Here is a 65440-nt window from a genome sequence, read left to right on the forward strand (position 1 = left end):
ATCTTCATGATATTCAACACAGTAATCTGATGGATCCAGTGATCAGTCCGACCTGCCCACTCTGGTTTTCCACCAAGGTTTTCCTCTTATGTAGCGTCACATCAAACTGTTACTGAACTGATTTATCAAGTCAAACGACACAACGCCTCACAGTTCACTGACTGGTGGATTAAATTGAACTGTGGTGAAACTTCTGACCCGTTTCATCGTCCTCATCTGTTGTTCTGACCGTAGTTTCAGTGAAAAACTTGTCTCTGTTAGCATCTGTGTCCAGAGATACTCCTAGCTTCTTCTGGGCCGCCGTTGCTTTTTCTGACCTGTTTCACACACGGCAGACCGAGCGGAGGTCCTGTCAGTGGAGGGAGGAGGCCCGGGACAACCCGGTCCAAGAATCAGACCGGCCCACCGGGAAGAGTCCCAGTCCTCCTGAGGAGCACTCTGGACCTGGGTGTGTGTGTGTGTGTGTGTGTGTGTGTGTGTGTGTGTGTGTGTACTGGTACGTGCACACAGGCACAGAGTGTGAGAAAGAAAATGCGAATGTTAAAAAAAAGAGTAAAAGACTGAGGGATTGTGGAGAAATTTATATAAATATGACTGAAAGAGCAAAAGCTGTGATGAAAGCAGCTCTGAAAGTCCTCTGAGGAACTGACACCATAAAGGAAAAAGCTCCTGGTTTCTGCTGTCAGTATGAAGCAAAGTCCAAAACATTTCACCATCTGAGATCAGATGAAAACCAAGAACGGATCAGAAGGAAGTGATGAGAAGCAACAAGTGAATGAAGCAGATCAATAGTTTAGTCAGGAGGAAATCAGTGGAGGAGAGAAACTCGCTCAACACATCAGTTCTAATCCAGACTGTCTTCATGTCCATTGAAGCCCAAAGAGGATTTTCACTGAGTTGTCTGTGGCCACGTTTCCATGGGGCAAAAAATCCTCATAATCACATTGTGAGGAGAAGCAGATTGTAAACATGTCATATAAACACCTGAGTGGATCCACTTCACTCGCAGTGGATTATATTTCGAATCCGATTGTACAAGGTCATCTACAAAGATCGATAATCCGCTCTGTGTCTCATATAAACAACACCTGACAGCAGAGCGGATTAAACGGGGGATTATTCGTTCTGCCATGCGTTCAATCGTACGTAGAGATGTGATGATACGGCAGTAAAAAGTCAAAAACAAGCAGAAGAACTGGACGGTGGCTGAGAAACAGTTTTTAATAAAAACCCTGAGAGAACAAACACTGGAGAGGAGAGGTGATCGCAAATTGCTCAACAGCCAGTTGTTCAAAGAACTCCATGGTAGACTACTGGAGGACCGCCCGGCTGGTGTTATGGATTAACTGGTTCCCTTGTTGACAAGTGACAGATTTCTGTGTAAACACATGCTGATAACAAAAGACTCTAAACTTCTAAATTTACTGTAACTGGAGAAAACCGACGTTCGCTAGAACGACTGCAAGTTTCATTCGGGTTTTTAACATCTGTTGGACAAAATTAAACACAGAAACCTGTTAATTCGAAACATCGGCAGGCGGAGAGGAGCTGCTCGGTGGGGCGGGACTCCGGCCAGCGGAGCGCTCGCTCCTTGAGCAGCTTATCATGGAGATGTTGGGACATTATTTGAGCAGATATCCAGCAGATAAAAACACTCTGCTGGGCGCTGAGGACTGCTGCTGCAGAACTAAAGACCTGAAAGTTCCTCCAGAGACTTTGTGCGCATGTCAGAGGACGCCATATAATCTGCTTGACCCAGGGTCCTTGTAAACCAGGATTCATCGTGGATCGTTTTGTATGCCGTCATGTATATAAATGCGTTAAACACAATTGTTTTCAATCAGATTGAAAAAACACCCATGTAAACTGGGCCAGTGTGAGAACTGCTGCAGGAGCCTCCTCCTCCAAAACATCTGATCCAAACACACTCAAAGAGCCACAAGCTGCAGCAAGATTCCACCAGAGCAAAGTCAGTCCACAGGGAGGAAGGAGCCCCGTCCTGGAGAGCAGCTCACAGTGGAGCAATCAGCAACTTCTCCATCATTTCTTTTGGCTCTTGCTCCATCAGACTCAATGATTGGAGCCTCTCTGGACTCTTCCTTTCATGAAGAGGTTTCTAACATGCTCTGCTCCTCGCTGCTCCCCTGAAAGACAAAGAAAGACAAAGAATCCTCTGTTAGTGGGATTCAATCCACTTTTCACCTGGAATCCATGTTTGTGTCCACACAGCAGATCAAACAGAGAGAAATGTGTCCAAAGTCTTCAGTTCAAACACCACATGTTCATGACATGTCACATCTGGAGCTGGACTGGAGTGTTGGAGACTACGGCCTGATTTCTGACAGGATTCACTTGATGGACTCACTTTCTTCACGGATGGATCTTCTCCTGATGTCTTCATCAGGAAGTTTCATTGGCTGGAAAACAAAGAGCAAAACTTGTTGGAAACACATGAAACATGTTCCAAAGCAAGAAGTCAGCCTGAAGGCAGAAACAACAGAAAGGAACATCAAACAACACTGAAACATCCTGATGAAAGGAAATAGGAAAGTACTCACTGTTAGTGGCTCTGAACCCTGAAAAACAGCAGGAGAAAGAGGGAGGAGGTTACCATGACGACCACTCTTTTCCACTCCAAACCCTCCTTCAGGTTCAACACACACACATCAATGATCCTGATGAGGAAAGGAGAGTTTCTACTTTACCTTGAGGTTGTTTCTTCTTGTAAACGAAGAGTCCAATGATGCAGCCGATCAGGAGGAGCAGAGCAGCAACAACTCCTCCAGCAACAGCTCCAGGAGAAAGTCCTGCAGAGAAACATCTGGTCAGTGAGGAGTGTCTCTGTTTCCATCATCTAGATTCCAGATGGATTGTCAGAGGTCGTCTCCCCTGATCAATAATCCTCTCCTGCCTCATAGAAACAGCAGAAGCAGCGGATTGTGTTATCAGAGCAGATTCTTCCTTCTTCAGATGAGCTCCTCAGACACAGAGTCACGGAATGATGTGAGCAGAAAACAGGAATTCAGAGAATCAAAACCAAAACAAGCAGAAAAACTGGACGGTGGTGAGAAAAACTTTTCAAGACAAACTCAGAAAAAGCAGGAAGTTATTGAGCTTCTTGAACTGTTGAGCAGATAAAAACACACTGATAGGAGTGAAGCTGCTGTCAACAAAGAGAAACATCAGAACGGAACAAAAGACACATGAGAGAATGAGAGTGAAATGAAGAGTCTCTGACCTCCATCATTTGTCTTCCAGTTGGTCCTGATGTCCCGTTTGTCCAGTCTCTTGGAGACTTCCTGTCCTCCAGCCAGATGAAACACACAGCTGCACCTCCCCCAGTCTTCATCTTTGACCCCTGAAAGATCCAGATCAACGCTCATCTGGAAGCTCCCGTCATGGTTGGGGAGGATCTCTCCTCTGACCACGTCCTCATGGAGCTCCTCCTCGTCTTTCTTCCAGAACAAGTCGGCTCTGTCGGGGTAGAAACCTGTAGCGTGGCAGGTGAGCGGAGAGGAGGGAGTCTTCTGGAGGAGAGACACTGAGGGAAGATCTGGAGAACAAGCAGGAAGACACCTCACTCTTTACTGGATTCTTCTCTACACTCTTTCTCTCTCATGTCAGCCACTGCAGCCAGGAAGAGACGGGCCATGGAAAGAGGGATGAAGGAAGGCCAGATGGAGAGAGGAGAGGAGATGCTGAGAGCAACATGAAAGAAGAAAAGCTGAGAGACAAACTCCAAACATTTTACCTTTTCTCATCAGTGAGCTCCGACCAAACTCCACATACTTCTTCAGCCAATAAGGACAAATCTGGGTCAGGTAGTATTTATGATGAGCCATCTGTGCTTTGTTATTTTCATACTTGTGTTTGGTGGGAACAGCCTGTTGAACTGGAGCGATCCATGTTTCTGTCTGCAGGTCATAAACGAGGAAATCTTCTCCATCGTAACCAATTTGTCGAAATCCGTTCACTTCATCAGTTTCATCGTTCCATTCACAACCGATCATCTTCTGGAGAATATGAACACCTGAGAGACAGAAAGACACACACACACACACACACACACACACACACACACACACACACACACACACACACACAGGTTGGGTATGGCTATTCTTGTGGGGACCTTCCATTGACTCCCATTCATGTCTAACTCCTCACCCTCGCCCGAACCCAAACCCATGCCAAAATAATGCCAAACCCTAAAGAAATGTTTTTGCACTTTTACTTTCAGCAACATGGCCAAGAAAACACTGTTTCCCCTCGTGGTCAAAGGGGACCCAAAAGTTGTCCCCACGAATTACATTTCTTCTGGTTTTCCCCCACAACCATAGGAAAACCAGTCCAAACACACACACACACACACACACACACACACACACACACACACACACACACACACACACACACACTAGGCACATTTACATGGGCCCCGTATAATGAGATTGTAGGGTGAAGCAGATTTTAAATGTGTCATATAAACACCTGAGTGGATCGGCTTCACTCGGAGCGAATTGGCCAATTTCACTAAGCAGCTCTCACATTTCTCTGTGGATCTGCTTTGATTCTACTGGAGGAGGACTGGATCTGACCTGACCAGCTGACTGTGTGTGTGTGTGTGTGTGTGTGTGTGTGTGTGTGTGTTCTTGTATTTCTATCCTTGTTGGGGCCAAATGTCCCCACAAGGATAGCAAAACGTGGAACGACGTGCCTTGTGGGGACCTTTTTCCGGTCCTAAGTAGGAGAAACAGTGTTTTCTTGACCATGTTGTTGTTACTGAAAAAAGTAAAAGTGCAAAAACATTTCTTTAGGGTTAGGCTGTGTTGTGGTGTGGGTTAGGGTTAGGGTAAGGGTCAGGGTTAGGGGCTAGACATGAATGGGAGTCAATGGACGGTCCCCACAAGGATAGAAATACAAGACTGCGCGTGTGTGTGTGTGTGTGTGGGGACTCAGTGAAGATACGATCAGCATAAAATACAAAGTTCAATCAAACCTCCAGTTTGGTTGAAGCACTGCTTGAGGAGCTCAATGTTTGGTTGGAACCATTGCTGATGTTCCAGAGCGAGATTAGAGTTTCTGTCCCAGAACTGTGAGTCTACTGCTTCATTGACCCAGTCCTGTGTGGGAACCAATCTCCTGGTGTTGCTGTCGTAGTGCTCAATCTGAAGTTCATCCACCAAAACAACCATAACAAACTCTGGAAAGTTTGGAACTTGAGAGGATCCAGTGTAGAAATACTTGAGAGAGTGAATTTCTGGAAGAAAGAGAAGAGAGTAAATCAATCAATAACATTGACAGTCCAGCCTGACTGGATATTTACTGTTTCCCTCTGATCTGGCTGCTTCTTCCTTTTCTTGTGTAAAGTGTTGAGCTGCTTTAAAGCCTGAATCCATGAGATTCAAAGAGCATCTCTTCACTCTTTTCTTCACTTCATCTGATTGGAAACACTTGATGAGACCAATCAAAGCTCTCTTTCTTCTCACTGATCAACTATTGATTGAAAAGCTCTTTGGAATTTCTTCAGCTGCTTTCATTCCAGCTGACAACAGGAAACATTCAGAGGACTTTGAACAGACACCAGAGCAGAACAACAGCTGATCACTGGACTGTTGATCAGCAGCTTTGACTTTCTATTAGACAGAATGAGTCCAGATGTGTGATCAGGAGAAAGACAGTGGAGCAGAGAGACAGCAGAGACACTGAGGAAGATCACTTCACATCACTGATTAGTCACACATGCAGTACTGGATCAATATCATCTATTGATCCCTCCTTCCTCCTGGCCCTGGACTGAGTGTGTTCAAGCCTCCTGCTGGTGGTTGTGTGTTGGATTCCCTCTCTCCTCAGCTGTCCTGCTCCTGGCTCTACACAACATAAGAACCAATCAGAGTGGAGCAGAGCGTCTCTTCACCGGACTGCAGCAGCTGATTCTCCTCTCATCTCTTCTCTCTCTTTTCTCTTCAATAAACCTTCATTCAAAATGATCACTTCTCAACACAAACAGTAGAATCAACTCAGAACTCTCCAGGGGGGATAGAGGTTTACAGAAACTGCCGAAATGAGTCCAGATGTTCAGTTTTTGTTTCCTTCTGATGAAGAGAAAACTGAATGGAGTCGATGTTCTGCTTGACCTCACTGTGAAAAGCAAGAAAGGAAGTTTTTCTGACTGAACTTACATTTGTGAATGTGGAGTTTTGCCAAAGGAATGATTCAATTATTATTTCTGTTCAAGTCAAGGAGGCCAAAAAGTACATCTCTCCACAACAGGTGAAATTAATATTATATTTATTGACTGAAAAATGATGTTTGAAAAGGAGAGAGCATGAGAGGAAGGCCTGGCGAGGAAGAGATGAGCTTTATACCAGAATGAGATCAATATTGTAGTTACAGATTCGAAAAAGCTGAATCCACCCAGTTTGGACTAAATATGGAAAAGTCTGACATTCCATGGAGTTCAGATTTTTAAAGAAGAGTTTCCAGCAGGTTATTTTAAAGGAGTTTTTAAAGCAGAGAATTCTCCTGAAGTAGAAAGTAAAGTAAAGAAACTCACGTTTCTCTTCAGGATTGACAGAGTTCTTCTACTAACAGAACAGGAGGAGACAAGTTCCTTTTCCTCTTTCTGGCTGTTTAAACACACCTCACACATTATTAAAGAGCAACACACAGCTGGAACTAGATCCCAGTGATCGGGATCAACGGGATCCATCATCTGAGTGGATCAGTGAAGCCTCGGTCTCCTCCACACTCCATATGGGATCAATAGTCTGGACTGAGCTCCACTACTGATCCAGGATCAGACTGAGATCAGGATCAACACAGAACCAACTGTTCCACATTCAACATGAACATGAAGACCGTTGATTTCTCCAATGAGGCTTCAAATGTTTCCAGACAGAAGAAAAGAAGGAAAAAGAGATTTTCCTCAGAAGAAGAGAAGCTTGTCAATCAGAGGAGAAGTGGAGAAAAAGCTGGAATCCTACCTGGAGCCCCGCTGGGGATTCCCAGCAGGAAGAAGAGAGCCAGGAAGAGCTGCATGCTTCACATCTCCTCTTTCTTCTAATGAGGCTAAACTCACTTCTGACAGCAGCAGAGACACAACTCACTGTTTTCTAGGTGCGTGTTCGCTGTGAAGAAGAAGAAGAAGCAGGGAATGAAAGGAGCCAAAAGAGGCTGAAGCTGTTTGAACCAATGAGAATTCAGTGTGAGTGTTGCTGGGTGGAAGACACTCAGTCTGGATGTAGATAAAAGAGTTTAGGTTCTATACAGATCTGTGGAAAAGATGACGTGTGTGTTTCGTTGTGGTTGTTTCACCTGTTCGGGTTGAAGGGATTTGTCTTGCAGACAGAAAGATCTTCATTAAATTCCCACTGCTGTCAACATGATTCATGTGGATTCAGCTGCATCAGGTCAAACTGAAGAATGGAGCTCTCCTCAAGTCTGTAACACTCCGGTTAAACATGAAATAACAGACAAAACAAAAAATAAAACACCTTCGGATAACTGTTATGAGGAATGAAGAAGAAAGATGTACGGAAAACTTTAATGCTGTTATTGATCAGACCAAAAACAAACTTCACCAACAGCTTCAGAGGGATTTATCTCTACAGGTCAAAGTTCATCAACTAAAGCTGAAGGCTTATCTCCTCTTGCAGATGCAGCTCCTCCCTTTATTTGTCAAGATGCAGCTCTGAGCTTCCACTGATAAAATACTTTTAATTTTTGTGGAAGAATTAGACACATCATGTTTAAAAATATGTATCATTATGTAAACATATGTTCCCCCCCCCATCCACACTGGGCTGGAGCCGGGACTGCAGCTGCCGCGCTTACCTCAGATATATCCATTGTCTGCTGAACATCCACTGTAGAATGGTGGAGAATATGAAGTAAAGAAATAAAAACCTCCAATGAAGAGAAGAGGAGGCTTTAAGTCTGTTAGTTGTGACTCAGCTCACAGTAATCAGCTCTGGATTGATTTGCTGGAGAAATTTAAACTCCTCCTAACTTGAACCTTGTTATATGGAACTCTGTTAATGCAGCAGGGGCTGATGGGAAGCATCAAACCAGAAATGAGTTTAAATCTGAAATGTAGTTGATATCAAAGAGTTGTCTGGACTTTGACTTTGAAAAGGTGCAGAAACAGGAGCAGGAACATGAAGACAGAGCTTCTGGACCATCTGCTCGCTGTCTTTCTCCTCTATTTCTGGACTTTCAGCTTCCAGCTCCTCTTCTTCTTTCCAGTTCAGTCAGCTTTTCTTTCAGGTGTGTTTTCTTCTTCCAGCTTTGGGACATGGTTTTCAGAGCTTGGTGTTTGGTTCCGGCGCTCCTTGATGTCAGTAGTGTTGGTTTCCAGCAGCGAGTGATGCTGGCTCCACTGCAGCAGTTTGGGATGTTTAGAGCTTCAGAACTCTGAAGAAGAAATGAGCAGAAGCACAAAGAAACACAGAAAGAAGCTGGAGTCTCCTCTGTCTGAGCGCCGATGGCTCACAGCTCAGCTGCTCAGTGGAGCTGGGAGCGTCTCTGAGGGACTGAACCGCTGCTGCTGCTGCTGGCTCCACATCAACATCCTCCCAAAGCTCACAGTTTGTCATTAAACTGCTGCTTTTATGGTAAAACCAGAAAACGGCTCATTTCCTGGAATCTGATTATTTGAATTTAACAGAAAATCAAACTAACTGAAGGTTCTTTGCCTGTAATTTAAGGAAGCATCGTCGGGTCGACGTAGTTTAGAAATATCAGATGAAAGTTTTCCAGCTGATGGTCAGTGATTGCAGTGTGTGTGACATGCTTCCCTTTCATTGACAACACTGTTCCCTCTACTTCTTTTCTCAGTGACATCTTGTGTTTTGTGGCATATTCTCCTCATGCTCTGATGTGAATTGTTCAGGTTTCAGTGGGAAGTAAAGCATTTTCTATTTGTTCCAGATGGAGAGCATCATTTCCAGTGGCTTTTACAATACACAACATTTACATTCAATATTCACTGGTCAGCTTCACAGTGAATTTTAATAACTACTGTTAACATTTAGTAAATGACATGTATTTAAAAATAAGCTGACAACTCAGCATTAGATCCTGATGTGAAGTTCTATTCAGAGGCAGCAGAGAAAAGGCAGGTTTTTTGGCAGAGCTGTAGCTGAGAACAGAGCATTGATGATACTGTCTGGTCACTGAACTCATCCAGCAGATAAAATGTTGATTAGCAGCTGTGTGTGTCATTATCTTCATTCAGGAATATTTTCCATTTGATTTCTCCGGCAGACACACCAGTGACACACTGTGTCTTTATTACTGTTCTGACTGACTGACGGCCGTCGCTTCTCCTCACAGTTTTTGGTCCATTTCAACCTTTGAGGTCTGGACACAGCTGGCATCACCACTTGTATCTACTTAATGATATGTTATAGCTAGGGATGTGCGAGTACCGATACCAGGTATCGGTATCGGGCCGATACTGGCCTTATTTCAAGGTATCGGGTACTCGTGAAGGCTACCGATGCCAGCCGCCGATACTCACGGCAAGAAAACCCCACACGTAGTAAGCCCTCCTAACCAGCAGGTGGCGATAGTGCAACCGAATGGGATGCAAGCTGCCGACAAACATGAAAGAGGAAGAAGCTCCTCTCTGGGAGTCGCTGACAGGCGCAGGGCAACACTGCAGTGGGCTGATTCTCCAGGGCTGTGTTCGAAACCGCATACTGTCTACTACATCCTTACATACTCATACTATCCATCCTGCATCCTGCTTACTCAGTCCATCAAACAGTATGCGAAGCGTTTACACTACAGCATACTACATAATAACCCACAATGCATTGCACTTCTTCCATGAGCAGAAATCGATCTGCTAAAGCTGATTTCACTTTAGCTCTAAACTCGTCAAATGTACAACTTCATCGAAATTTTTTTTAAAATTATGCGACAAAGTGGTGGTTTAGAGCCCGAGTGTGTCGTTTATTTGTCCGAATATCAGCCGTTTATGATTTTGTTCGGACGAATTCGGCGAAATTCAAGCCAGCCGCAGTGAGCAACGCACTTCCGGTTATTTTCACCAAAATAAGCCACCTCTTTCCCTTTCTCATGCAAAACAACCTCAGTGATAAATCTGTGCTTTTACTTTGAAAACAAGAAGGCAATCTTTCAGCAATATATCTCGCTTAACATCGCCGTGTGGACCGGTGTCCCGTTAACGGACCACTTATTATGCCAATTATGATGCTTTACCGACGGAGAGTATTTTCGGCTCTTCAACAAAGATCGGCTCGCCGTCTTCGGTACATCATGGTCGCTTTCAGCATGGACTTGTTCTCAGATGTAAGGGTTTTTTTTTGTTTTTTTGTTTTTTGTTTTTACTATTTTTAATCATTGTCAATCCAATCAGAAATCTCGTAACATAACATACCTACGAGCACAAACAATGGAGGGAAGATTAAATCTAGAACCATACTCAGCTTGCTAAATGTACATCATGAAGAAACAGTCATTGTGAACTGAATAAAGTTTATTCAAATGTCCGTCGCGTTGCATCTTGGGCAATTTCAGTATGAGTAGTGAACACACGATGTATACTCAACATTTCTGGCGAATGCAGTATGCATCCGGGAACTTCTCGCATACTCAAAATCGCATACTGCCAGTGTAAACACACTGCATACTCAATAAGTTAGTATGAGTAGTAGGTAAGTATGCGGTTTCGAACACAGCCTCTGTTTGTGGACAACTAACTAGTTCCTGACTGACTGACTAGCTGTCAGCTTGTTGTGGAAGGATAGAACTCATCCTGTGAAGAATGTTCTCACTGATGAAGACGCTGGACTCACTTCAGGAGAATTCTCTACTTTAAATAACTCCTTAAGAATAAACTGCTGGATACTTTTCTTTAAAAAGCTGAACTCTATGGAATGTCAGACTTTTCCGTATTTAGTCCAGACTGGGTGGATTCAGCTTTTTCTAACCTGTAACTACAATATTGATCTCATTCTGCTAAAAAGCTCATCTCATCCTCACCAGGCCTTCCTCTTATGCTCTCTCCTTTTAAACATCATTTTTATTTGCAACAACAAAGACAGACTGTTTAAAGACAAATGTGTATTGATTGAATCCTGATAGTAACATTCTACTGGTTGATCAGTGATTAAACCGGGCTGCTCATCTCTGCTCCTAGAAGGAGTTTCTAGAAGAGTCCAGGATCCCTGGGTCACCTGGAGATGATGCTAAAGTCTCTCTTCTGCTGTTTGCATGTTATTTAGAGCTCAACCAAGAGTGGATCCTCAACAACTAACCTTGTTCTCTGTGACTGATCCTCCAGCTGGTCGGCTCTGTTTATCTGTCAGCAGTGGTCAGAACAATAAAGTGATCAGATCCCTGTTTACATGTCCAGTCAGGCTGGACTGTCAATATTATTGATTGATTTCTTCTCTTTCTTCCAGAAATTCACTCTGCAAAAGTTTTCTACACTGGATCAACTCAAGTTCCAAACTTTCCAGAGTTTGTGGCTGTGACTCTGGTTGATGACATTCAGGCAACTCACTATGACAGCAACACCAGGAGAAAAGTTCCCACACAGGACTGGATGAACAAAATCAATGAAAAAGATCCAGAGTACTGGAACAGGGAGACTGAGAGGTTGACGGGAGCTCAGCAAAACTTCAAAACAAACATCGAGATTGCGAAGCAACGTTTCAACCAAACTGGAGGTTTGATTGAACTTTTGATTTTTTTTCCTGATCCTGTGAGTCCACACACATACACACACAGTTAGCTGGTCAGATCAGACATGGACGCAAGCCACAGGCACGTGTTTCACTAAGCTGCAGTTACGCCCAAAGCCTGCAGGGGTCGTTGTTTTGCATAAAACGTGCAAACTCCTTAATGCACCTTTAAACGTATGCTACCATGTTTAATAAACTAGCTTAAACATCTTCTTACATGTCAAATAAACTTGAATAAACATCAGGTACCTTATTATAAAAGCTAGCTAAAACATCTGCTAGCATGTTAAATAAGCTAGCTTAAACATCTGCTGGCTTGTTAAAAAGCCACGGTACTGTCCTTGCTGCTATGGCAACAGCTAGACAGCTAGCTAAACTCTGACTCTCATTCATCAGACGTGTCCTCGTAGACATTTGCAGATTTATTACAGTCTTCAGTTGATATGAGTGCAGAGTGAAACTGTAAAACAAGCACACAATAAACAACAATCAACTCTCTCTGTCTCTCTGTTACCCCCAATTTCCACCGGGCGCGAAAGCGCCGGAACGCCAGCGTCTTGTTCCTACAGTCAACACACACCGGGAGCGCAGCGTAGTGCCGCGCCGTCCGGATGGGGAGGGCTGCTCTTCGGAGAGGCTTTCTGCTCTTGATATATCACACGAACAACACATGATATAAACAGAAAAAAAAACACACCTCATTTTGCTTCTGCAATGTCGCTCTGCTCGTCCAGCCACATTGATCTGTAATTTATCATACTTCCAGCAAGGATGAGTACATGGTTTATGTTTCGATCTCAAATGAGTGCTTTTCTTTATCCAAAAGTTCCTTTTGTATGGTTTATTCTACATAAAAACGGTAATTTCCGCGTTTGCTACTGTCTGGGACCCTGTGCTGATTCTTTCCTCCCGAGGCGGCGTAAAAACAACATTTAGAAAAAAGTGAGGTTGTGCATTGTGTTTTATTTTGAAACTTCCGGTGTAACTTCCTGTCTGGTGCTTTCTCAACGACAGTGAATTTACGAGGTTTTGAAGCGGCGGCACAGAAAATAGAACTGAAGCGAATCCCCAGCGCCGTGGCGCCGCGCAGGCGCTTCTGAAATGCGGCGAGGTGCTTTCGCGCCCGGTGGAAATTGGGGGTTAAACAGTAAAAGAATTCTAAATAAATCAGTCCAGTCTAGTGTCTCAACATATGTTAACTTGAAAACACATGCATCCTGTGAGATTCAATTCAGCTCCAAAATTTCATTTTTAACAATTCCTAACATCATAAACTTCATAAAACAGTATTGAAACTTAAAAAATACATACAGGCATTGCTTCTATGGGAGTGGAACTTAAGAAGAAAAAATAATGCACTCCTATTTTGGACTCCTATTGCAGTTTCACAGTAAGAACAAACAGTCAAACAGTTGGACTAGATCCTCCGTCTCCCACTACGAGGCATTCTGTTTTATTTTCTGCTGGATTCTAATTGAAGTACGTCCATAAATCACTGCGTCTTTTCCTCCCGCCGAGCCCCGGTTTGGAGGTTTGGAAGTTGCTGCCACGCTCTCTAGTGGCTGGTGCAGGCATGTTCAAATAGGAAGCAGCTCGTGAATTGCTGATATTTTCAGAGTAAAGCAGCCGATCTGCATGAACAGGCTGGGAGAATCGCATTTGTTTTAATTTATTTTGAAAGTCAAAATACTGACATTTTCGTCTCGTCTCGTTAACGAAAACAACAGATACGTCTCATCACATTTCCATCTTTAAAGAGATACTTTTAGCTCTTCACGTCTCGTTTTAGTCACGGAAAAAAAGTCACTGAAGTTGACGAAATATTTTTGTTGTCGTCTTTGTTAATGAAAACAACACTGTTTAGTAATGACATGTCTAACCTGAGCTAACTCATCAAGGGTTCGTGGGAGCTTGCAGTGGTGCCATCCTTTGCACTTGCCTGAGTTGTTCTGTTTGTAAGTCTTAATTATGTGGATGAGTGCAGCTATAGCTCTGGTGAGTGAATGCAAAGATGAAAAGCATTTGAATCGTGCAGCATTGAGACCTTTTTCTTGAGTCTGTCTCGTGAATGTGCTCACTTCAGCATGTATTTCTGAATCTGTTTCTGGATTTACAAGTTCAAAAGTCTGCTTCGTGTTCTTGGGACAGGTTTGGCTTGTACAGAAAGACAGGTCCAGTGAACCATGTTGTAACTGGTAGTATTGAATTTTGTTTGGATTGTTGTGTGTCAAAGAAAAAGGTAAAACGTCATTCAGGTCAAAACCCATGGTTTAACGTTAAACTGAAAATGAAAGAGCGTGCGGTGGCTTTAAATCGGGTGATGCTGCTGCCTATAAGCAAGCCCGATATACGCTGGAACGCATATCGGTCAGGTGGGTTGATATCGGGCTGTCAAACTTGCAAAACGCTCTTATAGACGCAAAATTGAGGGGTTCTTTATAGAGGATAATCCCAAATGCATGTGGATGGGTCGTAATAACATCACCTCTTGGAAACGGAAAAAAGAGACTGTTAATGACTTTGATCTCTCTCTACCCAGTGCGTTAAACCAGTTTTACTGTCGCTTTGGAACCGGGAATAGTGAGACATTTTTTTTTCCTGAGGCTTGTTAAGAAAACGGTCCCACCCTTCTCCTGGAGGATGTCCAGAGGACCCTCAGCAAGACTAATGCGAGGAAAGCCCGTGGACCAGATAAAATTCCCCCATGCATCCTCAAGCTATGTTCAGAACAACTTGCTCCTGTTTTAACAGATCTTTTTAACATATCATTGAAGCGCTGTTCTGTCCCATTTGCCTTCAAACGGTCAACCATTATCCCAGTGCCTAAGAAAACACCAGTGTCTTGTCTTAATGATTGCCGCCCTGTGGCCCTCACTTCTGTTTTAATGAAGTGTTTTGAACGTTTGGTGTTGGACTACATAAAGAATCAGATTCCGGTGTCTATTGACCCACTCCAATTCGCCTATAGACAAAACAGGAGTGTGGAGGACGCCATTGCCTTTGCCCTAAACTCTGTTTACAAGCACCTGGACAAGGGGCAGTCCCAGGCTAGAATGCTTTTCCTGGACTATAGCTCGGCCTTCAATTCATTGGTTCCTGCAAGGCTGATTGGAAAACTGAGAACTCTTGGGCTGTGTGATGCCATCTGCAAATGGATTTTGAACTTTGTGACTTGTAGGCCCCAGAGGGTTAAGATTAATGGATGTCTGATGTGTATTGAGACCTGCTTGTAACCCCATTCCAATGTGGTGTTTTCAATACTGCAAATAAACTGAACTGAACTGAACTGAACTGTTAGGTGTAAAGCGGGAACTGACCTGGATGCGTGGTCTCCAGGATTATCATCTGTGTTCACGTAGAACCACTGATCTGGTTTTGTTGACTGATGGATTCGTCAAACTTGATTGTGGACGTATACATGGAAGCGTTTCGTCTGATTGTGAATCTATCGAAGCACGACCTTGCTGTCACAGCAGAACTTAACTGAATCCAGTTTCAGGTCCAATTCATCTTGGATGAGATCAGCGACTTCCACGGCCAGTACTGCGGCGTACAGTTCTGACCGGGGGATGATGAGTTGGGAGAGTGGAGCGAGTTTGGCTTTCCCGAGAATGAATCCTACACTCACATGTCCATTGCTACGGACGGTCCTGAGATATGACACAGCTCCAATGGCTTTGATGGAAGCATCAGAGAACACGCAGAGATCTTTGTGTTCAGCTGTGGTGAGTGACATTGGAATATATGCTCTCTGAATGTGCAGTTTGCTCAAATCATGCAAAAAGTCTCTCCATACCTCCCATTCTTTGAGTTTTCCTTCAGGAAGGGGGGCATCCCAATCACACTTTTCAGTGCAGAATTCCCTCAGCAGATGTTTTCCTTCGATGGTCACTGGGGCTAGCATGCCTAAGGGATCAAAGATGCTGTTCACTGTGGATAAAACACTTCTGCATGTGAACGGCCTTTTGTCTTCAGACACTTTGAATGTGAAGGTGTCAGTAGTGGTTACCCATAGCAAACCCAGACTGTGTTGCACTGGCATGGTTTCACCACCGAGGTCTAGGTTTTTGAGGACTGTTTGGTCTTGAGGCTGGAACGCTTGTAAGACGACCCTGCTGTTTGAAGCGAACTTGTACAGCCTTAAAGGTACATTAGGAGTTTTACAACCTTAAAAATACTTACTTTCCACCATAAATATGTTACACATTTTTAATGATGTGTACAATGTGCCCTGACATGTTCATTACAAGTACCGCTAACAGCGCTAAATTGTCACTTGAAAGTTGTAGTGCCGGTCCGGCACCAGAATTTTTTTGGGGAGAATTTGAAAGGAATGACGTAATGCGCGCTCCGGCTCGTTAGGTTTCGCTTTGTCCGCCATTACTCCGCCAGATGCTTAGTGAGCAACAACTGAGCAGGATCTTCCAGAAAGTAAGAAAAGACTGGCTTCTAGCACTGCCACAGCTCCAGCACAGACTCCACCAGGTAAAAGAAACTTAAATTTTACTTGAGGGCTTCTAAACGAGCGAGGAAGGAGTCCCCCTCTTCCGTGCTTGCGAGCCACAGGGACGAGTTTTTCACTAAGCTGCATTACGCCCAAGGCCTGCAAGGGGCGCTGTTTCGCATAAAACATGCAAACTCCTCAATGCACCTTTAAGTTAGACTCACTGAGAGACGCTTGGGTTCTCTCCAAGAGGCTGATGGCTTTGTTGTCTTTCGGTACACTAACAAGGCCGTCGTCAACATAGAAATGGCGTTCGACAAACCTGACAGTGTCTTCTCTGTATTTGTACGGAGAAGACCACCCTCCGATCTACCCGCCAATCTTCCGGTTATGAGACAACCCGCTCGACCATCTGAGCTACTGTCGCCCCTATTGGCAGTGTCACCCAAAAAGGGTGACACTTCCTGTCCTTGTCCAGAGTCCAGCCCCATCGCTCTGGGGATGGTGCTTGCTGCTGGGGCTGGTCAGCAGTGGTCCAAATGCTTGCCTGGTCGACAGCACGGTTTGAATGCTGTAATAATACTCCCTGTGTGGGAGGAAGGGCTTCCGTCACCATCTTGTCTCTGTGGAGTATCCTCAGAGTCACTGTTTCAATACAGAAATGTACAATAACCATTGTGCATCATACATCGACCACCAGATAGCTAGGCAGCTTATGTCAATTTTTAAGAGTTCCAACTTGCCACTTACTATTTCATCATTTCCATCTAACGACGATTTTTCCCTATTCTCAGAGTGTGAAACCTCAAAAACTGCATTTTGCCATGTACATGCTCTCCGTATGACCTGTGCATGTGGGGCCTAGCAAAAAATGAAAGTATTTTGGATATACATGGCTAGGAAAAAAAGTCACACTTTTGTCAGATCTGTCCCCATCCGGTCAAAAAATTGACTTAAGCTGCCTAACTAATAGGGAAGTTTTTCTGCTATGGGGTTTATGCCTCTGGCAGTATCCAAGTATGAGAGTCCTGTCAGATAACCTTCTTCTTTTGCGCCTTGGACCTCCATGAGCAAATCACCTAAGTCTCTCAGCTTGCTGTACTCTTCAACAGTAATTCTTGGAAACTCATCAAGTCTTTTAAACAGGGCTTTTTCTGTTGCTTCAGGTGCAGCGTAGCACTCCTGGAGCCGCGACCAGGCCCTTTCTAATGCCACATTTGGATTTCCACCATGCGCAGAGCGAATTCTTTTAACGTGTTTGGCAGATTCTGTCCCAAGCCACTTTGTTAAAAGATCCAATGTTTCAGTAGCTGTCAGTCCTACATCTGTGGTGACATTGTTGAATGACGACTGCCATGCTCGATAACTTTCTGGTTTGTCATCGAATTGATAGAGACTTGTGCTGCTAGGTCACTACGGGCCAGGTAACGAGCCAGGTGTTCTGTTTCAGGTGTTACACTGGTGGGTGTGGTCTTACCTTGTGGGACATGTGATGGCACTGTTGGGCTTAGTGAAGTTGCTTGGAGTCCGCTTTCCGTCTTGCTGGAGTTTATGTGGTTGCTGGTTTTGGTATCCTCGTGGTTGTTGAGAACTGCAAAGTCTTGTGAAGCGGTATGCTTGTTGGTTACATCTTGCACCAAGCAAGGCTTAGCTATGCTGTAACCGGAGCGCCACTGGGGCTTCTACCAGTCGCGGCTGGTGGTGAGGGGCGCCGGTGGCGGGAGCGCTTGTTTTGTCCGCCTACACCGCCTACACTCAGCGTTAATTCACTTCCGCATTGGCTAGTGAACGAGCTGGTTCTCACACTCACTCACTCACTCAGTGTGTGTGTGTGTGTGTGTGTGTGTGTGTGTGTGTGTGTGTGTGTGTGTGTGTGTTTCTGTCTCTCAGGTGTTCACATTGTCCAGAAGATGTTCGGTTGTGAATGGGACGATGAAACTGACGAAGTGAACGGATTTCATCAATACGGTTACGATGGAGAAGATTTCATCTCTTTGGACCTGAAGACAGAAACATGGATCGCTCCAGTTCAACAGGCTGTTCCCACCAAACACAAGTGGGACAATGACAAAGCACATTTGGCTTCTCTTATAAACTACTTCACCACAGACTGTGTTGGTTGGCTGAAGAAGTATGTGAAGTTTGGTCGGAGCTCACTGATGAGAAAAGGTAAAATGTGTAGAGTTTGTCTCTCAGCTTCTCTTCTTTCATGTTGCTCTCAGCATCTCCTCTCCTCTCTCCATCTGGCCTTCCTTCATCCCTCTTTCCATGGCCCGTCTCTTCCTGGCTGCAGTGGCTGACATGAGAGAGAAAGAGTGTAGAGAAGAATCCAGTAAAGAGTGAGGTGTCTTCCTGTGAGCACAGAGTGTGAGAAAAAAAATGCGAATGTTAAAAAAAAGAGTAAAAGACTGAGGGACTGTGGAGAAATTTATTCAGAGGCTGAAAAATCAGAATAAATATGTCTGAAAGAGCAAAAGCTGTGATGAAAGCAGCTCTAAAAGTCCTCTGAGGAACTGACACCATAAAGGAAAAAGCTCCTGGTTTCTGCTGTCAGTATGAAGCAAAGTCCAAAACATTTCACCATCTGAGATCAGATGAAAACCAAGAAAAGATCAGAAGGAAGTGATGAGAAGCAACAAGTGAATGAAGCAGATCAATAGTTTAGTCAGGAGGAAATCAGAGGAGGAGAGAAACTCGCTCAACACATCAGTTCTAATCTAGTGAAGACCTTTTGGCTCAAGCTGTAACAATATTCCACCAAAGCAAAGTCAATCCACAGGGAGGAAGGAGCCCCGTCCTGGAGAGCAGCTCACAGTGGAGCAATCAGCAACTTCTCCATCATTTCTTTCTGCCTTTTAACATGCTCAGCTCCTCACTGCTCCCCTGTCAAGACAAAGAAAGACAAAGAATCCTCTGTTAGTGGGATTCAATCCACTTTTCACCTGGAATCCATGTTTGTGTCCACACAGCAGATCAAACAGAGAGAAATGTGTCCAAAGTCTTCAGTTCAAACACCACATGTTCATGACATGTCACATCTGGAGCTGGACTGGAGTGTTGGAGACTACGGCCTGATTTCTGACAGGATTCACTTGATGGACTCACTTTCTTCAAGGATGGATCTTCTCCTGATGTCTTCATCAGGAAGTTTCAGAGGCTGGAAAACAAAGAGCAAAACTTGTTGGAAACACATGAAACATGTTCCAAAGCAAGAAGGCAGCTTGAAGGCAGAAACAACAGAAAGGAACATAAAAACAACACTGAAACATCCTGATGAAAGGAAATAGGAAAGTACTCACTGTTAGTGGCTCTGAACCCTGAAAAACAGCAGGAGAAAGAGGGAGGAGGTTACCATGACAACCACTGTTTTCCACTCTAAACCCTCCTTCAGGTTCAACACACACACATCAATGATCCTGATGAGGAAAGGAGAGTTTCTACTTTACCTTGAGGTTGTTTCTTCTTGTAAATGAAGAGTCCAATGATGCAGCCGATCAGGAGGAGCAGAGCAGCAACAACTCCTCCAGCAACAGCTCCAGGAGAAAGTCCTGCAGAGAAACATCTGGTCAGTGAGGAGTGTCTCTGTTTCCATCCTCTAGATTCCAGATGGATTGTCAGAGGTCGTCTCCCCTGATCAATAATCCTCTCCTGCCTCATAGAAACAGAAGAAGCAGTGGATTGTGTTATCAGAACAGATTCTTCCTTCTTCAGATGAGCTCCTCAGACAGAGTCACGGAATGATGTGAGCAGAAAACAGAAATTCAGAGAATCAAAACCAAAACAAGCAGAAAAACTGGACGGTGGTGAGAAAAACTTTTCAAGAGAAACTCAGAAAAAGCAGGAAGTTATTGAGCTTCTTGAACTGTTGAGCAGATAAAAACACACTGATAGGAGTGAAGCTGCTGTCAACAAAGAGAAACATCAGAACGGAACAAAAGACACATGAGAGAATGAGAGTGAAATGAAGAGTCTCTGACCTCCATCATTTGTCTTCCAGTTGGTCCTGATGTCCCGTTTGTTCAGTCTCTTGGAGACTTCCTGTCCTCCATCCAGATGAAACACACAAATGCACCTCCCCCAGTCTTCATCTTTGACCCCTGAAAGATCCAGATCAACGCTCATCTGGAAGCTCCCGTCATGGTTGGGGAGGATCTCTCCTCTGACCACGTCCTCATGGAGCTCCTCCTCGTCTTTCTTCCAGAACAAGTCGGCTCTGTCGGGGTAGAAACCTGTAGCGTGGCAGGTGAGCGGAGAGGAGGGAGTCTTCTGGAGGAGAGACACTGAGGGAAGATCTGGAGAACAAGCAGGAAGACACCTCACTCTTTACTGGATTCTTCTCTACACTCTTTCTCTCTCATGTCAGCCACTGCAGCCAGGAAGAGACGGGCCATGGAAAGAGGGATGAAGGAAGGCCAGATGGAGAGAGGAGAGGAGATGCTGAGAGCAGCATGAAAGAAGAGAAGCTGAGAGACAAACTCCAAACATTTTACCTTTTCTCATCAGTGAGCTCCAACCAAACTTCACATACTTCTTCAGCCAATCAGGACAAATCTGGGTCAGGTAGTGCTTCCACTGATCCACCTCTTTGTTATTTTCCCACTTGTGTTTGGTGGGAACAGCCTGTTGAACTGGAGCGATCCATGTTTCTGTCTTCAGGTCCAGAACAATGAAATCTTCTCCATCGTAACCAATTTGTCGAAATCCGTTCACTTCATCAGTTTCATCGTTCCATTCACAACCGATCATCTTCTGGAGAATATGAACACCTGAGAGACAGAAAGACACACACACACACACACACACACACACACACACACACACACACACACACACACACACACACACACACACACACACACACACACACACACACACACACACACACACACACACACACACACACACACACACACACACACACACACACACACACACACACACACACACACACACACACACACACACACACACACACACACACACACAGGTTGGGTATGGCTATTCTTGTGGGGACCTTCCATTGACTCCCATTCATGTCTAACTCCTCACCCTCGCCCGAACCCAAACCCATCCCAAAATAATGCCAAACCCTAAAGAAATGTTTTTGCACTTTTACTTTCAGCAACATGGCCAAGAAAACACTGTTTCCCCTCGTGGTCAAAGGGGACCCAAAAGTTGTCCCCACGAATTACATTTCTTCTGGTTTTCCCCCACAACCATAGGAAAACCAGTCCACACACACACACACACACACACACACACACACACACACACACACACACACACACACACACACACACACACACACACACACACACACACACACACACACACACACACACACACACACACACACACACACACACACACAGTAGGCACATTTACATGGGCCCCGTATAATGAGATTGTAGGGTGAAGCAGATTTTAAATGTGTCATATAAACACCTGAGTGGATCGGCTTCACTCGGAGCGAATTGGCCAATTTCACTAAGCAGCTCTCACATTTCTCTGTGGATCTGCTTTGATTCTACTGGAGGAGGACTGGATCTGACCTGACCAGCTGACTGTGTGTGTGTGTGTGTGTGTGTGTGTGTGTGTGTGTGTGTTCTTGTATTTCTATCCTTGTTGGGGCCAAATGTCCCCACAAGGATAGCAAAACGTGGAACGACGTGCCTTGTGGGGACCTTTTTCCGGTCCTAAGTAGGAGAAACAGTGTTTTCTTGACCATGTTGTTGTTACTGAAAAAAGTAAAAGTGCAAAAACATTTCTTTAGGGTTAGGCTGTGTTGTGGTGTGGGTTAGGGTTAGGGTAAGGGTCAGGGTTAGGGGCTAGACATGAATGGGAGTCAATGGACGGTCCCCACAAGGATAGAAATACAAGACTGCGCGTGTGTGTGTGTGTGTGTGTGTGTGGACTCAGTGAAGATACGATCAGCATAAAATACAAAGTTCAATCAAACCTCCAGTTTGGTTGAAGCGCTGCTTGAGGAGCTCAATGTTTGGTTGGAACCATTGCTGATGTTCCAGAGCGAGATTCGAGTTTCTGTCCCAGAACTGTGAGTCTACTGCTTCATTGACCCAGTCCTGTGTGGGAACCAATCTCCTGGTGTTGCTGTCGTAGTGCTCAATCTGAAGTTCATCCACCAAAACAACCATAACAAACTCTGGAAAGTTTGGAACTTGAGAGGATCCAGTGTAGAAATACTTGAGAGAGTGAATTTCTGGAAGAAAGAGAAGAGAGTAAATCAATCAATAACATTGACAGTCCAGCCTGACTGGATATTTACTGTTTCCCTCTGATCTGGCTGCTTCTTCCTTTTCTTGTGTAAAGTGTTGAGCTGCTTTAAAGCCTGAATCCATGAGATTCAAAGAGCATCTCTTCACTCTTTTCTTCACTTCATCTGGTTGGAAACACTTGATGAGACCAATCAAAGCTCACTTTCTTCTCACTGATCAACTATTGATTGAAAAGCTCTTTGGAATTTCTTCAGCTGCTTTCATTCCAGCTGACAACAGGAAACATTCAGAGGACTTTGAACAGACACCAGAGCAGAACAACAGCTGATCACTGGACTGTTGATCAGCAGCTTTGACTTTCTATTAGACAGAATGAATCCAGATGTGTGATCAGGAGAAAGACAGTAGAGCAGAGAGACAGCAGAGACACTGAGGAAGATCACTTCACATCACTGATTAGTCACACATGGAATACTGGATCAATATCATCTATTGATCCCTCCTTCCTCCTGGCCCTGGACTGAGTGTGTTCAAGCCTCCTGCTGGTGGTTGTGTGTTGGATTCCCTCTCTCTTCAGCTGTCCTGCTCCTGGCTCTACACAACATAAGAACCAATCAGAGTGGAGCAGAGTGTCTCTTCACCGGACTGCAGCAGCTGATTCTCCTCTCATCTCTTCTCTCTCTTTTCTCTTCAATAAACCTTCATTCAAAATGATCACTTCTCAACACAAACAGTAGAATCAACTCAGAACTCTCCAGGGGGGATAGAGGTTTACAGAAACTGCCAAAATGAGTCCAGATGTTCAGTTTTTGTTTCCTTCTGATGAAGAGAAAAATGAATGGAGTCGATGTTCTGCTTGACCTCACTGTGAAAAGCAAGAAAGGAAGTTTTTCTGACTGAACTTACATTTGTGAATGTGGAGTTTTGCCAAAGGAATGATTCAATTATTATTTCTGTTCAAGTCAAGGAGGCCAAAAAGTACATCTCTCCACAACAGGTGAAATTAATATTATATTTATTGACTGAAAAATGATGTTTGAAAAGGAGAGAGCATGAGAGGAAGGCCTGGTAAGGAAGAGATGAGCTTTATACCAGAATGAGATCAATATTGTCGTTACAGGTTCGAAAAAGCTGAATCCACCCAGTTTGGACTAAATATGGAAAAGTCTGACATTCCATGGAGTTCAGCTTTTTAAAGAAGAGTTTCCAGCAGGTTATTTTAAAGGAGTTTTTAAAGCAGAGAATTCTCCTGAAGTAGAAAGTAAAGTAAAGAAACTCACGTTTCTCTTCAGGATTGACAGAGTTCTTCTACTAACAGAACAGGAGGAGACGAGTTCCTTTTCCTCTTTCTGGATGTTTAAACACACCTCACACATTATTAAAGAGCAACACACAGCTGGAACTAGATCCCAGTGATCGGGATCAACGGGATCCATCATCTGAGTGGATCAGTGAAGCCTCGGTCTCCTCCACACTCCATATGGGATCAATAGTCTGGAGCTCCACTACTGATCCAGGATCAGACTGAGATCAGGATCAACACAGAACCAACTGTTCCACATTCAACATGAAAATGAAGACCGTTGATTTCTCCAATGAGGCTTCAAATGTTTCCAGACAGAAGAAAAGAAGGAAAAAGAGATTTTCCTCAGAAGAAGAGAAGCTTGTCAATCAGAGGAGAAGTGGAGAAAAAGCTGGAATCCTACCTGGAGCCCCGCTGGGGATTCCCAGCAGGAAGAAGAGAGCCAGGAAGAGCTGCATGCTTCACATCTCCTCTTTCTTCTAATGAGGCTAAACTCACTTCTGACAGCAGCAGAGACACAACTCACTGTTTTCTAGGTGAGCGTTCGCTGTGAAGAAGAAGAAGAAGCAGGGAATGAAAGGAGCCAAAAGAGGCTGAAGCTGTTTGAACCAATGAGAATTCAGTGTGAGTGTTGCTGGGTGGAAGACACTCAGTCAGGATGTAGATAAAAGAGTTTAGGTTCGATACAGATCTGTGGAAAAGACGACGTGTGTGTTTCGTTGTGGTTGTTTCACCTGTCCGGTTTGAAGGGATTCATCCTGCAGACAGAAAGATCTTCATTAAGTTCCCACTGCTGTCAACATGATTCATGTGGATTCAGCTGCATCAGGTCAAACTGAAGAATGAAGCTCTCCTCAAGTCTGTAACACTCCGGTTAAACATGAAATAACAGACAAAACAAAAAATAAAACACCTTGGGATAACTGTTATGAGGAATGAAGAAGAAAGATGTACGGAAAACTTTAATGCCGTTATTGATCAGACCAAAAACAAACTTCACCAACAGCTTCAGAGGGATTTATCTCTACAGGTCAAAGTTCACCAACTTAAGCTGAAGGCTTATCTCCTCTTGCAGATGCAGCTCCTCCCTTCATTTGTCAAGATGCAGTTCTGAGCTTCCACTGATAAAATACTTTTAATTTTTGTGGAAGAATTAGACACATCATGTTTAAAAATATGTATCATTATGAAAACATATGTTCCCCCCCCCATCTACACTGGGCTGGAGCTGGGACTGCAGCTGCCGCGCTTACCTCAGATATATCCATTGTCTGCTGAACATCCACTGTAGAATGGTGGAGAATATGAAATAAAGAAATAAAAACCTCCAATGAAGAGAAGAGGAGGCTTTAAGTCTGTTAGTTGTGACTCAGCTCACAGTAATCAGCTCTGGATTGATTTGCTGGAGAAATTTAAACTCCTCCTAACTTCAACCTTGTTATATGGAACTCTGTTAATGCAGCAGGGGCTGATGGGAAGCATCCAACCAGAAATGAGTTTAAATCTGAAATGTAGTTGATATCAAAGAGTTGTCTGGACTTTGACTTTGAAAAGGTGCAGAAACAGGAGCAGGAACATGAAGACAGAGCTTCTGGACCATCTGCTTGCTGTCTTTCTCCTCTATTTCTGGACTTTCAGCTTCCAGCTCCTCTTCTTCTTTCCAGTTCAGTCAGCTTTTCTTTCAGGTGTGTTTTCTTCTTCCAGCTTTGGGACATGGTTTTCAGAGCTTGGTGTTTGGTTCCGGCGCTCCTTGATGTCAGTAGTGTTGGTTTCCAGCAGCGAGTGATGCTGGCTCCACTGCAGCAGTTTGGGATGTTTAGAGCTTCAGAACTCTGAAGAAGAAATGAGCAGAAGCACAAAGAAACACAGAAAGAAGCTGGAGTCTCCTCCGTCTGAGCGCCGATGGCTCACAGCTCAGCTGCTCAGTGGAGCTGGGAGCGTCTCTGAGGGACTGAACCGCTGCTGCTGCTGCTGGCTCCACATCAACATCCTCCCAAAGCTCACAGTTTGTCATTAAACTGCTGCTTTTATGGTAAAACCAGAAAACGGCTCATTTCCTGGAATCTGATTATTTGAATTTAACAGAAAATCAAACTAACTGAAGGTTCTTTGCCTGTAATTTAAGGAAGCATCGTCGGGTCTACGTAGTTTAGAAATATCAGATGAAAGTTTTCCAGCTGATGGTCAGTGACTGCAGTGTGTGTGACATGCTTCCCTTTCATTGACAACACTGTTCCCTCTACTTCTTTTCTCAGTGGCATCTTGTGTTTTGTGGCATATTCTCCTCATGCTCTGATGTGAATTGTTCAGGTTTCAGTGGGAAGTAAAGCATTTTCTATTTGTTCCAGATGGAGAGCATCATTTCCAGTGGCTTTTACAATACACAACATTTACATTCAATATTCACTGGTCAGCTTCACAGTGAATTTTAATAACTACTGTTAACATTTAGTAAATGACATGTATTTGAAAAATAAGCTGACAACTCAGCATTAGATCCTGATGTGAAGTTCTATTCAGAGGCAGCAGAGAAAAGGCAGGTTTTTTGGCAGAGCTGTAGCTGAGAACAGAGCATTGATGATACTGTCTGGTCACTGAACTCATCCAGCAGATAAAATGTTGATTAGCAGCTGTGTGTGTCATTATCTTCATTCAGGAATATTTTCCATTTGATTTCTCCGGCAGACACACCAGTGACACACTGTGTCTTTATTACTGTTCTGACTGACTGACGGCCGTCGCTTCTCCTCACAGTTTTTGGTCCATTTCAACCTTTGAGGTCTGGACACAGCTGGCATCACCACTTGTATCTACTTAATGATATGTTATAGCTAGGGATGTGCGAGTACCGATACCAGGTATCGGTATCGGGCCGATACTGGCCTTATTTCAAGGTATCGGGTACTCGTGAAGGCTACCGATGCCAGCCGCCGATACTCACGGCAAGAAAACCCCACACGTAGTAAGCCCTCCTAACCAGCAGGTGGCGGTAGTGCAACCGAATGGGATGCAAGCTGCAGACAAACATGAAAGAGGAAGAAGCTCCTCTCTGGGAGTCGCTGACAGGCGCAGGGCAACACTGCAGTGGGCTGATTCTCCAGGGCTGTGTTCGAAACCGCATACTGTCTGCTACATCCTTACATACTCATACTATCCATCCTGCATCCTGCTTACTCAGTCCATCAAACAGTATGCGAAGCGTTTACACTACAGCATACAACATAATAACCCACAATGCATTGCACTTCTTCCATGAGCAGAAATCGATCTGCTAAAGCTGATTTCACTTTAGCTCTAAACTCGTCAAATGTACAACTTCATCGAGATGTTTTTTAAAATTATGCGACAAACTGGTGGCTGAGAGCCCGAGTGTGTCGTTTATTTGTCTGAATATCAGCCGTTTATGATTTTGTTCGGACGAATTCGGCGAAATTCAAGCCAGCCACAGTGAGCAACGCACTTCCGGTTATTTTCACCAAAATAAGCCACCTCTTTCCCTTTCTCATGCAAAACAACCTCAGTGATAAATCTGTGCTTTTACTTTGAAAACAAGAAGGCAATCTTTCAGCAATATATCTCGCTTAACATCGCCGTGTGGACCGGTGTCCCGTTAACGGACCACTTATTATGCCAATTATGATGCTTTACCGACGGAGAGTATTTTCGGCTCTTCAACAAAGATCGGCTCGCCGTCTTCGGTACATCATGGTCGCTTTCAGCATGGACTTGTTCTCAGATGTAAGGGTTTTTTTTTTTTTGTTTTTTTTTTTGTTTTTACTATTTTTAATCATTGTCAATCCAATCAAAAATCTCGTAACATAACATACCTACAACCACAAACAATGGAGGGAAAATTGAATCTCGAACCATACTCAGCTTGCTAAATGTACATCATGAAGAAACAGTCATTGTGAACTGAATAAAGTTTATTCAAATGTCCGTCGCGTTGCATCTTGGGCAATTTCAGTATGAGTAATGAACACACGATGTATACTCAACATTTCTGGCGAATGCAGTATGCATCCGGGAACTTCTCGCATACTCAAAATCGCATACTGCCAGTGTAAACACACTGCATACTCAATAAGTTAGTATGAGTAGTACGTAAATCAGAAGGCCTGGATATGCTGTTGTTAGTGTACGCTTGGTAGAAGGCGCTGAGTTGCCAACTCAAAATCTGATTGGCTGAAGCAGCTGTCTGTTTGACGCTTCACTTTACTTTACTGCGCCATCAGGAACGAACTGTGAAGGCCTCAGGCAGATTTCTTTGACCCTAGCAACAGATGATGCCTGAAATCTGATTGGTTAAATGATTTAATATGAAAAAAACATGTCTGGAAGCAGCGCAACCACGGGAAAACTATGAAAGGAACTGGAGCATACCGTTTGGAATCATTTATTAATTATTTATGGACAAAATATTGTAGCGGCCGTGAGGACCGCTGGGTGTGGCTGCACGGGCCAGCCTGCTCCGGAGAGCCACAAGGCATTGTGGGTGGGAGTTATTCTGGACATTTGGGGGCTTATTTTATGGGCCATCTGAGTTACTGGAGTTATGTTCATGCTTATTTGTGTTATCTAGTTCTGCTTCACAGTTCTGTGTTTATGTTGTGCGTTTTGGGGCATCCTCTATTTTTCATTGTGGTCTCATCGTGAGTGAGAGGGTCACGGGGGGAAATCACCGGGGGGGGGGGGGGGGTGCCACTGTTCGATGCCCATCCTGAGTGCTTGGTGACTTGTCACAATAAAAGTCTTGTGTTAATCTCAAATATTCTCGTCATTTCGCTGCTTACATCCGCTCCAAACGCTACATTTGGTGTCAGAAAAGGTCCCGGGAAACCAGAGAGGAGTGTCGCCATGAGGGAGTTGCCACTCCAAAGCCTCCTCCCTCACTCAGAACAATGCCCCATAGTGGGACAGTGCGGCCATGCCAGAGGGCTGTACTTGTCCTGCTACATCGATAAATATCCCTGTCATGCACTGGTGGACACTGGGTCTACCATATCACTAGTGTGCCCCGGACTCCTCCTCGGCACAACGGACCTTCCCTCTGCTACCTGAGCCCCCACCGACGTCAAACTTTTGACTGTCTCCGGCGAGAAGATCGGCATGGCAGGAAGGAAGCATCTGACCCTCCACGCTGGTGACCGGGAGATACGGCACGAATTCTGGCTCGCCGACATCCAAGCGCCATGCATTATTGGGCTGGACCTGCTAAGCAGTTGGAGAGCGCAAATCGACCTCGCCAGGGGGAACATCGTCCTCGGTTCCCGCATCTTCATGCTGCTACCAAGCCAAGAAGAAACCTGCACACGAGAGCAAGAGGCTAACTCCGCTGCTAAAGACCATGCACCAATCGCCTTCAACGAGCAAAGCCACGCCCCCTCTGAAGAGCTGTCCTCAACAACGTCCGCAGATGGACTCACTGGCTGGGTCGCAGGTAGGTGACGTGTGATGTGGTAAGTGACGCACTTCCTGTGAGACGGCAGATTCAAACTAGCGTATTGGCCCGAATATAAGACGATGTTTTTTTCCAGAGATTGCGTCCTCAAAAGTGGGGTCGTGTTATAATCGCGGACTTACGGTAGATGGTCGATACGCATCCGCGCCGCTAGATGGAGCCAAAGTATCATTGACCAGACAGCGAGTGGAGCGATGAAAGGAGATCAAATGATCTGATGAAAAATGGCGGATCATCTGGAACAAAGGTGCTGAACGCTGGACAACTGAGCAAACAAAGAATGAATGAATGAATTTTTTTTTCGAACATGTATAAAAAGAAAAAAGATAAAAAGGAAAGTTAATGCGAATCAAAGAAAAAAGAAAAAAAAAACAAACAAAAACAAACAAAACAAAAAAAAACCAACATAACAGCATTGTTCGAAAAAAGGAGTAGGAAGAAGTAAACACTTTTTAGAGATTCCTACCCCTTTTTAACTATTAACAAGTTTTAACATCATACATCATAGGACATCACATAATATATGTATACATATACCGTGCAGATATCCCTATAAATACATAATATATACCCACACATACCATATAGTTATCCCCATAAATATATACTATATAACAGAATAATTATAATATAACTACAGTATAACAGCAATATATCAATTTCCACTATATGTATAATACTCAACACCATTTGTTATCATCGTCCAGAGTTCCAGACTTCCTCCTCCATATACTTATTAAGAAATATTTTTTTGTACTTTTTTTTTAAACAGATTTATGTTGCTACTTTGTTTTATTTCTGTCTCCAGACTGTTCCACAGAGCCACTCCACAGCTTGACATGCACATACTTTTCAGTGTAGTTCGAACTTTTGGTTTTTTATAATTCAGGTCTCCTCTTAGATTATATCCACCCTCCCTTTCTGCAAACATCCCCTGTATATTTTTTGGCAGTAAATTATTTCTTGCTTTGAACATTATTTGTGCTGTTTTGAATTTGACCAGATCCATGAATTTCAACAAGTGTGATTTTATGAATAGTGGGTTAGTGTGGTCTCTGTATCCTGCATTGTTTATTATCCTAATTGCTCTTTTCTGTATCGTGCATATCGGCTGTAGAGTGGTTCTGTAGCTGTTTCCCCAGACCTCAACACAATAAGACAGATATGGCAAAAAAAGTGCGCAATATAAGGTGTGCAGTGACTTAATGTCCAGGATATGTTTAGTTTTCCACAGTATTGATGTGCATTTTGCCAGTTTTGCTCGTATGTAGCTCACATGAGGTTTCCAGCAGATTTTGTTGTCCAATATCACGCCAAGAAATTTAATTTCACTTACTCTCTCTATTTTGTTATCATCTATTATGAGTTCTACATTACAATCCATTCTGTGTCTCCCAAACAGCATGATCTTTGTTTTACTTAGATTTAATGATAATTTATTTTTATCAAACCATAGTTTTAATTTATTCATTTCTGTTGTGATGGTCTCCAAAATCTGCTGCAAATTCTCACCGGAACAAAAGATATTTGTGTCGTCCGCAAACAGAATAAATTTCAATAATTTAGATACACTACATATGTCATTAATATACATTATGAATAATTTTGGTCCTAATACTGACCCCTGTGGTACCCCACATGTAACATTCATCAGTTTTGATTTATGATTCCCTATCTGTACAAACTGTTGCCTGTTTCTTAAGTAACTCGATGTCCAACTCAACCCAACTCCCCTAATACCGTAGTTATCTAATTTCTTTATTAATATATTATGGTCAATGGTATCAAATGCTTTCTTTAAATCCACAAATAGTCCTATTGCTACTTTTTTATTGTCTATACAGTCTGTGATTTCTTCTATTAATTTCATTAATGCCAGAGATGTTGATCGGTCCGTTCTAAAACCATACTGACTGTCCGTTATAAGTTTGTGCTTTTCAATAAATTTATCCAGTCTGTCCTTAAATAGTTTTTCCAGTATTTTGGAGAATTGGGGGAGTAATGAAACAGGCCTGTAGTTTGTGAACTGATGTCGATCTCCGGATTTAAACAGTGGTAATACTTTAGCTATTTTCATTTTGTCTGGGAATGTACCTGATTGAAAAGACAAGTTGCAGATGTAGGTGAATGGTTTTGCAATCCCTTCAATAACTGACTTTACTGTGGACATGTCTATATCATTCCAATCTTTAGAGATTTTGTTTTTACAGTTTCTTACATTCTCTACAATTTCTTTTTCATCAACTGCACCTAAAAACATTGTATTTGGATTCCTGTACCCCATGTCTTCTATATCCCCCCTTTCTGTTGTCACTGGTTTCTTTATTTTCGCTGCTAAATCTGGTCCCACATTTACAAAGAATTGAGCGTCTGCTTTCTTTAACCAAGCTGCTGTTGCACCAGGTTGTGAAGCTGTTGTTGGGTTTAAAGATCTTTGTTGTTGTGTGTCAGCACACATATTCAGCACGTCTTTCTTGAGTGTCCGTTCTCTTAGGTTTTGTGACCAATGCTGATTGTTTATTCTCTGTGTGTGTTTGTTTTGAAGCTGCAGGTTCATATTCCTTTGCCATAGGGTTAAGAGTGTTGCTTGTTGTCATTTTCTTTTTCTCCTTCTCAAAGTAAGAGTTCATGCCATCTGCTGATCCATGAGAAGAACTTCTTTGATCCGAGAATTGCAGAACTTCCAGCTTAGCAGCGGAGGCAGCCAGCTCGGTTTCCAGTTCAAGCCGCTCTTTTTTCCGTCTTATTTGTTGTTCTTGTTCCTCCAGTGCACGTTGTTCCTGCTCCCTTTTCCTCCTTATTTGTTGTTCTTGTTCCTCCAGTGCATGTCGCTCCTTTAACGATGACATGCGAGCGAGAAGTGCAGCTCTCTCGGCAGCAGCTTTAACTCGTGCAGAGGAAGTTGTGCTTGACCTGCAGCTGGATGTACTCTTGTTCCTGATTCTACCCGCATTCGAAACACTGTCGTTGGGATTGATGTCATCCTGATGAGATACTCTCCCCTCATGACTAACAGCAACACTTTCACGCACACCATCACCTGACAACCAGCCCTGAGTGTTAACAATAAACTCATCATTGAACATCATTTTCGCTTTAAAACATATTTCATGCCGCTCTTTCTCAACATGTGGCAATAAACTCAAAACAGAACCATGAATTAACCTTATTTCAGTACATAACTTAAGTAAATGATCAAGACCACTTTGCACATCTCCCACTTTGCATTCTTGCATCCAACCTTGTATCTTGTCTCTTAACTGAGAAGCTTTGCTCAGCTTACTTTTTCTATCATGCTGCAAACACTCCAATTTATGTGCAAGAGCTTTGGCAGAAAGCTTTGGCACTCTTTTAGTCAGTTGTGTGTCACTATAGCTGGTCACTGCTTCCAGTGCACCAACTGTGGACACGTTCACACCAGAATGTGTGTCTTGCACGACGCGCTTTTCCATTTAAACAAAATAGTCAGAGTCAATCAACAAAAAGAAATGCTGCAGCGTCGTTGTGTTTTGTTCATTTGCTTCCACAACCAAGGTTTGGGTTTATGCAAGTAATGTGTGCACACTAAGTTTTATGGCCAATTATCATATGGTAGCGCTCTCCATACCTTGTCCAGAAGAGTCAGCTCCATCATCCATTCAAAAGAAATCCCACGGCGTCCTCAGCGCTGCACAATTAAGGAAACGCACACCTGGCTCCTTGCCAGGCTCCGTCTCCGACGCTCACTGCCGCACCGCAGCGGCCGCTCGCCACCCCGCTGCTCGGCTCCGCTCCTCCACGGCCTCCGTGCCCAACGATGCCGCGAAGCGGGGCTCCTCCACTCCGGTGTCCTCTCCGGCAGGTGAGCTCCGCAGCGCCGCGGTGACGCACCAGTCACTCGACTGTCCTGTCTGGTGCGCTCTCCGACACCAGTGCGGTGCGCTGACAGGTGTGCTGCTCACAGCGTGATCCACATGCGGCTTTCCACCAGAGTTCTTAGTCCTTGTAACCTCCTTATGAGGAAACGGTTTTGACTTGAATGTAGGGGCAAAGCCTATGCTTGAAGCCCCTACGGCTTCTACCCGGAGTTTTTAGGCTGACACGCTGGCTCTTGAATGGAGTGAATAACGCAGCTGAGGTGATTGTTTGCGTCAATGAAATATGTCCATTTATTTCCACTTCTTACAAATTTCACCACAGGATACGAACCACACAGCGATGGCGAGGCAGCAGCGACAGCGCTCAAAACCGTGTTTCCTCTCACGGGCAGCAACCCCTGTCAGGCCGTGATTACTTCCTATTTATACTTCCGGTGCTAATTGGCTCCAACAGTCCAAATAATGGTGGAGATATTGTTGATTTAAAATGGATAGGCATTTTTAGGCGAACCTTGCCACCAAAATCCCTAGGGTTTAACAGGTTAGTGGAGCATTTTGGATCACACCAGTAAAGTAATGCTTGAACTTGAAACTGGAAACACTTTGTAACCGACTGAGAATACTATAAATCTCATTAAACAGAGATGGAAAACAAAAGAAAATATGAATTAAAAAAAGACTAGAAGACTGAGGGATTCTGGATTATGGAGAACTTTATTCAGAGGCTCAAAACACACCATGAATATGATTGGAAAAGAAAAAAACATCTCAATAAATCATCAAGTCATCTCCATGCCATGTTTTTGCCCCCACCATGTACCACAGACAAGCTGAGGAGCAGGCCTTGATTAGATTCACCAGGTGTGGTACATGGTCAGAGCAAAAACATGGCATGGAGATGACTTGATCAGGCTCCAATCTCCCACCTCTGGGAACTGACACATTAACGGAAAAAGCTCCTGGTTTCTGCAAATCTGAGATCAAATAAAACCAAGAAAAGATCAGAAGGAAGTGATGAGAAGCAACAAGTGAATGAAGCAGATCAATAGTTTAGTCAGGAGGAAATCAGTGGAGGAGAGAAACTCACTCAACACATCAGTTCTAATCCAGTGAAGACAACCTGGATTACCGTAATCCCCTCATCCTCATCACTTCACACTGACATTCAAGAAAATGGAAACTGATTCATTTCATGTTTCATCCTGGAGAGCAGCTCACAGTGGAGCAATCAGCAACTTCTCCATCATTTCTTTTGGCTCCTGCTCCATCAGACTCAATGACTGGAGCCTCTTCAGACTGTTCCTTTCATTAAGAGGTTTTTAACATCTTCTTCTTGGCTGGATCTTCTCCTGATGAAGACGGAAGTTTCAGAGGCTGAAAACAAAGAGCAAAACTTGTTGGAAACACATGAAACATGTTCCAAAGCAAGAAGTCAGCCTGAAGGCAGAAACAACAGAAAGGAACATCAAACAACACTGAAACATCCTGATGAAAGGAAATAGGAAAGTACTCACTGTTAGTGGCTCTGAACCCTGAAAAACAGCAGGAGAAAGAGGGAGGAGGTTACCATGACGACCACTCTTTAACACTCCAAACCCTCCTTCAGGTTCAACACACACACATCAATGATCCTGGTGAGGAAAGGAGAGTTTCTACTTTACCTTTAGGTCGGTTCTTGGACCAGAGGACGAGTCCAATGATGCAGCCTGACAGGATGAGCAGAGGAAAAAAACTCCCATACAATCCTCCAAAAACAACTCCAACAACAGCTCCAGTGGGAAACCCTGCAGAGAAACAGCTGGTCAGTGAGGAGTGTCTCTGTTTCCATCATCTAGATTCCAGATGGATTGTCAGAGGTCTTCTCCCCTGATCAATAATCCTCTCCTGCCTCATAGAAACAGCAGAAGCAGCGGATTGTGTTATCAGAGCAGATTCTTCCTTCTTCAGATGAGCTCCTCAGACAGAGTCACGGAATGATGTGAGCAGAAAACAGGAATTCAGAGAATCAAAACCAAAACAAGCAGAAAAACTGGACGGTGGTGAGAAAAACTTTTCAAGACAAACTCAGAAAAAGCAGGAAGTTGTTGAGCTTCTTGAACTGTTGAGCAGATAAAAACACACTGATAGGAGTGAAGCTGCTGTCAACAAAGAGAAACATCAGAACGGAACAAAAGACACATGAGAGAATGAGAGTGAAATGAAGAGTCTCTGACCTCCATCATTTGTCTTCCAGTTGGTCCTGATGTCCCGTTTGTCCAGTCTCTTGGAGACTTCCTGTCCTCCAGCCAGATGAAACACACAGCTGTACCTCCCCCAGTCTTCATCTTGGAGCCCTGAAACATCCAGATCAACGCTCATCTGGAAGCTCCCGTCATGGTTGGGGAGGATCTCTCCTCTGACCACGTCCTCATGGAGCTCCTCCTCGTCTTTCTTCCAGAACATCTGGGCTCTGTCGGGGTAGAAACCTGTAGCGTGGCAGGTGAGCAGAGAGGAGGGAGTCTTCTGGAGGAGAGACACTGAGGGAAGATCTGGAGAACAAGCAGGAAGACACCTCACTCTTTACTGGATTCTTCTCTACACTCTTTCTCTCTCATGTCAGCCACTGCAGCCAGGAAGAGACGGGCCATGGAAAGAGGGATGAAGGAAGGCCAGATGGAGAGAGGAGAGGAGATGCTGAGAGCAACATGAAAGAAGAAAAGCTGAGAGACAAACTCCAAACATTTTACCTTTTCTCATCAGTGAGCTCCGACCAAACTCCACATACTTCTTCAGCCAATCAGGACATATCTGGGTGTAGTAGTACTTCCAATAAGCCAAATCTTCTTTGTCATTGTCCCACTTGTGTTTGGTGGGAACAGCCTGTTGAACTGGAGCGATCCATGTTTCTGTCTTCAGGTCCAGAACGATGAAATCTTCTCCATCATACCCGTATTGATGAAATCCGTTCACTTCACCAGTTTCATCGTCCCATTCACAACCATACATCTTCTGGAAAATATGAACACCTGAGAGACAGAAAGAGACTATTTTTTTTTATTTATTATTTTTTTTAATGCTAATTGACTTCAGACATGTCAACAAAGACACAGATCCAGTATTTACAAAAGAATATCTGTTTATAAGACCTATATATGTTTAGAAGTGTCCCCCTCCTCTCTGCACTTGCTCAAGAAGGAATCAACTTGACTGTTACTGTTCATAGCAACTATCAGAAGTCGATCTGATGACTGATGCTGAGCTGAAGAGTAACGGATGAGGATCTATCACAGAGAAGGCTGTAAAAACCACGTAGCAAGCAGTAAAATGGTCTGAAACACTCAGTCAACACAGTAACTACACTGGTTTTGCTTCTGTGACTGATTGATTAATAGGAACCCCAAAGCTCTCAATCAATGAGTTCTCGATCCCCCATTAAAAACCAGAGGGACTGGAGTCTTCTGGGTCATGGCTCCCACACTGTGGAATGCTTTGACCTTCTCTGTGCGGTCTGCCAGTAGCCTTGCTGTGTTGAAATCCCTGCCCTGCGCCCTTTGGCTGAGCAGAGTCACCTCTGCTTGTTGCAACTTTCTACTTCATTGCTGTTTTGTTTCTGACTTCCTGGTTCTACTGTCCTGTACAGCACTGTGGCTGGCCATAAGTCTTTTTTAAACATGCTGTGTAAATAAAAGAGAGATTGACATTGACACTGTGATCAACTGAACGTGATCCAGATGGAAGAGAAGAAGTCAAGCTGCTGAACTCTTCAATCGGTCATATGAATTGGTGTCAACACACCACTAATGACTGCAGGCAGAAAGACAGTGGACTCAGTGAAGACAGGATCAGGAAAAAGACAAAGTTCAATCAAACCTCCAGTTTGCTTGAAACGCTCCTTCATGATCTCAATGTTTACTTTGAAGGTTTGTTGATCTCTCAGAGATACATCACTCTCATCCTCCCAGTATGTTGGATCTTCTTCTGTGACTTTATTCATCCAGTCCTGTTTGGGGACTACTCTCCTGGTGTTGCTGTCGTAGTGAGTGATCTGAAGTTCATCCACCAAACCAACAACCACATACTCTGGAAAGTTTGGAACATTCGAGGCTCCAGTGACAAAATACTTCAGAGAGTGAATTTCTGGAAGAAAGAGAAGAGATTTATAATTAGTTAATGACAAGCACATACACTCAAACATGATGACAACAGAAACAAATAAGATCTTTAATTTGTCAAAATTTTAAGGTTTCAGTTTTATGTCCTGAAAATATTTTTTTAACAAAACTTTAACTTCAATAGATATTTAGATGAAGTAATAAGTGATGCTCCTTCACAATCAACAAATAAAGCATCTTTTTTTTCTCCTGCTGTGCTGAATATCTGGATATTAATTCATTTTAATTAGTTTATTTAAAATGTATTACCTGTTATTAAATGTTCAAACTTTTCATTGTTTCAATAAACAATTTTCAGTTTGCAGCTAAATCAACCTTCTTTTTAGTTGTTTGTTTAATTTACCACCATTGAAGTCTGAACTTTGGATTTTAAATGAGAACCAGTTTAGATTCAGAAGAGTTTCAGTCCATTTGTTAAAACCACATGACTTCTCATTCTGCAGCTGACTGAGAGTTTAATACTTTATGATGCAGATGAATGTAAATTCACTCACAACAATGGAGCTAACTGTCACCGCAACATCTATGAAGTTCATTTCTGTGTGTACATGAAAGTGTCTTTGAAGACGTCACTTTCATGTTTGTGTGTTTCTGAGGGGAATGTTAAAGCTACACCTAAGGAGTTATTTAAAGTAGAGAATTGTCCTGAAGTGAGTCCAGCGTCTTCATCAGTGAGAACATTCTTCACAGGATGAGTTCTGTCCTTCCACAACAAGCTGACAGCTCGTTAGTCAGTCTCAGGAACTAGTTAGTTGTCCACAAACAGAGACAGAGCTGCAGACGTGAAGCATGACGTCATCTGCCGTTCATCACGTGACCACTGACAGCTTCCTCTGTGAGAGTTCCTTTAGGTGGACATAGGGTTGCCAACTCCCAGAGATTGAAATAAGGAACACCTCTCGCGGGCAGCTGAAAAAAACTGGGTTTTTGGGGGGTGAAAAACGCATATATAACAGCATTTTGCCACAGTTATACCTATTACAGACTGTAAAAACACATTAGGTTACTGCATTACACCTACAGTAGCAAGATTGTAATAACTCATGATCAGCTTGATCTGTTTGTATTTGAGGCCTACAGTGAGACAGTTATCATTCCAGTATCATCATCATCATGGACAGCAGCTCTCAGCCACTGCACCGGACGGTAGAGGAGCTCAGCAGCTCCTTCAGAGGAGACTGAGACCCTCAGAGCAGGAAGGAGTGATACCACAGGTCTCTCATCCCCACCGCTGTCAGACTGTACAATTCTACTGTGTGGAATATGTGCAATAATCCTGGACATTATAATATCCTGCACCCCCCCTAAAGAAATTCAGCGACACTTTATCATCCATTCACTCTGCTGTATCCATTCACTCCGCTAAAACATATTGTACATATTATATATCATACTGTATAATTATATATTGCATCATATATTGCATATTGTATTGTATATATTGTATATAATATATATATATATGTATATCCTGTTATATTTTTAAGATTCAGGTTGTACATACAGTTAAATCTTTATTGTCTTTTGCTTCTATTATCAATCCTACTATGATTTGCACTATCATTTGTTAATTATTGCATCATTCATTACTTTTGCACCCCGCTGTGGGTTCTATGAGCCGATACACCTGTAAATTTCTCCACTGTGAGATTGATAGAGTCTTCTATTCTATTCTATTCTATTCTATTCTATTCTATATTTATTGCTAAATGTGCAAAATAACATCAAACAGCTGCTGTCGCTTCTGGATTTTAACATGTTCTTTTTTTTATTTTCAACTAAAAAAGTGCAAAATCAAAGCTGAAAAACCTTCTGAACAAAAAAACCAACAAGGTGTAATTTCTAAACTGAAAACACACCACAGTCTGCAGCAGCAGACACACATCAATGAACTAAACATGATATATCCGATATGGAAACAGCACAAACTTACATGTTACTGGAAGCCATGCTGCGCTGCTTTAATGTTTTGATTTCCTTCTTCCCATGCGCTCTGTGACCAATGAGCTGCCGTAGCCTACTAGGAACGGTCTTTTTTTGACCAATGAGATAAGAGTGATTCTGTTGTCGAGCCATCTCTGTCAGCTCATTGGTCACAGAACGTCAGAGAGCCGGTGAACATTTTACCGTAAGTTTTCAAAAAAAAGCGCAAGTTCCTTTTCTCACGTTTTGACTCTCACAAAAATACGGAACAAAGTGCGTTCCTTTTCATCTCAGTACGGAACGCACACTTTTACATCCAAATACGGAACGATTCCGTTTTTCAAGGAACGGTTGGCAACTCTAGGTGGACACTAGATGGCGCTGATGGCCTCTGCTCATGTTTCTCTTCAGGATTGACAGAGTTCTTCTACTAACAGAACAGGAGGAGACGAGTTCCTTTTCCTCTTTCTGGCTGTTTAAACACATCTCACACATTATTAAAGAGCAAAGAAAGAGAAAAGAAGGAAAAAGAGATTTTCCTTAGAAGAGGAGAAGTTGGTCAATCAGAGGAGATGTGGAGAAAAAGCTTGAGAATCCAACCTGGAGCCCCGCTGGGGATTCCCAGCAGGAAGAAGAGAGCCAGGAAGAGCTGCTTGTTTTACGTCTCCTCTTTCTACTAATGAGGCTAAACTCACTTCTAACAGCAGCAGAAACACAAGTCACTGTTCTTCATGTGGAGAAGAAGAAGCAGGAAATGAAAGGAGCCAAAAGAGGCTGAAGCTGTTTGAACCAATGAGAGTTCAGAGTGAGTGTTGCTGGTGGAAGACACTCAGTCTGGTTCCTACATGAAACTAAACTCCATTCAGCTTCACAGTTTCTTCTTTTTTCCCCTTTCAAGCTCATTTCTACAGTCTGGACAAATCAAAACACTGATGAGTGGAGACTGTTAGTGACAGGAGCGTTTCTTCATCTCACAGTGATCTTTAATCTCCTTCCTGATCAGTTTTCTAAGAGATGAAAAGACAAATAGACAAATGGCGCCGAGGTGCAAAGTGAACAGTTAGCCTGGAGACAGGAAGCGGCTTATCAAACTATCCTGGCTAATAAAACCATACTGGCTTATAAAACAACAACTCAGCCTGTTTTTAAGACTCTCTGGATTCAAAGACAGAGAAGAGCTCAAGCAGCTACAGTCCAGACTCCACAATCCTTTCTCTAACAGACACATAAAACGTTAATACAAACTAGACAAATCAGTAGATTAAAAAAGGAACCATCAGTCTGTTTAGTTTATATCTTCATTTGTCTGAGTTCCAGAGCTCTCTCTGTTCCTGGATCAGGATTTTACTTCTGCTGAGTAGCTTCTCTGAACCTGGGATCTGGAATGAAAACAGTCGTGCACTGCATCGACCCCACACGTGCGCGCGCACGACTGTCTCCATGCACAGTCATTAACGTGCAATAAAAAAACATCCAGTGGGAGTTTCATCTAAAAAATGAATTAAGTTCCACAATTCAATAGTTTAAAAATTTTCTTATAATTTAACCACTAATAGTTTTTAAAAAGTTTGGTTTCCTTTTCAAAAGCGATGATAGAAGGTTTTGTTGTTGCTCAATGTATTTTTATGAATAATGGATTACTTAATTACAAACATATAATTTAAAGGGACTTAAGGCAAGATTTGTGAAAAACTTCACATGCATTTCCAGTTTATTCAATATTAATGAGTCGTGAAGCATTAAAAACCTAAAATAACAGGCCAATCCGCGTATCTGTCTGTTGCCTTATACAGGCTGTGTGCCAAATAATTTGTTGCTGTTCGGGGTCCGAATTTCAGGCACAATCGTGGGGATGTGACGTAAATTGACGCTGTATGCGCGTTGCCGAACAGGAAGAACATGGCCGCCGTGGACACGGACTCAAACACTGCTGGGATCAGGGGCAGGCAGTGTTGCCAACTTGGTGACTTTCTCGTTAAATCTGGCGACTTTCCAAAGCCTCTTGGCGACTTTTTTTGTCGAAAGTAACTAGCGACAAATTTAGCGACTTTTTCAGGTGCTCTGGAGACGTGACAGGACGTCTCCGCTGTCCTCAGCTAGCAGCGGGTGCTGCGTGAGCCCCTCCCCCGTCCCAAAGCACTCACAGGCGGCCAGTCTCAGCAGCGCTCCCTGCTGCAGTCAGAGCAGAGGAGACCCGAATAAATATTGGATATGCATTTGATTCATGGAGGGAACTTCAGCTGCATTTGGGAGTGAAAACGGATGCTTACAAAAATCACATAATATGCGCTGTGGTCCTGCAGTAAACCGCGACGTAGTAAACAGCATGAGCATCCCTGGTGCAGCGCTGTGAAGCCGGACATTCTGTAAAATGTTTGTGCGCGCTCCCGTGCCGCCTTCGCTGGTGGCTGCAGTTACCTGCAGCGCCTATCGCGGCAGCACTGAGGTACATTTTGAAAAGTTGCCTTAAGTCCCTTTAATTTTTGTTTCTTTTTCTGTCTGTCGCTGTGGAAACCAAAAATCTTTCTAATATCACAACACATCCACCTGTGATGCAGTGGAATCAAGCGCGCCTCCCAGTGCCTCCACCTCTGAATCAAGCGCTCCTCCCGGTGCCTCCACCTCTGAATCAAGCGCGCCTCTCGGTGCCTCCACCTCTGAATCAAGCGCGCCTCCCGGTGCCTCCACCTCTGAATCAAGCGCTCCTCTCGGTGCCTCCACCTCATGAGAAGTTGGCAGAACTTGACCCCAACATGTGGGCTGCACTGACAATCTCCACCACAGTTCCTGTTCCAGTGGCTGCTGCTGAAAGAAGCCTGATGTTTCATATTGTGTCCCATTTATACTTCATGTTAACTGTTCATATTGCATTTCATGTAATCATTTTTATTTACATTTATTTATCTATAATTTATGATCTTGTTTATTGGGAATTTGCTTTCCTTAAATAAAAACTGTCAAAGAAAAAGCTATTAAGATTCTTGTGAGTATACAGTACACACTGGTGATGAAGGGGGGGGGGGGGGGGGGGGGGGGGGCACCTAAAATCTTGCTTCAGATGCTGGATTGGTCAAGGCATTTCTTCACATCCTGATAAGACAAAACGTGATTTGACTTGATGCTTCTTGTTTTGTCCCTGATGTGCACAGATGTGAGCTGTGTTTGTCTTCAGGAGAAACTCTGCTGAAGCCTGAGACTCCTCAGATCTGGTTCATAGAAACTCCCGGCTCCATGCTGAAGCTATTTTCTGAGCTGGAAGGCGGCAGCTGTCACTGCATCACTACTCATTCTCTTTCATTTGATTACTGCTGCAGAGTAGCTACTTTATTTTTGATTTTTTTAAAATTTCCTCTTAACAAATGAACAACGTTCCCTGAACCCTGGCAAAATATTCAAAGACGTGCATGCAAATAACCATAAATTAATGACTGGAAATGTAAATAAGTAAAATAAAATGACAACTAATTAAAATTACAAAAACAGACCATCACAGTGTGCCATGAGAGCACAGAATAAGAATCTAATCAAGCAGGATTCCAAGAAAACTCTATCAGGACCTGAATATCTGCAGTTTTCTTTTCCTATTTAACAATATCTTTCTGAGGTAAGACTTTGAGCTCGTTCTTTAATCCACCTTTGAACACATAATTCCATAACAGTGTAAACATCTCTCTCTAGTTTATGACAGTCCAAAGTTAAAGAGCAATAACTGCAGTAAGGAGACATCAAACTCCTCAGGAAACAGATTCATGCTCTGGACACAAAGCTTGGCTCATGAAGGGCTTTCCTTCAAATGACGAGGTTGATTCAACCAACCACATTCCCAGAAGAGATGGAACTTTTCACACATTTTCACAAACACTGAAATAAAAAAACATGTATTCTCTGCTTTTCACTCATAAACCATCTGACTGAGGCTGTCTGGTGTGAGATCAGTTGGTATCAGCCTCTTCTACTGAAACCGTTCATGTTTCATGTCGACAGACTGAGTCTGTGTCTGAAAACAAGCATCTGCCTTTCTGAACGTCTTCTTGGATATTGTCTTTACAAGCCTCTACTATTTTTTGATGAATGAATCTTTTAAGGATTTCAGCCATCAATTACAGGACAGGGAGAGTTCACTTCTACCATGTACAGAATGTGTGACAGAGTCAACTGTTCAATTCTGGAAGCAGAAGCTCCAGAAGACAGATGTTGGTATGAAGCCGTAGACATTTGAATAATTAGATGAGGATTAGATGAAAAACTGAGAAAATGACGCATTTTTATAGAATCTGATTCTGTCATTTTAACAGAAAAACACTAACAAATGGTTCCTTGTCCCGTCTTCCTCCAGGAGAAACAGACACATAAGAAAGAAATATGTATTGAAAAAAAATAGAAGAAGAAAATCTAAAATTGTAAATAATGAAGATAAAAATGTGACAGTAAATAAAAAATGTCACTAAATAAATAGAATGTCAGATGAAATTAAAATACAGAAACACATAATCTGGAGAAAAGAAACTGTGAAAGTAGAACAATACAGAAAAAAATACTGACGTCAAAGATAATAAGGAAGGAAATACCAAAATGAAAAAAAAAAACACACCAAATAAATTGACTGATGTGAAAAGGACAAAATAAATTTATACTTTCGGTCACATTTTATAGGTTTTCTCAGGAAAAAACATTTTTTTTGTATGATTTATTGCCACATATGTGTATTTATTAACCCATTTTGTGTAGTTCTGTATCTATTTGTAATTGTGGCAGTTTCGGTCCTCCATATGATTCAGAGATGTGTCGAAAAAGCTTGAGAATCCTACCTGGAGCCCCGCTGGGGATTCCCAGCAGAAAGCAGAGAGCCAGGAAGAGCCGCATGTCCACCTGTCCTCTCTTTCTTCTCACTGAAACACTCTGAGCGTCTGAGCTGAAGAAGAAGGAAACAAAGAGGGAGGAGGAAGCTGCTGGAGCCAATGACAATTCAGAGTGAGTGTTGCTGGGAGGAAGAGACTCCTCTTTCTTCTTTCAAGATTCAAAAACATTTCTTCTTTTTTCTTTTTCCCCATTCAAGCACTTCAAAAACACCTGGAAAACAAAAACATTAATTGTTAATTGTTTGTGACAGGAGCGTTCATCCTCCTACTTGGGTATTGCACAAAACCAGGATAAGGGATTGAGCCGGCAAACTGTGGTTATACTGGACGAAGTTATCCTCAAGTCGATTGCACAGAATCTGGCCAAGTTTATCTCGGACAAGTCACCATGGTGATTTATTCTCTGCAGCTAACCTGCTCCACAGCAGGCTAACTACCCAGGATAAGATTAAACTGCTGTCAACAATGTGAGAAATGGGCGTGGTTTACAGCATTTTCTTGCTTTTTCTACACATTACATCATTTAATCATCCTGCAGCCAGATCTTACAACGGTAGTCATTGCATTTGCAGGGTCTGTTTGACTTTAGTATTATTTTGTTGCACAGATTATATGAAGACCAAAATAACTTTCAACACAGACATTTCAGAATCCTTTCTTTATTAACATAAGTCCTACAATAAAAGGTTCACAATTGTTGTAAAGACAATGGAAAAAAACCTTAATGAAATTGGTACTAAACCACACTGATGTAAAAAAAAATAAAGAATAAGAAATAAAGTACAACAACCTGAAGCTACACAATGAGTAAAATGAGAAACAAAGGAAAAATAAGAGTATCACACCACTGGAATGGACTACAATATAACAGACAGCATATCATTTTCTCTCCTGAAAATAGGAAAATCGTCCTATTTCAGAGCTTCACCTTGGGTCCCACATCATTCTGACTCCATTTTTTTAACGGCTAAAATCATACAGAAATTCATTCTCGGAAGACAACAAATGTATCACTTCATTTGATTATAGCTCTTTGGGCTACACTTCAAGACAGGGTAGATGATGTTGTCCAAAAGCACTTCTTGTCATACTGAGTGAAATGCTCCTTGCCCTCTGGGAGAAGTCAATACATTATGTGTATGGAAAAAGGTGCGGAAAAAATCCGACAACTGTAGCGGCCACAGGAGTGTAAAAACTCCAACCAATCGTAAAGCGCGGACCGCTCTTAAGAAACCAATCAGAAGCCCCCCCGAGGCATGAGCTCCGAAGCTCATGCTGAGGCTGCAAAGCCATGCTGTGGTGCGATGCAAAAATAAATATACATGAAAACCATTGCGACATTACTATAGTGTACTTACAGGGGAATGAGACATGGGGTTCTTTAGTATATGACCAAAATGTGACGAAATCGCCGGGTCCGCTCTCTGCCCTGTCAAATCCTTGTTGAGATGCATGGTCACGTTCGTGGGGGTGTGGCGTTGGGCCAAGCACTGATTGGAATAGGAGGAGCTTAGGGGCAGTGTTGCCAACCTAGCGACTTTGTCGCTATATTTAGCGAGCTTTCAGACCCCTCTAGTGACTTTTTTTTTAAAAAAGCGACTAGCGACAAATTTAGGGACTTTTTCTGGTGCTCTGGAGATGTGAAAGGACGTCTCGTTGCTGTCCTCAATGAGCAGTGGGTGCTGTGTGAGCCCCTCCCCCGTCCCAAAGCACTCTCAAGCAGTCAGTCTCACGCAGCGCTCCCTGCTGCAGTCAGAGCAGAGAGGAGCCCCACGCCACTCCGCCTCCACACTTCAAATGAATCTAGTGTGCGCAAATCCGCCGCTGCTCCCATCTTGAGTCACAGAGCGGGATAGACATGTTAAATGTTTCTTCACTGTCACACTATTGTCAGTTCATTTGTAGTTCTAAACATATTTAGGGTGTTTTTAGCTCACTTTTTGCTTCTCCCACGACGTTATTCCTCTCTCCTACAGCGTCCATTACAATTATATGCAAATTGCCAGTTATGCAAATTAGGTGATGACGTTATCTAGCGACTTATAGGACAGCCAATAGCTACTTTCCTTACTGGGAAGTTGACAACACTGCTTAGGGGGGATGTGTTGAGGTGTGCAACTTTCAAATCTTGCAGGCTCTTCAACATCGTCTACCCAAGCTTTAATGGTTGTATGGAAGATCTTTATTACGAACAAAAATGAATTAAAGCTAAAAAATGGTGTTCCTAAGCTGTAGCAGCCTTGTTTTGATCAAAAAAAAAAAAAAAAAAAACATCAATCAACTCTGGAGGTTGTAAAACCAACATTACTTTAGCCAATCAATAACGAGGTAGCCTCATTATCTATTGGTTCTATTTCATTCCGACTGACTGCCAGAGGCGGTGCTTAAAGCACTGGAATGTTCCCTTCGCGCATGCACAGTTGGAGTATGTATACCAACAAACGTCACTCGTGACTCCCCGGGTAACCCCGGAACCGTATAAATACTGGTTCTCTGGCCCGGAATCGGCTCCTAGTTTTTTCTCGCGTACAGTTCGTACACATTGTGGATTGCGGGACATGCCTGTACGGCATCATGACGCACCGTCGCTGGGAGCCTTGTGACCATGTAGGTCGGAGCTGCCAATGCCCTCCAAAGGCTGTGACGTGTTGCGGTCCCCTTCACCTGCTCTGCAACGCTGAGGCAGCGTTGCCTGCAGTGAGAGATTCATTCATAACCTCCAGGCTGAAGGTGAGGTTGCTGAATCTACTACTCTTCCTGACTGATGGGGGGTTGCGGGTTGCTCCCCCCGGGTTTGTTTGACGGCCGCGGCCGTTGTAGCGTGGTCGGTGTTGCTGGGGCTCAGGGACGCTACTCACGGCCTTCACCCGGCTTCAGGAAGTGTGCGGCGGTCTGGCTGGTGTGATACTGTGCTTCTGACTGTTGTAAAGCCACATTTGAGCTCCCCGCCATGTGAGGTGCCACCGCCGTGGCCGCGGTTGGCAAGGAAGCGGCGGGTGGCGGCGTACGGCCCCTAGTTTGGCTAAGCAGCTAGCCTGTGATGTGTGTTGCGGTGTAAGAGGCCAGTGTCTCTCTTGTCTGCTACTGGGGGATACAGCCGCTCCCGCGGGTTACGCCGTCGCTAGCAGGCGGATGCGGTGGGCGAGAGGTAGCATGCGACCGTTAGCACGTAGCTCGGCTGAGCAGCCGATCAGTGATGTATGTTGTGGGCAGAAGGCACAGTCTCCTCGTGCACAATCGTACTGTTACCATTACGTGCGTCTGATCTATCACGCGCACCCCTGCTCCGGCGGGTCGCAGTGGGCAGAGAGGCGGGGGAGCCGCCGCGCTCCTCCTGCCGCTCAACTTGTTCCAGCCTCTGTGTTCGTGTGCAGGCCAGGTGCGTATCACTGTTTGCTGAGGCTGAGGCAGCCCCCCCCCCCCCCCCCCCCCCCCCCCCTCACCGCTGTCGGGATGGGGCCATGCTGCCCCCACAACAGCCTGCTGTTCACCGGCTTGATACAGGATACACACATTCCTGTCTTTGTGTATTGTGGTACCACCACGAACACACACACACACACACATTTATACATGTCTTTGTATACTGTGGTGCCGCTGTTCCTGTGGGGACTATGTGCGAGGCGGGGGCACCATTGTTCTGGGGAAAAAAAGTATCTACTATATTATATGTCAAACCGAAAGATTTATGGCCCCCTAATAAACCCCTCCCCTCGCCATTTGTCCACCATTTGTCCACCGTATGTCCACTGCGCATTTGTTCCCCCCCCCAAAACTTCCTTCCGTCTGAGGTCTTTTGAAGTTTTTACGACGGGTTAGGTGTTGACACATCTGAAGGGATGAGGAGGAGCCAGACAGACGGTTAGAGGGGGGTGAATTTATATTGTACTTAGAGATGGCGGAGAAACGTGTCATGAAGAGGTTATATTACAAGCCGAGTCATCCTGGTAGTTTCGGCGGGGTAGAGCGGCTTCATAAAGCGGTTCAAGATGAGACGGGAAAGAAAGTTAGGGTGGAAGATGTGAAAGACTTTTTATCATCTCAAGACACCGATACTCTGCATAAACCGGCTCGGGTACATTTTCCAAGGAACAGGGTTTTTGTTACAAGACCTTTCAAACAATTTCAGGCAGACCTTTGCGATATGTGAGCGTTAGCGGATGAAAATGACGGGTATAGTTATTTACTCAAGGTCATCGATGGGTTTTCGAAATTAGCGTACGTGCGAGCTTTGAGAAAGAAGACTGCAGCTGAGGTGGTGTCAGCCTTTGAATCCGTCTTTCGTGAGAGCCAGACGCCTGAAAAACTACAGACTGATGCAGGAAGAGAATTTTTCAACAAAAGTTTCAAGATTCTGATGAGGAAACACAAAATCATACATTATGCCACAGCCAGTGATCTAAAAGCCTGCATGGTTGAAAGACCAGAATGTGGAGATATTTCACTGCTAAGAACACGCGTCGGTACGTGGAAGTCCTACCAGACTTAGTAAAAAGCTATAATAACACTCACCACAGCAGTATAAAAATGCGTCCGGTTGATGTGACCAAGGGCCTTCAAGTGTTTCACAATTTGTACGGTACTCCTACACCACGAGACAAGAGAAAAAAAATAATAAAGACAGGATTTAAGGTCGGCGATGTTGTCAGAATATCCAAGTTGCGAGGGGTCTTCGATAAAAAAATACGAACAGAGTTTCACGGATGAAGTATTTACGGTGTCAGAATGCATTGTGCGTACTCCGCGTATATAAACTCAAAGATTATGACGACGAAGTGATCGAAGGTTCATTCTGTGAGCCGGAGCTGCAGAAAGGGAAAAAAAGACTCATTAACATTTAACTCATTAACATTTCTCAATCATACAATTTTCAAACAGTCTGTTTGATATTACATTTTACTACAAACAGATATGTCCGGGTGTCTGTAGCACTTCAGATGGTTATATGACCTTTTGAAAGCTCTCCAGAGGTGAACCTAAAAATTATGATCTAAACAAGAAACTCAGGTTTTATCTTAACATATAAAGCAAATAATCAAAAGTGTTACTATTTGTGACTTGAAGATAACCAAATCTGCTCCTAACTTGAAATTTTAAGTTACTGCTCTCAAAACTTTGAAACATGTCGTGTCCTTTGTGATAAGCATCGTGAAATTCCCTGATATTTCCCAGTTAACGTGATCACTGGAAAACCTTCACATCCACCCAAGTTCTAATATATAGATCTGAAAATACAACTCAAAAGGAAGGAAGGTTTTTAAAAAAGTGTATAAAATACAAGAAAAGGTATAAATGAATAGTAAAATCATTCAAAGACAGAATCTCATTCTAAATATTCAAAATAAAGCCACACAAACTTAATCAGGAAGCGTAGACACGCGCTTGAATAAAAACAGAATAACTGGTTGATAATTTTCACAAACTCAAATTCAATTTTCTGTATAAGAGACAATAATGATGATGTTGTCGATGTACGCCAAACAAAACCGAGTCAGCAGGTAATGTCAGCTTTGAAAGCTGCTGTCTCACAGCTGCAGCGTAGACGGTTGGACTGTCCGAAAAAAACAAACAACGTTAATCTTGTAAAGCGATATTGTTGGTCACAGAAGGTGAAACTAAACAAATCCTAAGTATTCCTGTGTACAGCAGAACACAAATACACAACTGTGTACCATTTCGCTCTGGCTGGTATTGATACTAAGATAGCATCTGGTACAACCGGAGTTAAAGGAATGACGCTGACATTTTTTTCCCCCTCGGGTCCTGTGCAAATCTGCACTTCTTTGTTCCTGGTTTCAAAACGGGATTTCTTGGTGTGGTGTTTGGAGACAGACATGACACTCCTCGTTTCAGCAATGTTTGAACCACTGGTCTGATCCCCAGTTCTTTTTCCATTGATAAGAGATACTGTTTAACACAAACAGGATATTTCGGATAGTTAATTGTTGCTTGATAAGGTTCCACAGCCAGCAATCCTACATGATTTGCAAATACAGATTTTCTTCTCCTTTCTAACAAATCCACAGAAACATTACCAAAGAACAAAATATGACAAGCCCATGTAAGGGCAGCGTTTATATAAGAACAAAGAAAGAACTAAATAAAGTGCTTATGTTAAGAAACAAATACAAACATCAGCTTTACGTTAGCTTTTCCTGTAGCAATTTCTTTTCTGAACAGTCTCAACCAGCTGCACAAGAAAACAGAATATCAGCTCAATATACATTTTCTCACTCTTTTTCTACTCTGACAGACAGTAATCACTCCGTGCTGCAGTTTGCTCCACTGTTTTAGGTGGTGAAAAAGATTTGTTGTGCTTCCACTCTTGCCTGTATCTTCTTGATAGCACTCCCTACATATAACGTGACTCTGTAGCTCGTCTGATACTTTAAAACTGAACCATCTCCGAATTACAGAGCCACTGTTTTTTTTTCTTTTACTGAATGGGATTTTTATTGGGGTGTTGTTTGGGACACACATGGCACAATGACTCCTCGTTTCAGCATTGATTGAACCACTGGTCTGATCGCCATTTCTTTTTCCTCTGATCAGGGATACTGTTTTAACAAACAGGATATTTTGCATAGTTAATTGTTGCTTGATAAGGTTCCATATCCAGCAGTCCTACATGATTTGCCTGCTGTGTCCACAATTTAGATGGAGCAGACGCTCAAACTGACGGAGGCTGTGACAACACATCCAGCTGAATGAACCTCTGCTTTCGTTGTATTTTGCAGGATTTTAATGAACAAAAATGCAAAGTGTCCTCATCATACGACCAAACAATAACATTTTAGTTGCTATCCTCCTCCTCTGGTTGTCTATGAAGAAACTGGTAACAAATGTCAAGCATTTTAGTCCCCGTACTGTCCCAGTGATCACTTGTAACTGCACTTTGAAGTTTTTACGATGGGTTAGGTGTTGAGGAGATGAGTAGGAGCAAGACAGACGGATAGAGGGGGGTGAATTTATATTGTACTCACAGATGGCAGAAAAGCGTGCCATGAAGAAAGTTAGGGTGGAAGATGTGAAAGATTTTTATCATCTCAAGACACCTATACTCTGCATAAACCGGCTAGGGTACATTTTCCAAGGAACAGAGTTTTTGTTACAAGACCTCTCAAACAATTTCAGGCAGACCTTTGCGATAGGAAGACGGGCTCACCTTTCCTCCTCTCCTCTCTTTGATCATCTGGTTGTCTATGAAGAAACTGCTAACAAATGTCAAGCATTTTTAGTCGCTGTCCCAATGATCATTTGTAACTGCACAGATGAATGGTTCAATGTTTCCGTGCACATCTTTTAATAATAACATCAGTCCCTCTGGAGAGAGAGACAAACAATATTTGTGGACTTTCTACTAATTCATCCTTCTTTGCTACTCTGTCTGAGAATGGTTTATCAACTGGTCTTCTTGATAGGATGCTAATGTTCTGATTCCCTCTACTGTGAACAGTCAAGTCACCACATCAACATTTAGAAAAACAGAGGCTGCTTTTTGCCAAACAGTGAAATATTGTCCTACTGTCTGATGTATGTTTGGGATGTTTTACTGTTACTCACTCTGGAGCACAAATTCTATATAATCTTAGTTTTGATAGCATATCTTTTTCCTAATAATGAAAACATTTCTAAATCACAAACACATGTTGAAATTTCCAGCCATCTATCTCGACCAGTAACAGTTTTGACAGCGGTTTTCTTGGTGGGACACCAGAAATGCTGACAGTTTGAACAGTGTCATTACTTCATGGACAGTATATCTCCTGTTGATGAATACAAGAGAGAAATGCACCTACATTTATGAGAAACTTTTTTGGTTTCCCTTTAATGTTTAAACAAATCTTTGGTAGTTCTACCGGTGTATCTGAAACTTGTGCCTGAATAACCATCATTATTATTATTTGATCACTGTCAGCGTCCCAATACTGTCGGCCTCTTCATTGTGTAGAAGTTTTTCTCCACAGAAATGGTGTAATGTTTGTCTCTGGTACTTGTTGAGTTTTGGCCTTGATTCAACACTTGTGGCACTCCGGGGGGTCTAGCTACTTTAGCTTCATCTCTTTTTTTTTTTTCCTTTGCTCACAGTCTCTGATAATGGCATGTATCATTGAGGTTTCTTCACCCTTGCCAGTGTTTGATCATTAGTATTATTATAATAACGTCGGCCCCTAAATCGTCGTTGATTTGGTCTCATCCTGTCTCGTCCTCATCCTCTGAAGCCTGGTTGTGTTGATACAAACGGTCTAGCCTCTCCTAGAGTTGTGTATTGTACAGCATGAATCTTAGCTTTTTCTTTTTTTTTTTGATTTCCAAACAATCCAGTTGCATCTAATTCTCTAGTCCTTGTTAGTAAATCCGCAGGACTCAATGAAAACACGTCAGGGGTTGCTAACTCTTTAAAGTATCAGCATCCTGTGTTCCCAGTCCATTAATGATCATTGACACAAAGAAGGGTTCAGCTTTATGCGACACTTTTAATTTTACCATTTCTTTCCAACATTTAAGAAATCTTTCTGCATATTCGGACACCTGTTCATCAGTCTGTTCTTACAGTGAAGTACCCGTGTTATCACATCTGCTAAAGTAAGAAGCTTTTCCTTAACTTTGTCATGTATCATTCACCATAAAGTCCACTCATTTGAGAACAGGAATCCCAGAGTAGTTTTTCGGCATGATCTATTTGCACAGGGGGGGTTATTGACTCCATCGTAAGAATAAAGATTGCTTCACTAAGGAGCAGGAAATGGTTGTAGTACAGGCCTGCAAGAATGCCCCGGAATACAATTGGCCCCCAAAAAACAGCAAAACGGGTCGATACTCAGATGCTTTAAAGAACATTCTGTGAGAAGACACGGAAGGAGGGAATCTAATCTAACTTATTTCTTTCATCCGTTTGTCAACCTCTCTGATTGACCTGACCATACTAAATACACATTGGGAAAAAACTCTGTGGAAAACCACAAAAGTGTCACTTGACGCAAACAAATGGCTTTAGCACCTCTGCATGGTGAGGCGATAAGGCCGTATTTGTACTCACTTCCAGAATCAGCACCTGTAGCGAGCTTCAAACACTCACAGCCAGACCGAGCGTCTCTACAGGCCTGATGTGCTTCTCACCTCCAGAGAATCATCGTCAGCATCCAAGTTCCTTCAACTTCCTCAAATCAGACACAAAATACGCGTGTCTGCCTTCTTCACCTAGACAGGACGCCAGACTGTCAAATGACTTCCTCAGATCTCTCTCTCTCTCTCTCTCTCTCTCTCTCTCTCTCTCTCTCTCTCTCTCTCTCTCTCTCTCTCTCTCTCTCTCTCTCTCATCACAAACTTCAAAGGATGTGATGACATCAGGAGCCCTGAGTGTGTCGCTGGCAGAGGAGCTCAACAGCTTCTTTCCTCGCTTTGTAACACCACAGCGACACTCCCCTGCTCCGGCCCCACCCCCACCAAGTCCTGCCATCCCCCCACTAACTGTAGGCGAGCAGGATGTGAGGCAGTGAACCCCAGGAAGGCCCCGGGCCCTGACGGTGTACCTGGAAAGGTGCTCCGGGTGTGAGCACACCAGCTGTCTGGAGTCTTCAGCAGGATCTTCAGCCTCTCTCTGGCCCAAGCAGTCCCCCCACCTGCCTGAAATCTGCAACAATCATCCCTATCCCGAAAAAGTCCCCCGCATCCAGCCTCAGTGACAATCGCCCTGTTGCCCTCACACCGATCATCATGAAGTGCTTCGAGAGACTGGTTCTTCGTCACATAAAGGACTGTCTCCCCCCTGCACTTGACCCCCACCAGTTCGCATACCGGGCGAACAGATCCACAGAGGACGCCATCGCCATAGCCCTGCATGTGGTGCTGAGCCGCCTGGAACAACGGCACGGCGACGCCAGGATGCTCTTTGTGGACTTCAGATCGGCCTTCAACACAATCATCCCGGACATACTGGCCAGAAAACTGGACACTCCCCCCCCCCCCCCCCCCCCCCCCCCCCGCATCAACGGCGAGTGTGTGGAAAGGGTCCACACATTCAGGTTCCTGGGGGTCCAGATCTCCGATGACCTCTCCTGGACGGCCACCGTCACAGCTGTCATCAAGAAGGCCCAGCAGCGTCTCCACTTCCTGAGAGTCCTCAGGAGGAACAGCCTGGACAGGGAGCTGCTGCTGCCTTCTACCGCTCGTCCATTCAGAGCCTGCTGACCTGCTGCATCTCCACCTGGTACGGGAACAACGAACAGACTGAAAAACAGCTTTTTCCCCAGAGCCATCCTCACCCTGAACTCGGATTTACAACGACCTGGTCCCTCGTGCTGTGATATTTCTGCCTGCCATTGTGGCTGCTGCTACTTTTTATGGATTATTTATGCCCTTTTTTAATTTATTACATTTGCACTGAAGGAGAAGCTCTCCAAATTTCATTGTACTTTTGCATAATGACAATAACTATTCTTCTGATTCTGCCAGACTCAGCCGCTGCACCACGCCCTGGGTCAGCGGTCTGATTCCCTCCCAGCGTCTCTGATAGAAGCTCCACATCACTTCTTCCTGTCAGAAAGCGTCCTGCTGTTTTAAAAGTGGAACTTGACGCTCCGCTGGACTCACGAGCTTCACTCCAGCAGCAGGTCTGCGTGGCTTCTCCTCCATCAATCCTGCAATGAAGGAGCAGACAGCCTGACGAGCACAACCCAAACCACAGCGTGACCACGAGGATTCAGCAGATCTGAGAGAAGACGGTCACCTCCTGCTGAGGCCCCTTCAGGAGGAACAGACTGCTCTGAAACATGATGTCTGTGCTGTGCTGATCCTTCCAGAGACTCAAACAGAGACGTTTGGCCTCATGGATCCAGTTCTGCTTCCTCTCAGGAGGGTTTGCTGTTTTGTTCACGGCTTCATCTGTTTCTACACGTTGAGTGTGAATCAGGCCAGACAGCATGAACAGCTCCTCACTGATGAAGAACTTTGTTCACTGATCACTCGATCTTTGCCTCCAGGCCTGTGGTTCAGTCAGTTCCTCAAACGAAACACAGCGGAGTTTGACTCCTGAACAAAAAGCAGGAACTGGACGAGAACAAGCTGCTTTAAAAAGAACCGAGTCCTTCATCAAACAAACAACAGTCTACTAGTTAACAAGTTAACTAGTAGAAAGTATCAAATAGTGCAGCGGTGGGAGAAATGACTGTGGAGCTGCAATGCATCATGGGAGTTTGGGATGGGATTTGCAAGATTTTTGTGGTTTATTCTGATGTTGTGGTGTTTTTGGTAGTTGTGTTTTGTTGTGTTCTTGTAGTTTAGTCAGCTTTGTGACCATTTATAGAATAATGACCGATTTTAGTTCTTTCAATCAGGCTTCAGAGCTCATCAGAACATCGTCCATGATCCACAGTAACTGACTCTACTGTTACTGATCCTCCAGTCTACTTAATAAAAGCAGCTTCCAGTCTCCTAGCTGCTGCTGAGGGCTGTCAGTCCCCTAACTTCCCCTGGGCTCAACAGGAAGTGACCTCCTGTCAGCTGAAGAACAGTTGACCCTTGACCTGTGAGCAAAGCCTTTCAGCAGAGGAGCGTCTCCACTTTTGGGCCTGCTGGGCTTCCTTCCTGCCAGTCATGTGACCTGCTGGAAGCCACAGTGTGGCAGAGCCTGGTGGAGGGAAGATCCAGGTGGATGTGAGAAAGCCTCAGCTCACAGTGGAGCCGCTGCTCTGCACTGACCTCTAGTGGCGAGAAGCCAGAAAGACAGGATTGGTCCAGCAGAGGCTGAAGCCAGCAGGATGCTGGAGCTTCAGAGGAAACTCCAGTGATGTGACAGCAGTCTGGGGAGCTCTGGACCATATGTTTTACTTTTGTGATGTAGTGCAGACATTCTGGCTTAATATTCACAACTGGATCAAACAAATGATTCCATCATTCCTAACTTCCTTTTCTCCAGACAACATAACATTTGGTGTGATTCTGCAAAACAAAACTGATGAACTCTGCTGTAATGTGATTCTATGTCGAGCAAAATTCTTTATCCACAAGTACAGAGTCATGAAATCATCCCCCAGATTTACTGTTTTCATGTCTGAATTTAAATTTTACCTGAAATCCTTAAAATGAGTTGAAGGAACAAAAGTACAAAAGCTGTGAGTCTAAAAGACTTCCTGCTGCGGATCACACTCACCTTATTCATAATTAATAGAAAACACAGGAATACTGGTGATAAAAACAAAACTGAACAACAAAGTCAATGAAGGAAAGCTTGTGCTAATGCTGATTTTCAGTCAATAGGTCAAATGAACTGGGAGATATTGAGCTAAAATACTTTATCTCTCTTATTAATATAACATTTTTGCAATATTTAAAGCTAACACAAAGAGCTGTGTTTGACAGAGACGCTACAGTAACGGGATTCACAGGTGATTTGGAATAAATAGGTAAAATAACCTGCAAGCTATTGAGAAAAAACTCTTTTTTCATAAAAATATTAATAAAAATGATCAGTAACATTACCAGAGCAAACAAAGAGGCGTGTCTGAACCAGACTGTGTAGTCATGTGATTCAAAGTGATTTGGATTCAGTAGATCAAATAACCTGGGAGTTATTGAGCTAAAATACTGTATTTTTCATAAAAATATTAAAACAAACGATTGAAAATATGGAAAGCTAAAACAAAATGTCGTGTCTGAATCCGACGCTGTAGTGATGCGATTCACAAGTGATTTGGAGTCAATAGTGGAAGAACCTGGGAAAAGCAAAACACACTGAAAGCTCAGGGCTCATTAACCCATTTGTGCCCAAATTTTTTTCAGAGTTGTAAGGCATATCATTTTATCAGTTGAGTCCAGTTGAATCAAGTTATGTATTTATTATTTCCATTTTGTTCTTTTTTTTGAAAAAAATTGCATTTTTATGACTGGCAACAATTGTTGCCAGTGGGCACATACCTTGTCACTATGTCAAATGGCACCTATAATACAGGAATGACAATAACAACAAAATAATAATATAGTCAGAATAAACAATAACAATAAGATGGAGCCTCAGGTTCTCCCTGCATAAAATTCCAAACAACAAACAATTTGGAATGTTTTTTTATTCTCATTTTTTTACACTCAACACCTCAGCAAACAGTTTTTTCTTAGAACGTCTAAAAACACATACTACATAAAATTTCTTGCCATAAATTCCATCATCTTTCATACATGTTCTACTCATTGTGGTACTTCTTGAAGCACACCACATGAGGTGGAACATCACACTTTCCACGTGCTAATGATGTGCGCCGCCACAGTTCTTGCATGGTTTCTACCTAGTGAGGGGTAAATCAGGCCTCCTGAACCACTTTCCGTGGTTTCCATTTTCTGTAGTCACGAGTCTCTTGGTTTTAAAGTGGAGGCTGAAGGACTGACAATGAAGTGTGCTTTCACACAATTCTTGAACATACAGCACCATCTAGTGGCTTCAGATAGTACAGACAGTGGTTCATGAGGCCTCGTTTGCCTCTCACTCGTTGCACCTGCTGCTGTTGAAGGCCCAGTGGTTGAAACTATCAAACCAGTTATCAGCAATGCCTTTGAAGATCTTCTACCCTGCCTAATTGGTTTTGTTCCATGGAGGAGGGTCTGGGCTGTCAGCCTCTGGAAGCAGAGGAGATCCTCCTGCCCACTTTTCCAGGACCTAAATGAATGACAAAGCAAGCATGACAGATATAAGAATGTGCCATGTTTTAGTTCACATTTGATTTTATTGATGAATCATCAATATCATTCTTTCTAAAGCATCATATGTAGAATATTCTGGAAAAGCAATATCATAATTTAGTTTTTGATGTTGGTCTGGATATCATCACTGTTGCTCTTGTCGACTGAAGAGCAGTAGCGATGATGACCTCTAGTCAAAGATCACAGACTCGACTGTGATATTGCTAAATAACATCCATCCTACCCCAGGGGTGGGGGTGGGGGGGGCATTGGCTATGAAAAGTACTTGTGTGCCAAGAGAAGTGCACCTCCAACATCATCCAACAGCAACATTTTTTACTTCAGTGAAACACAAGCTAATGTTAGCTAGCAACAAAATGATATATGATAAGATATAAAAATCCTAAACACACAGGCCTTGAACACCTGTGAACTTATTTAGCTTGAAAGAGTATTCTAAGAGGACTAAAATGAGACACTGTACATCATTCTACAAATTTAAATAAGTAAATTAGGAGCAATCCTGCAGACAGTGTTTTCCTGTAGTTAGTGACAAGCTATGTGCCCATTGGCAACTTTTGTTGCCGCTCATAAAAATAAGCCCATGAACAAAAAAATATTTATCCTAGGTACAATTTTTGGGTTCAGGGTTACTCTAGAGACTCCAATGATTAAATAATTATAAATATGGCTGTTGGAAAATCATTAGAAATGTTTGAAAATTACCTCTTTCCAGGAAGATTTGCGTCGGCCATGTCTTCAGCCGGAAGGAGCAGGAAGCAGATGATGTCATGTGACAGGAAGCACTTGGAAATGATTTTTTAAAAATGAAAACCTTTGTCTAAGTGGTCTACTAGCATTTAAGTGGGAAAAGTTGCATTAGTACCTTTGAGATTTTTTATTGTGAGTCAAAAACAACAGTGATAAACTTTGGCAACAATTGTTGCCAGTGGGGCAAAACGGGTTAACAAGGAGGCCTGTTATGAGCAGACAGCAGCAACTACATCTGTGAGGGGAACAGGGCAACAAGAATTAACATCACAGTTTTTCACAATTGCTAAAACACTAAACCCCACTGCCTGAACCAAACTCTCAGTGGCCGAAACTCATTTTTCGAATCAAACACTCTTTAGTCTAAAACTTAAACACTGTTCAGGTCCTATGCTCAGTTTGCAAAAACCCATCTGCTCTTTTTTGCCAAACCTGAGACACATTCTCAGCCACTAAACACATTTCACAACATTTTTGCAGAATTGTAATCACTGGCAGCAAAATGTGAACACAACTCCAACACAACTGTCATCTTTTACACACAACTCAAAACTGAACACACATATTTCTAATGATGAGATCAGACCAAGTGCGCACAGAGACAAGATGTGGAGACTGAATCTCCTTGACCGTGACCATGCAGGAGTGTGCTTTTTTTTTGTTTGTTTTGTATTTATTTTTTGTCATGACAGTGAATTTAGATATCACTTTGACTTAGATGCTTTTTTTTTTTTTTTGTTTGTTTTTTGCTAAATGCATTTCCAATACGTAAAATAAACATGTTCTGTGCACGACACACTCTTAAAACTGCTGGTTACTGTAAAATTAACCCACATTGGGTGAAACTGCTGACCCAGCGCTGGGTCCAGAAGGGACCGAGCCAAAGCTGGGTTATTTCTACCCAGCAGCCATTTGGGCTGAAGAGTTGACCCTGATGCTGGGTCAGGGTTTATCAGCGGGTCTGGGAAGGTTACTTTAAAAATGTAATCCTTTAGAATTCACACACAAGCTCCCTCTGCCATGCAAGGCTGTCAAACCCTCCACTGGAAGCCAGCTGGGGTTCAGTGCAGTTCATTGACATGTAGAGGAAAAGATTTGAACTACCAACCTCACAACTGCAAGACAACCACACTACCAACTGAGCCACAGCCACACAAGTCCATAGACAGAGGGATGTCATATGTCTTTTCCTTCTTAGCCATTTCAATAATCCTCAGTCAGAACACAGGACTCCAGTTTTCTGTTGTTTATGTAGCCAGAAGTCTCCAGATGCAAGAAGGAGAAGGAGCTGCAGGAATGTTGAAAATGGTGATTCTTCTCTTCGCTTCAGCCACAGAATCATCAACTCTCTCTGCTGGGTCAACACAATTCACCTCATTTTGGGTAAAAGTGACCCAATCTGCACAAAGTCTAGGGCTACCCAGGAAATGTGTTGGGAAAAGAACCCAGCAGGTTAGAGTGTGGACTGCTGCTGTGTCCTCAGTTATTTCATGTAGAGTCTAATGAATGATCTGAGGTGAACATGTTTTTACCTGCTGTGTGTGAGATCTGAACGCATAGTGTGGTTTTGAACACAGGAGAACTGGTTTTGAGGTGAGAGTTTGATTCTGACAGAAATGTCTGAGGTTGTGTGAATGCAGTGTGGATTTCTGGATTTGTGTTTCAGGTTTTGAGAAAATGGACGGAGGTTCAAGAAATGTGTTTTAGCAACTGTGAAAAACTGTAATATACCGTGTAAAGTGGGATCTGCTGTAACTTTGTATACCGGTATCAGTGAGTGAGTCTGCCCGCTGGGTGGGGGCGCCGCCGCGCTGGGCGGTGTCCCACATTGTCCCTCAGAATCATTCCCCTTGTCCCCCATCGGACTCATGAGCAGGTGGTCACCCCGGCTTCATGTGCTTCAAGTGCAATTGGTCATGGGAGTTGCCATCAAGTTGCAGAAGAGGTACCACTAGAGGGTACCACATCTCCACAAGCCTCCACTGACTGAAGCAGTGGGACCAAAGTTTAGAGATTTGCATATCTGTGTGTCCTGGATTGATGCTTTCAGATTTTATGTGAGAAGTGTGTGCAAACCTGAAAACTTGTGTGTTGTGTTTTGACAACAAGGTGATGTGAAATTAACATCAGAGTGTAAAGAAGGAAAGTTAGAGTCCTAAAATGACAAGGAAATCTAAAGTAGTAACAAATGGAGTCAAGCGATTGGGGACAGAAGTAAAGGTTGTGAAAATTGTGCCTAATTTTTGCTTTTTGTTTTTAAGCAATTGAAAAAAAACCCTGTACAATTTAGCAGCAATGCAGTGGATGACATCGCACATTTCCTCTGCATTGGTGGGTTTTACACATTGAGCACAACATCATGTTCAAACTCCCGGGGTGAGCAATAGCGGTGCACTCAGGGCCTCCAGTTGTAAGTCCTGGCAGACGTGGTGATTCTAATGTGTTCCTGCCTTACAGCTCCACTTGTTCATGAACAGGGTGAGTTCTCTGCTCTGTTTGTGTCTCTGTCAGCTTGAACTGAGCTGAAGCCACGTAGAGTCAGGTTTAAACACCAGCAAGCAAGAAATCAACCGTCATCTCAGTATGACTGAAATGTACCACTGCAGGAGTCAGCAGGCCACATGGTGGTGCTGTGGTCAGTGTCATGAACACAACACTGCAGTTCCTCTTTCAGCCTGGCCATGGCACCAACTGTTTGTTTTTTTTCACATTCCTCTAATAAAAAAATCACATTTAAAGATTGTAAAGTAAACAGTAAAGCTTCAGTCCTGTTTAACTGAAAACTCACAAAAAAGTGTACAACAGGATCTGATTCAACAAGACACATAAAATAATTTCATTGACCACATTTTGTTGAAAAACATCTGCATTTTAGACATTAATGTTGTGTGGAAAAGTGATCATTTCTTCAGATGGGGCACAGCTGGAATCGTTCTGACTTTTCGTTGTTGTTGCTTCCTTTGTTGACAATTTTGATGTTTTCCACAAAGATAAATACTCAAAATTATGAATTCCTTTACATTAAAAGAATACTCTGAAGATTTTGGACCCCCGCCCTATCCCGATCATTTACAGAGTGAGATAAGCTCATAAATACCTTTTTTGTGTCCGTTCGTCCAGTGCCTGGCTAACAGCTGTTAGCATCAGAGTTAGCTTAACTCAACTACGGCAGGTGAAGAGGAGACAGAGCCAGACTGAGAAAGTGGACAAAATCCTCCTTCCAGTGGTCCAGGGGACGGCGTATTAGTACGTGAAGTAAATCCGAATGGTTATAAAACATTTTAAAAGATGTGTTTTCTTTTCAATCACTTAAAGCTAGGGTTGGCGATCTTGGAAAACTAGCATGTAGCATGAATGTCGCATCTCCCAAGGCTCCGCCCAGCTCCCACCCCATTGGAGGAGCTCCGTTGGGAGCGGAGACGCAGAGACGTTCCGCGCGCAGCACTTCCGCGTCCAGTGCGTTCCTGGCGTAACCTGTCCTCAGCGCTTCGTTTCTTCGTTTTTCTTTATTTGCACTATGCCAAGTATGGCGCACTCACCGGTAAGTAAAGCCCCAAACATTCTTCTCCGCCATTCTGCAACGACGCTCCGTCCTTCTACGCGCACTGAATCAGGGTCAGTGCACGCCATTGACATGTACGCGCAGGGGGCAGATCGAATGGTGAAGGGATTTGATTGGTTTAAAAAAAGGTGTCCCGTCAAGACGATTGGTTGCTGTTTTTCCCGTTTTACTCCTGCTGTAGATAGCGGATATTTTCCAAACTACTTTAAGAACACGCTATGAATTGTTTCCCATCGGGTCATAAAGATCATTTTAACCAGTATTTAAAAAAATGTATCTCATTCAAATCGCCAACCCGAGCTTTAAAATAGTGTTTTGATACACACAGATCTGCACAAGCATAGTGCGCTGCGGAAGGATATACCGGCGCACAGCGGCTGAGTCTATGGCTTCTACTGCTGTGCTCCGGTATATCCTTCCGCGGAGCACTGCGCACGTCTGTGTGGATCAAAACATTATTTTAACGGATTGAAAAAAAAAACACGTCTTTTAAAAAGTTTTATAACCATTCGGATTTACTTCATGTGCTAATACGCCGTCCCCTGGACCACTGGAAGGAGTATTTTGTCCACTTTCTCAGTCTGGCTCTGTCTCCTCTTCACCTGCCGTAGTTGAGCTAAGCTAACTACGATGCTAACAGCTGTTAGCCAGGCACTGGACGAACGGACACAAAAAAGGTATTTATGAGCTTATCTACTCTGTAAATGATAGGGCGTGGGTCCAAAATCTTCGGAGTATTCCTTTAAACATCCAAGTCATTTTATATTTAGTGAGTCATTTTGCACATAAAATAGAATAGGATATAGAAACACATGGAAATATTCTTGAGCTTCGTTCATACTGATATTTTTTTTCTGTCTCTCTTTTTTTTTTTTTTTTTTTTGCATTCCAGTCAAGTTTTAAAGCTGCCAAGCTGCTCCCAGACCCCCTCGGGCGATGTGGGAGCAGCTTGTCTGATAGACCACAGGGAGAAAAAACTGTTCTTGAATTTCCTGAATTATCTTCAGGAAATATTCTGTTATGTTACAAATCCACTGAAGCTTCAAATAACCAACAAATAGACTGAAAACACTTTTAGAAGTCCTTTATTTTTCTACAATCCTTCATATGTTCAAGACAAAAATAATGATCCAAGTCAAACGGAATTTGAAAGTAATGTGTACGTCGATGAAAAACACTTTCAAATCTACTAATAGTGCTGAACAAAAATGACGAAAACACAAGCAGACACCCATCATTCACAGTCACTGTGTCATTGCACTTGGAAAGTGTGGTGATAGCTGACTGTTGAACAGAAACTGTCCTTAAAAGTTTGGTTTTCCTACTTCTTGAATGCTCTGTGTCGTAAGCAGGGCCGGCTCTAGGCATAGGCGAACTAGGCGGCCGCCTAGGGCGCCACGTCCCGGGGGGGGGAGCGCCGCGGTCGTAAAAGGGACGCCGCGACGCCCTGTGTTCCGTGTGCCCCGCTGTGCAGCGGTCCGATGCACCGCGCCTTTCGGCGCTGCTCAGCACTGATCGGTATCGTTCGGCATCGCTCCCCAGCACCCGCCCCCCGCTCAATAACTCTCCGGACCGCTCCAAATACACGCTCCCAAGGGGCCCTGGTCTCGAGCTTGCCTAGGGCGCCTCCGAAGCCCGGGCCGGCCCTGGTCGTAAGTCTGACGACAGCAGTTCAAATGAAGTGTTCCAGGGTGTGAATGGTCAGTTCTTCCAATGATTGCAGAGGGAACCCAATGATGTTTTGAGCCCTGGCGCTGCTGGACCACTCTCTCTCAATACAGCAGTGACAGAAGGACACCAGAAGACTCTGTGAGATGCTACTCCTCCTCCTCAGCTTCAGGAAGTGAAGTCTGCATTTCTTCCCTGCTGTGGTGGGAAGTGTTAACTCAGCAGTGGGTGGGGGTGCAGTCATGTGTGCAGCGCAGGGAGCTCAGCGTACAGCACTGTGCTGAGTCGGCACTCAGGTTGCTCCACCTGACTGGTGAGATAAGAAAAGAGACAAGAGCTCGTGCACCAGTCTGTGAGGGAGGATCTTACTGAGCGCTGAGCTGTAATCCACAAAAAGTGCCACAGCACCCCTGGTACTCCAGATGAGATTTAAGATTAAAGTTAAGACATTATTTATCTCTTAGTGGAGAAATTCACAGCAGCAGCCATATACAACACACACACACATATTCACACGTAAAGGGACTGTGCAAAGTGGAAAAAAAACAAAAACAAATAGAAGAATGTTGCGTGGAATACTGCAGCATGGAGGACCGTGGCTACAAATTCATTATTAAGCTATTATGTACATACAGGTCACTGCAGTGATTTCAAAATTGATTTGAAAATAAAAAACAATTTCCAGTGAAATCCAAACAAACATAAAGATCAAAAGCATTTTTCTACTATGATACTGAAAAATATTCCTACATTACCCGTGATGAACCAATTAAATATCTTAGTTTAATTAAATTATCATGACTGACAGACAAATGTTGAACATCAGGAAAGACAGTTGAAGAACAAGGTGATTTCCACTGAAACTTTGTCTTTCAACCTTTAATGTTCATCAGAGGAAGACACTTGATTCTCCGTTAATTCTCTTGCTTCTAACATGGTTTGCTTCTCACTGATCTGTCAAGAAAAATACAGACAAATATTTAATCAGCTCACAGCTTCAGAAGCCAGAAAAGAAAGTTTCATGTTTAAAAGAGGAAAACGTGTTCTCACTGATTCCTGTCAAGCTGTTTGTGTTGAGTATATAATCTTAAAATCAATAATAAAGTAAAGAGAAAGATTTGTTCAGAATTTATCCTCAGAAACAATAAAAGGTAATTCCGTCACTGGAGCATTAAAAATAAGGCTCCTGAACAGTTTGGAAGACTAAAACTAAACCTGATGTGTCACTTTGGCAGCTGAAGACTACAGAAGTCAGAAAGTCTTTAAATGAGGAAATGAATGTTTCTTCTTTACCTTGACGGCATCTTTTCCAGAGGAAGAGTCCAGCGATGGGCAGGAGGAGCAGTAAAAGAACAACCACAACTCCAACAGCAGCAGCGGGAAACCCTGCAGATAAACAACACAATGTAAACTTGTTTTGCCTTCTTTCACATTTATATCGCTGCTGAACCACTAAATGATTTGTTGTTTGCTTTCTTTTCCTGCACACCAAGAACATCAGCAGCTGTTGCAGACGAGGACAAAATTGTTGGTACCCTTGGTTTAGTGAAAGAAAACTCACAGTGGTCAGAGAAACAACTTGAATCTGACAAAAGTAGTAATAATAATAATAATAAGTAAAAATTGTTTGAAATTTAACCCAGGAAAGTCAGGCATTGCTTTTCAACCATGCTTCAATTCTTTAAAAAAAAAAAAAAAAAGCTTCATGAAACAGGCCTGGACAAAAATGATGGTACCCTGAACTTAAGGTTTAGTTGCAGAAGCTTTTGAGGCGATCACTGCAATCAAACGATTCCTGTAACGGTCAGTGAGACTTC

At 43.3% G+C, this 65440-nt stretch overlaps 2 protein-coding genes across 4 annotated transcripts; both read right to left on the reverse strand.

The window, feature by feature from the left end:
* Positions 1 to 1201: 1201 nt before the first annotated feature.
* LOC115409382 (class I histocompatibility antigen, F10 alpha chain-like) lies at positions 1202 to 8412 on the reverse strand. Its single transcript, XM_030120544.1, has 10 exons — positions 7837 to 8412; positions 7318 to 7443; positions 6987 to 7130; positions 5000 to 5260; positions 3752 to 4030; positions 3239 to 3553; positions 2706 to 2807; positions 2559 to 2576; positions 2366 to 2417; positions 1202 to 2144 (listed from the first exon to the last, which is right to left on the reverse strand). The coding sequence occupies exons 3-9, from the start codon at positions 7039 to 7041 to the stop codon at positions 2401 to 2403; spliced, it is 1047 nt and encodes a 348-aa protein (XP_029976404.1). The 5' UTR covers positions 7042 to 7130; positions 7318 to 7443; positions 7837 to 8412; the 3' UTR covers positions 1202 to 2144; positions 2366 to 2400.
* A 10163-nt stretch (positions 8413 to 18575) lies between these two features.
* LOC115409376 (class I histocompatibility antigen, F10 alpha chain-like) lies at positions 18576 to 43966 on the reverse strand. Of its 3 annotated transcripts, XM_030120535.1 has the most exons (9): positions 24435 to 24707; positions 24104 to 24247; positions 22121 to 22381; positions 20652 to 20927; positions 20139 to 20453; positions 19608 to 19709; positions 19461 to 19478; positions 19267 to 19318; positions 18576 to 19044 (listed from the first exon to the last, which is right to left on the reverse strand). In XM_030120535.1, the coding sequence occupies exons 2-8, from the start codon at positions 24156 to 24158 to the stop codon at positions 19302 to 19304; spliced, it is 1044 nt and encodes a 347-aa protein (XP_029976395.1). In that variant the 5' UTR covers positions 24159 to 24247; positions 24435 to 24707; the 3' UTR covers positions 18576 to 19044; positions 19267 to 19301. The 3 variants fall into 3 exon arrangements, 2 of the variants coding, with proteins under 2 accessions (XP_029976395.1, XP_029976394.1); XR_003933942.1 differs by lacking the exons at positions 19267 to 19318; positions 19461 to 19478; positions 19608 to 19709; ... (3 more) ...; positions 24104 to 24247; positions 24435 to 24707 and adding exons at positions 34227 to 34392; positions 34533 to 34550; positions 34680 to 34802; ... (2 more) ...; positions 36868 to 37134; positions 43901 to 43966 and having other exon boundaries at positions 18576 to 18951; XM_030120534.1 differs by lacking the exons at positions 20139 to 20453; positions 20652 to 20927; positions 22121 to 22381; positions 24104 to 24247; positions 24435 to 24707 and adding exons at positions 35232 to 35546; positions 35745 to 36023; positions 36868 to 37134; positions 43901 to 43966.
* Between the last annotated feature and the right edge of the window lie 21474 nt (positions 43967 to 65440).

This window comes from Salarias fasciatus, chromosome 22 (assembly GCF_902148845.1).
Source record: "Salarias fasciatus chromosome 22, fSalaFa1.1, whole genome shotgun sequence".
Taxonomy (NCBI): Eukaryota; Metazoa; Chordata; class Actinopteri; order Blenniiformes; family Blenniidae; genus Salarias; species Salarias fasciatus.

Bases quoted from the DNA above. Each gene is read 5' to 3' on its own strand.
- LOC115409376 (XM_030120534.1), bottom strand. From the start codon at position 43,955: ATGCGGCTCTTCCTGGCTCTCTGCTTTCTGCTGGGAATCCCCAGCGGG. The intron at 37,135-43,900 runs GTAGGATTCTCA...TCTTTCTTCCAG, and splicing joins AATCCCCAGCGGGGCTCCAG to AAATTCACTCTCTGAAGTAT. The intron at 35,547-35,744 runs GTAAAATGTTTG...CTTGTTCTCCAG, and splicing joins GAGCTCACTGATGAGAAAAG to ATCTTCCCTCAGTGTCTCTC.
- LOC115409382 (XM_030120544.1), bottom strand. From the start codon at position 7,041: ATGCAGCTCTTCCTGGCTCTCTTCTTCCTGCTGGGAATCCCCAGCGGG. The intron at 4,031-4,999 runs GTTTGATTGAAC...TCTGTCTCTCAG, and splicing joins GTGCTTCAACCAAACTGGAG to GTGTTCATATTCTCCAGAAG. The intron at 3,554-3,751 runs GTAAAATGTTTG...CTTGTTCTCCAG, and splicing joins GAGCTCACTGATGAGAAAAG to ATCTTCCCTCAGTGTCTCTC.